We start from the raw sequence: 72,089 nt of genomic DNA on the forward strand, positions 1-72,089 counted from the left end.
CGGGCGAGGAGAGGCTGCCCCCAGGGTGGAGTCTTATCACCTCTGATGTGGCTACTGGTAGTCAATAGTCTTCTGAAAGAGCTAAATGACAAGGCTCTCATCCGGAAGAATTGAGGTCGAGGATGCAGCGCGCTCTCGATCACATCCAAGAATGGTGCATAGTCAGGTCATTAAAGGTGAATCCTGAGAAGACAGGATTAGTATTATACACAAAGAAAAGGAAATTCGTTGTTAAGGCACCATTCCTTTTTTAAGAACAGTTCAGATTCACTGAAGAGATACGCTACGTAGGCGTTACCTTAGATCAGAAACTAAGCTAGAGATTGCAACGGAGTATACGGGGCCTTCTTTATCCAGAGAAAGTCTCCGGCCCGAGTCAGTTAGTTATCGACCGATTCCCCAGAGCGCTGTGCTCCGATGTACTCGCGCCAATAGTTGTAAGTTAGTGCGTAAGTCCCCAAGGTGGTAGCGCCGGCGCTGAGAGAGAGAGAGAGAGAGTGGGGAAGACAGAAACGAGCCAACAAATTTTGATAAAATTTATTGTGATCGAACGATCGAACGAAACACATCGCAAAAAGTTCCAAGCAGGTAATTATTTTTTATTCGCTCGCTCTGGTGAAACGAGGCGATGAAACTTGATAAATTTGATGCCTGTTAGGCCTATAAGTCAGCTCGCTTAAGTTTGTTTAATTCGCAATATACTCAAGTGCCAATTTGCTGTTTTAGGAAAAATTATTATCTGAGGAGAACGTGACGCGACGGTGTGACCAAAAACCTTGCCGCCAAAGTAACACCTCATCGAGGAGGAATTTGATAAGAAGGGAATTCGATCAGAAATTTGAAGGAAATTCCAGGTACAATTAATACGTCTAAATAATTTCTCGGTGAAGCGGCATCTGCCAGACCTTATGTCGGCTGAAGGTCATCGCCATTTCGCGTTCGGTCACAATCATTAATTTTAACAAAATTTAAGAAAAGTTTCAACCAAAGTTTAACCAAAATTGAAGTAATTAATTTAACAAAGTTTACGAGTTAATTTAACTGAATATAACGAATTAATTAACAAAATGTTTAAAAACAAAATTTGGTAAAATAATTAGAAAGGTCCGAATAAAAGTCAAAATAAAATTTAGAGTGAATTTAAGAACAAGTCAGAAATAAAATACTAAATATTTAATTAATAATACCAGGAATTATTTCAGGATATTAATTAAACACGTAGGCAGAATCTCGATTAATCTTACAAGGAATTATTTCAGTTTGTTAGTTCATGATTTCGGTGTCACGTGAAAAATTTGATCTTTGGTAATTGAGTTTAAGTAAAATCAGTTAATTTCGTGTCAATTAGAATCATAAAATAATCGTTAAAATAATTGTTAAAAATCATTTCGATAAAAGTAGAAAATAAAGTAGGTTTCGATATAAAGTAGAAATCACTTGTAAATTTCATCCAAAGAAAATTCGACAAAAGTTTGGGAAAGGGTCAGCCATCTTGTCTCGAGCGAAAACGCTAAGTAAAGGACATACAAGGTCGAGACTAAAATCTCAAGGTGTTGTGAAATTAAATGTAATCCCCAAAATTAAAATAAAATAAATTTGAAATTTCGTACAACACAAAGAAAGTAAACAAAAATAATTTAGTCGAAATAAAATAAACTCAGTTATTCAAAGACAAATAAAATAATTTAGTCAAAATTAAATAAAATGAAATCAATTGACAAATTCTTAATTTGGAGATTAAAATTAAATAAATTAATTAGTAAACTCTGACAAACGAAATTGGACAAAATTTAAACAATTTAAGTAAAATAAATTTATAAATTTCGGTCAAATTCAATTCGGATGAAATAATTAACAAAATAAAAATAAATCGATTAGAATTAAAATAATTAAATAAAACCATCTTATAAAATTTGGCGAAAATAAAATCAACAAAGAAAAATAAATTTATGAAATACTAGAACGTGACGAATATTTTGTTGGCAGATTATTAAGACCTCTGTCGTCAAATTTTAATCTATTAATACAAGATACGAAGACCTCTTGGTATTAAATATTCATTGTTATATTATTAAGAACACGGCAGTAAATTAGTTAAGAATTTTAATGAGGAAATTAATCTCGTTAGGAATGGATGGAAAATTTATTCAAGAGAAAATTTGTTAATTGAAATTTAATTTGAATTTAGAAAATTTGTTAATCAGATTTTAATTTGAAAAATAAAATTTAATAATAATCTTAGAAAAATAATTAATCAAGTATGGAAATATTAATTAGTGTGTTTGAATGATAATAATTATATTGTGGGTGCGTGTGGAAAATTGTGGAAAATATGAAAAATAGAAAACTATGAAAAATGTGAAAAATTGGAAACTGGAGGAAAATAATTACAGTTAGAAACCGCGGTATGGTCGCTCCATATGAGGGTATCGTCGGGAATAAGAAACTATGATAGAAACCGCGGTATGGTCGCTGCATATGAGGGTACTGTCGGGAGTAGCAACTATGATAGGAAGCCATCTTATAAACGGGAATAGGTCCTAGGATTAAGTGTTAATTAATTATAAGGGGATTATTCTTGTAATTGGGGATGCTTAAATAAAATTTCTTGTAAAAATAAATTTCTTTGATAATCTTTGTTTCCTTTCCTAGCCATCTCTTACGACCCTGTAGAATGTGATCCATGTTCTGATCCAGTTTCTGGGTACCGTGTCTAAAAATCCAGTGGCGCCCTAAATAAATTAAGGGCTGACCAAAGAGAACGAGTTAACAACAGTTACCTTCCGTTTCAAGATCGCATAACTCCAGTCAAGCACAAAAGGCCACCGCCACTTTTGGGCTTGCAGGAGAATGTTCGGAAACACTTGGGGTCTGAAACCTAGAATGATGAAGTGGATATACGAAGCCATTCTAGTCCCACAGATCATATATGCCTCGGTGGTTTGGTGACCGGCACTAAAGCGGGCCACAAACACCAAAGCGCTGAATAAGGTCTATAGACTAGCGATGCTGGGCATAACGGGGTCGATGAAAACGACACCTACCCTAGCAATGGGAGCTTTACTAAATGTAAGGCCCCCGAATCTATACGCAGAATCAGCGACAATCAAAACAGCGCTCAGACTGCGATTTGGAGGACTATGGAGAAAGGCATTACACGGGCATGCAGGGATCTTGGAGGTGGAGGACTTTAAGGAGACTCTAACTCTTGGAGGAGACCGATGCCCGGTCAGATACCACTCCAGGAAACTCTATCAGGCAATATCGCCGACAAGGCAGGAATGGCTAGATAATACGGAAGAACTACTGGTACCTAATGGATTAGTCTGGTATACAGACGGATCCAGTTCAAAAGCAGGTACAGCAATAGGCGTATGGAGCAAAGGACCTAGAACAGAACTCTCAATGAGACTAGGGCCTACGGCATCCATACTACAAGCAGAGATATATGTTATGAAATCCTGTGTTGAACATATCATTCAACATAATTACAAGGATAGACACATATATATCTGCAGTGACAGCCGAGCTGCAATAAACTCGATGACATCCATCACAGTCAACTCTAAGCTGACTTATGAATGCATTGAGGCTCTAGAACAGATGGCGGCAACAAACCACGTCAAGCTCGTATGAATCCCAAGTCACTGTGGAATCTGTGGCCACGAGATGGCAGATCAACTGGCTAAGCAGGGTGTCTGATCAGACTACATAGATCACGACTGAAATTAGTCATAGGGCTTATCACAGGACACTGGACAACAGCAAATCATCTGGGCGAATTGGGACTGACACAAGATACCAAATGCCCCAGATGTGGCAAGCAGGATGAAACACCTCTTCATGTGATGACAGGCTGTGACACGCTGGAGAGACTTCGCAAAGAAGTCCTGAAGGTGGACACAGATAGCATCACTGAACTCCTGGAGACGAGGATTGCAAGACTGCTTCACTTTGCTAGAGAAGCGGGCTTAATCCAACTGTCTCCTTAAGAAAGAATGTAACAGCCCATCAAAGTGCCCGGGTACAATGGCTTCATTGCTAAGTGTCCGGACAAATCACAAATCAATCAATCAATCAATCAAAATCGGTAATTTTAATTCGTCTAAAAATCCACGAACTTAAGCCCAAATTAATTGATTAATACGTGATAAAATATTTCACAATATAAAATAGCTCAATTAATAAATTCTAAATTAAATGTTGACGAAAATTCTATAGAAAATTATAAATTGCCAAAACCGACAAAAGTCGACACACTCAATTTTTGGTTCTAGAATATTCGCTAGTTTGGTTTTTATTGACTTTGGGTATTTGGAATTACTGCGACGGAAAAATATATCGACGCTTGACCAAAATTCCACGAGAACACACTTACTGATTATTTTTCAAGCATCAAAATTAATTACTCGGTTTTTTAATTAATTGTTTGTAAAATTGTAACAGTTAATAAACGAATTTTCAGATGTTAATTAATTTTATGGATTAATTTTAGTTAGAAAAAAAATTAGAAAAACGGTAGACCCTGAAGGCCATCCGTGCAACTTCCCGCTAATTTTATATCAAGTACTTAAAACTGCACTAATGATGTTTTTGAGCTCAAAAATACAATTTATGTATTATTTTAAGCTCCCTGAGCTTAGAGGGACAATTTATCTATGCTCTTCGAGCTCAAAAGTCTGATAAAACTTTGATAAAACACAATTTTTAAAATTTCCAAACTGCAGTAACTTTTGAATAAATGTATTGATATTTACTCGGTTGGCAGCATTCGGCGCAATTTTTTGAGCTCTATAAAGAATCTGTAAGTTTAGTTTAATCGAACCAAGAATTTCGGAGTAATTCTGGAAAAACACTTTTTTCGGTTTTCTTTCGTCAACAACATCTCACGAATGAATGAACCGATTTCGACCGGACCGACGACGATTGACGTGATTTTTTAATGTTAAGAGTTGATTAGTTTTTGGAATCGATCGGTCAATTTGTTTGAAAGTTATTTCAAAAAATGTCGGAGTAATGTTGAAAAAATCCTTGTATCCAAATATTTCGTCGAGAATATCTCTTGAACAAATCAACTGATTTTCACGTTCTTGGCGGCAATCGACGCAGTTTTTTAAGCTCTAAAAATTATTCTATTTGAGCAAAAACGATCCGAGAAGAAATATCGGAGTTATGTGAAAAAAACACTTTTTTGGTTTTTTTTTCGTTCACGATATCTCTTGAACGAATTAATCGATTTTGACCGGATTGGCAGCAATCGTCGTAGTTTTTTAAGATTGAGAGCTGATTAGTTTTTGGAATCGATCGGTGAAGCCGTTTAAAAGTTATTCCAAGAAAATCACTTCTGAAAAAAATTTTTTTTTTGAGATTTCTCTAAATTTCTCAAAATCTATCGGTCCGAATCGGTTCAAATTTTCAGGCAATCTAAGTTCAGTGAAGCCCTTTTGAATGGCACCAACCGTGACAAAATCGGTTCAACTGTTCAAAAGTTATAAGAGATTTACATACTTACACACACACACACACACACACACACACACTTTATTTTTAATTTTTCTATTTTCTTAGCGGGTTAAAAATTCTTGCGAAAAATGATGAAAGAATTTGTTCCTCAAGGTAGATTGAGTGACTCTCGGGTATAAATCCACATGAAAATCATTCAATCCAAACTAACGAACGTCTTAAATTCTGATTAATGAAATAATCGTCGATTAATCGATCAAACTAATAAATAAAAAGAAGAAACAACCAAGTATTAGGCAAACCGCGGTCCACTTCTTTCCCGCGAAGTAATAATTGATACCTTGACGAATAAAACGATGATCTAACTCATTAATTGAGGATGAAGTCCTAGTTGTAGTTGGCTTCCTTCGTCTCGTCACTACTCCGGGGATCGGTCCTTCTTGATTTTCCGTGGCACTCTGTCTGGTGGTCACACTACTTCTCCCTTTTTCACTGCACAGCTCATCTATAATAACCTAAATCTACTCCCTCATATTCTCTTTTTAGGCCCGAAGATCGAGACGCGCCAGTGCTATGTCGAATAATTATCGATATACGGCCGCTTATCGATTTACGGTAATTTTACCCTGTTACACGCCATACAGGACACCGTAAACTTTACAAATAATTTTTTTTCTGATTTTATCTAAACAAATATTATTATTATTCTTTAGATACGATACGATATGATTATTATTCTTTAGATACACCTTGATACCAATTATAAAATAATCCGGAGTCCTTGGATCGCTCTTATTTTAATAATTGTTGATCAGTTTGTTACAAATCATGGGTCTTTTTTTTTTAACTTCCCGCTAAGAAAATCGAAGATTTTCAAAAATCGGGAAGTTATTGGTTTTATTCCGTTTTGCAAAAATCGAATTCTGCTCAGATCTCAACGTTCTGAGATCACAGGAAGCTTCTTTGACTACCCCCGCGGGGGTTTCACTATGTATGGATGTATGTATGTATGTATGTATGTATGTATGTATGTATGTATGCATGTATGTATGTATGTATGTATGTATGTATGTAAGTGTGTCAAAAAAACAGAGAAAAAATTTTTGTAATCGACGCTGTTGATATATATATATATATATATATATATATATATATATATATATATATATATATATATATATATATATATATATATATATATATATATATATATGATGATGATGATGATGATGATGATGATGATGATGATGATGATGATGAGACACTACAAATTGTCCAGTTCTTATCAGCCTTCAATTAGCCGCCCGAAAACCTTCGTTACCGATACTGGGTTAATTTTAATTGATTTTTCCTGACGGTAGGAGTCCCGGGAAATAGTGTAGATGAACGCCCACGACGCATCCAGTCCGAAAATTATAGATGAGACTTCGATCCAACCCCCAACTAGCTACACGCTACCAAATCATCTTATCAATCTATTACATTCACACATCCTATTTTATAATTCTATTGTATTAATACTAAGTTTATATTGTTTAATTATATCATTTATTCATTATTATTGATAAAATAGATGATAATAAAGTTATAATTTATCGTCACCGAATACACGTGTTTAATTGGTAAAATTAAGTTGTGTGTGATTAAGTTAATAAGTTGTTCATCGTACATCAATCATATTCACCTTGAGGCCTTTGAAGGACAGAAACCTTCAGAGATTTATTGTTCAAGGATTGCTGTGACCATCATCCCAAATATTCTAATCATCGCTGCGTATTGTAAGTAAAGAAAGAATTATTATTGGCAACACGTGAGACTTCGTATCTTCCTAATCAATTTCTACACTCTCTATTTACTAAAAACAAGATTTACGTTGTCTGTAAGGAAGCGGATTTCGGAGAGCTGGTGGTCCAAAATTAATATTTAGAGGTTCAACCGATTAAAATTATTATCCGCGAGGTTTTAGTGGGTTGATAAATAAATTTATCATTAGAAAGAAAAATTTATGTCTCAATGATTTTGAGTAAATTTTGAACAGTTACTATTGAGTAGCACTGATCATTTCTCTGCTGACAGTTTATTATGAAGCGGACTTAATGTTAATAAAATAACAACCACGGCATAAATAAACATTAGTAAAAAGATAATTAATATGAAATTGAGGGTTTTTTGCCCTTGTGAAACTCCACAAAATTCAATTATGTCATTGTTTGTCTTCCATTCCTCAAAAGTTGAAATCATAGAGCGATAATAACAAAAAATATTGTATGTCATTCGGCCGTTTGTAGTCCACTGATTTTACTCTTAACCGTGGTGGGAACTAATTTGCTAGTGGAATGTTAATGTTCCATTTTATGCAAAAAAATTCGTAGATTACCAAAATAATAATTAGAAAGCTGATCTCTCCCGGGCTTTTTAAATAAATAAAAAAATCACACGGGTCGCTGAGATACGGTATATTTTCTTCAAATATGTTATTCATATTCATGTAAAGCCCTATTATTATTATAACTGAATTGAAGGGCAAAAAATTCTGAATCTGAATAAATAAAAATGAACCTCCTGCAGTTCATTATATTTCCGTAAAAAATTATTTGTTTACGTTTTATTACACGGTCGGTAAAAAAAGAACTATGGAAACTGAGGTGGTGGCGCGCGCAAGCCCGGGCACAGTGATTTTCATCCACTGCAATTTAAAATGTTCTCAACGTTGAGTAACATTGAAATATAATTGATTATAAAATAATTTGTCGTAATAATAATCATGATAATATTCATAAAAATTATTATATGACAACGATAGAGTAGAACGCCAACTTAGTGAGCTTTCATTAGTCACCAAATAATAAATAACATAATAAATCTCGTCATGTTTTTATAAAAAGTTCACTACATTTTATAAATGTTACAGGTAACAATTTTTCCAGCACGTTCAAAATAATGATATTTTGAGTGAAATTGGAAGTAATAGTCAATCTGAAGTTGAGACTGAAAATGAGACTGAAAGAACAGACAATGAGACCGAGTTAGATCAAAACCAAAAAGAAATTCATGACAAAATAGAAAATTCAGCTCTTCTAAATCGAACTTTTTTCACAGTTGATGTGATTCAATCGACTGACAAAAATCTGATAGCTGAATGTAATTTTTGTCATCCAAAAAAGATAATTAGAGGCTCGATACGGAGAACTTCAAATTATACTTCTCACTTGAAGGTAAATATAAAGTAACTTTTATCTTACTATACTATTTTTAATTTTACATTTTATAATAATATCCAAATATTATTAAAAGCTTTTTTAAAGAAAATGTTTCTATAAATTAGGAGAAGGATATGAAGTGACTCCACTTAATAAAAGACGTCCGAAAATCAAGATTGTTGTTGTAGATAAAGAATTTATAGATATGAATAGTAGGGTGTTTCAAAAAAAGACGAATTTTTTTTTCTTTTGGTGTCTAAAAATTGATAGTATACCTAAAAACAAAAATTTTGGCGCCCATGTGAGCTCTTAATATCAATAGTAAGATTTGCCTGTATCCATTTCTTTATTTTCCATTTAAATAACAGGGGAAAAATTTTTTTTAATTTTTTAATTTTTATTACTTTGGAACGGTTCATCGTAACAACAATCTGAAAAATGATATTAGTAGGAAATTTTACGCTCTACAAAAAACGTTTGAAGACCAAAGTTCCTCAGATTAACGGCTTCAAAGATATCCGCGGTCAATGTTCGGTTATAATACCGGCACCTTCTCTCAAACTTGGGTAGGTTTCTTACAACTGCAATTATTTTGTGGTCTTGAAAAAGACCGATTGGTTTTGGACTACGTAGTAGTCCTGAGATCACTTGTTAGTCACACGCTCTTAAATAAGAGCCTTGAGTAGTCTTGAGAAGACTTAGTTGGTTAGTTCTGAAAAGAACTGTTTAAGTTTTAGTTCTAAAAAGAACTATTTAAGTTTTAGTTCTAAAAAGAACTAATTTAACGATGCCAGTCAGCGTTTGGTGTAGTTGAGATGATCCGAGTGGGTCCGATTATTGAGTAGTGGATATACAAGCTTTGCTCGCTTGATATCCAAAGATACTGCACTGTATTGTAAGCCTTGCTCGCTTACTGTAGACTCTTGATTGGCTTCTTCTTCTTCTTCTTCTTGTTCTTCTTCTTCGCTCAGTAGATGGAAGTGGACTGTGTTTGCAGCTCTCCTCGCTGCTTCTTTTAAACAGTCTGGTAATTTGAGGGGGGATTGGATTAGGTGAATACATTGGCTCGCTAGCTCCGATGGGCTGAGTGGGGGTTTCGAAGGTAGCGGCCCAATTAAAATTTAGAATAATTTCCCACTATTTTACTAGAATAATTTTCTACTAGCTCTCTCGTCATGGTTCATGCTTTTTTTAGTACCTGATAGTTTGAGGGTTTTTCAACATTCTCCCCCAAATTCTGCAGGAATGCAGAATTTTAATCGGATGATTCTTGATGAGGAGCTAGTGGGAGAAGAGCTAACTTGATAATTGGTCTAGTGAGCGTTGTTGTGGCTGTTTTGAGAGTGACTACTCGAGTAAGTCCGTCTTTCCCAGGGTGAAGTTGAATTACTCTCGCGAGAGGCCATTTTGAGGGAGGAAATCTTTCATCAGTTATGAGCACTAAAGACCCTATTTTGATATCGTCTTGTTGATTGCGCCACTTTGAGATGGACTGATGTGCAGATAAGCATTCTGCTGACCATCGGTTCCAGAATTGTTGAAATCGTTCTTGAATCCGTTGAAATTGAGATAGTCTTGACTCGTTTACGGAGGTTAGAGATGGTTCAGGTATAGAGTTGAGCGCAGCTCCTCGAATAAAATGGCCTGGAGTTAGAGCAGAGAGATCTTCTGGATCATCTGATAGAGCACTGAGAGGTCTTGAGTTGAGTACTGCCTCAACTTGTGCTAAGAGAGTAGAGAAATCTTCAAATGTGAAGCTGGTCTCTGATATTGACAATTGGAGATGACGTTTAACAGATTTCACTGCAGCTTCCCCTTTTCCTCCCATGTGCGGTGCTCCTGGGGGATTAAATTTCCAATTTGTACCATCATTAGTGAGAAGACGTTGAAGCTCTTTTGATTCTGATGTAGCCTGAGAGAAGAGACGTTTCAATTCGTTGTCAGCTCCTTTGAAATTGGTTCCACAGTCGCTGTGTAGTGTTTTGCAGATTCCTCGTCGACTAGTAAATCGTCGAAATGCCTTCAAGAAACCTTCGGTTGAGTAGTCTGAGACTGCTTCAAGATGAATTGCTGACGTTGAGAAACAGACGAAGACTGCTATCCACCCTTTGAATTTCTTTGCACCTCTTCCTTGAAATGTCTTTAATGTAATTGGTCCAGCGTAATGAACTCCAGTAGTTTCAAAAACTAATGATGGAGTCACTCGAGATGACGGTAGAGGTGCCATGAGTTGTTGTGTTCGGACTGCTCTGATTCGGGCGCAGACTAAACAGTGTTGGATAAAAGACTTGATTGGAGCTCTTCCTCCTAATATCCAACATTGACGTCGTAGGTACATTAGTGTGAGTTGAGTTCCACCGTGGAAGGTCCGGGCATGAGCATCAGCGATGAGAAGTTCAGAAAGTTTGCATTGTCGAGGTAATATGGGTGGGTGCTTGCTGTCATGATCAAGTTTAGAATTTAGAAGACGTCCTCCAACTCGAAGTATACCTTGATGATCTAATCTTGCAGTTAGTCTAGAGAGGGCATGAGATTTTGCTAGGGGTTTTCCTGATACTATGGTGCTGATTTCGGATGAGAAGTATGCTTGCTGAGTTGCTTTAATCCAAAATAGTTTTGCTTTCTCTAAGTCTGCTGGACCAATTGGAGATGTTGATACGTTCGAGTTGGGGATTCGTTTGAAACATGAGATGGCTCGTTGACATAGAGCTGTTATTCGTAGTAGCTTGTTAAGGCCTTTGTGAAATGTTTTTACACATGGAAGATCGATCAAGTCCCAGATTGATGGTTGTATTACTGCAGTTAAAGAGATGCCAGGTCGTTCTTCGAGATCTTCTGTTGGAGATGGAGCTACTGAAATTGGCCAATGTTCAGGAGATTGAGCTAACCAAGGTGGACCTGTCCACCAGAGATGATGACTAATTAGTTGAGATGCGTTTAGACCTCTTGAAGCACAATCTGCTGGATTAAGTTTACCTGACGTGTATCTCCAACATGCATTTGGAAGTGTTTGATGAATAGTTGAAACTCGGTTTCCAACGTATTCTTTCCATTTTATGGGGTTATTTTTGACCCATGCAAGTGTTATTGAAGAGTCGGTCCATAAAAATACTGGGACATCTTGGAGTTCTAATGTAGATTGTGTATGCCTTATGAGATGGGCGAGAAGCACTGCAGCTGAAAGCTCTAATCGTGGAATTGTTAGCCTCTTGATTGGAGCGACTCTAGTTTTTGAGCAGACTAGAGTGACTTTTGAGTTTCCTTTATGATCAGTGACTCTGAGGTAAACAACAGCAGCCATAGCTAGTTGAGATGCATCGGAGAATCCATGGAGTTGTACTGAGTATGAATTAGCTTGCAGATTAATCCATCTAGGTATTCGAAGTTCGGTTAACTTTGAGATGTCTTCTCGAAACTTGGTCCATTGATTTACTGTATCAGGGCAAAGTTGATCATCCCAATCAAGCTTCTTAAGCCAAAGTTGCTGGAGCAGAATTTTGGCTTTAATGACCACTGGAGAGATGAGGCCGAGAGGGTCGAACAGTTGAGCTACTTCTGAGAGAATTGATCTCTTGGTTAGTACTGCACTTTCTGAAATGGAACTTTGAAACGTAAACTGATCATGAGTTGATAACCATGAGAGACCTAACACTTTTGATAGTGATTCATCAAATGTGTGAAGCGATGACTTGTCTTTGGTTTGAGATGTCGATGGAATAACAAACTCTTGTGTGTTGCTTTTCCATTTATCTAGTGGAAGACATGCTGAGGCGCACATGCCATTGAGCTGTTGAGCTATTGTGTTGAGCTGGTCAATTGAGTCAGCTCCACCTGAGATGTCATCAACATAATTTCCTTTCAGGATTGCATCAACTGCAAGAGGATAATTCTCTCGTTCGTCTTCCACTAGCCTCTTGAGGGTTCTACCAGCAAGATACGGCGCTGATCGAGTCCCATACGTAACAGTTGTCAGTTGATATGCTTTTACGTTACGCTGCTCATTTATCCAAAGAATTCGTAGCAAATCCCAATCATTTTGATGGACTTGAATTTGCCTGAACATTTTTACAATGTCTGTCATGAAGATGTATTTATAGCGTCTGATCCACAACAATACATCAATGATGTCTCGTTGAGTTTTAGGACCTGTGTGTTGAATGTCATTGAGAGAGACTTGAGCAGTGGTCTTGCATGACCCGTTAAAAACGACTCTGAGCTTTGTTGAGGTACTCTGTTCTCTGAGAACTCCATGATGAGGTAAATAATAAGGATGTTGAGGTTCCGGGGCATCCGTTGGAACTGCTACCATGTGGCCTAATGTTTCATACTCTTGCATGAATTCTATGTATCGCTGTTTTAGAGTTTCGTCAGAATCTAGACGCTTGAGAAGTCGTTTTAAACATCGGTGAGCGATAGCTCTGGAATCTCCTAGTTGTGAGATTTCAGTTGAGAGTGGTATTCGTACCACGTAGCGCCCGTCTTGATTTCGTGAGAGTGTGCTAGTGTAATATTCTTCACATTGTGCTTCGGCTAAGCTGAGAGATGTCTTTGTTTGATGTGGTACTTCTTCCTGAACCCAGAATCTTGTGAGGAAGTCTTGAAGCTCATCGTTTGTCACAGTATGAAGAGACCTGAGAGGGAGATTTCGTGTTTGAAATGATGCTGGTCCAAGAAAGGCCCATTCAAAGATTGTGTGAATAGCTAATGGCTCATCTGATTGCCCTTTAATTATTGGAGATGGTTCTAGAATTTGATTGAGAGTGTCAGCCCCTATGAGGATTTCAACGTGTCCAGGCTTCAGGAATTCTGGATCTGCTCTTTCTAGGTTGCTCAGATGAGACCAATGCTGGTCTGTGATGGAGACTGATGGAATCTTAGTAGTGATTTGAGACAGGATATGTGCTCTGAGATGGACTTGTTTATGTGAGATGCAAGACTCAATGGTTAAGTTAGTTTGACCAAGAGTTTTGCTTGAAGACTGATTACCCACGCCTAGGATTGGTATCACAGTGGCTAGTTGGTCAAGTTTTGCTTCCTTAACTAGCTTGGCTGAGACTAGTGTCAATTCTGATCCTGGATCGATGAGAAGACGGGTTGTATGTTTTTTCATGTTGGGAGACACTACTAGTACTTTGCAAGTGGCCAGGATTACTGCAGTTCTTGTGTTAATTGCTGACAAGGCTATTGCATTTGCCTGAGCAGGCAATTGCTCTGGTTGAGATGACTTGAATATTTCAATTGTTTGAGATGACTTATTGATGGTAACCTTTTGAGATGACTTGTTATATTTGGTGATGTTTGTATCAGTTTGAGATGCTCTTGATCTGAGATGTCTTCCTGGCTTGAGATGACTGCGTGGGTTTCGAGATGACGGCTGCCACCGTCATTGTGGAGTTGGCTTGTCTTCTGTCTGAGAATGTTGAGACAACGATGTTAACTTTTCAGAGAAGGCTGTAAGAGATGTTGGCTTTTCCTTGGGTTTTGCAAACAAGCCGTGCAACAATGTATGATGGCGTTCTTTACAGAGTTTGCAAGTCAGGGTGTTGCTGCACTTATACAAGTTGTGTCTACCGAGGCAGTAGCACAACCGTTCGGTTTTCACAAATTGAAGCTTCTCAGCATCTGACTTTGTTGAGAAGTCTGGACAGAAGGCAAGATAATGATTCTTGCCACAGTACTTGCAGGTGTTATTTAAGTCCTTTACCCATGGCTTGGTTTCTGGTTGAGATGACGTTCCAGGTTGCTCAGAGATGACGTGATGAACCTTTGCTGGTTGAGATGCCCTCGTTTCTGATTTTGTCTTTCTTAAAGTGGTCTTGGACTGCTCCTCGATACTTTCTAGAGCTCTAGCAGCACCAGTTAGAAAACCAGTTAACTGTTCTAGAGATGGATACTCCGTTGATGACCCAATATGCATTTCCCAATCTTCGCGAGTTTTGGAGTCTAGATGATGTGTCATGAGATGAACGATGATTGAATCCCACTAGTCAACTGGAAGTCCGAGAGCTTTCAGAGAGTTGGTTGATTCAGAAACGACGTTGAGAAGATCATTGAGAGTTGCTGATGACCGAACTCCTGGCGTCTTTAAGCGTAGAAGCTTGTCCAGTTGAGCTGCTATGAGAAGCCTTTTATTCTCATACCTCCTGACTAGCATGTCCCAGGCTACTTGGAAAGAGTCAGCTGAGATTTTGATGTTTGAGATAAGACTAGCAGCATTTCTAGAGAGACTGTTTCTGAGATGGGCAAACTTTTCTGCATTGGAGATGGCTGTGTTTTCCCCTATCAGTGAGACGAACAAATCTGAGAAGGCTCTCCAATCTCCGAAGTTACCGGAAAATGGTGGAATCGGAATCTTAGGCAATGATGATGGTCTGACTGCTGTACCTCCGATTAGACTTACATTAGCTAGGCTGGTTCCACATGGTGGGTTAGCTGTTTCTAGCTCTGAGATTCTTTCTTCCAGGGCTGCTTGAATACTAACAACGCACTGCATAGCAGTTTCGTAGGCGTTGTTTTTCATGTAAGGATCGTCTGATGGGATCTCGACCTTAGACAGGATGATCTTTTCGTGCTCTGCCTCAAACTTTTCCCAGTTGGTCTTGAGCATCAACAGCTTTGCTTTGGCCACGTGAATGTTGAAGGATTGGTGAGTTTCGGCCTGAACTTCCTTCTGCAGAGACATGATGAACGCGTATTTTGACTGCTGCAGCGACAATCTAGCCTGAAGTGCTGACATCTTTGAGGATTTGAGTGACAAGACTTCCCGCAGCACTTAGTGCTCCGCAATGCGCAAAGTAGTGAAACTCAATCTCAAACAATGTTGTGCACTCTCAGAGATAAGTCTGGAGATGTCACTTAGTACTACCCAAGCCGAGAGAAGATCCGGCTCGAGGGACCATAAAAATGTTCGGTTATAATACCGGCACCTTCTCTCAAACTTGGGTAGGTTTCTTACAACTGCAATTATTTTGTGGTCTTGAAAAAGACCGATTGGTTTTGGACTACGTAGTAGTCCTGAGATGACTTGTTAGTCACACGCTCTTAAATAAGAGCCTTGGGTAGTCTTGAGAAGACTTAGTTGGTTAGTTCTGAAAAGAACTGTTTAAGTTTTAGTTCTAAAAAGAACTATTTAAGTTTTAGTTCTAAAAAGAACTAATTTAACGATGCCAGTCAGCGTTTGGTGTAGTTGAGATGATCCGAGTGGGTCCGATTATTGAGTAGTGGATATACAAGCTTTGCTCGCTTGATATCCAAAGATACTGCACTGTATTGTAAGCCTTGCTCGCTTACTGTAGACTCTTGATTAGCTTCTTCTTCTTCTTCTTCTTGTTCTTCTTCTTCGCTCAGTAGATGGAAGTGGACTGTGTTTGCAGCTCTCCTCGCTGCTTCTTTTAAACAGTCTGGTAATTTGAGGGGGGATTGGATTAGGTGAATACATTGGCTCGCTAGCTCCGATGGGCTGAGTGGGGGTTTCGAAGGTAGCGGCCCAATTAAAATTTAGAATAATTTCCCACTATTTTACTAGAATAATTTTCTACTAGCTCTCTCGTCATGGTTCGCGCTTTTTTTAGTACCTGATAGTTTGAGGGTTTTTCAACAGTCAAAGATAACACTAATAAAAAATTTATAATATTTTCCAATAAAACTACAAAAAAAATATCATATGCTATATTATTATTATTTTATATGTTAAATTACTTCAATTCCGTTAACCTGAGACTGTAAACTTTTTTTTTTTACTAATTAATTCAATACTTAAGGGGGATAGCCACTGTAAAATTTCGGAAAAAAAATTTTTTTTTTTTTTTTATTAAACTGAAGTTTATATATTCAAAATTATGTATTTCAAATTTTATAGAAAAATTCCGAATAGTTTTCGAGTTATAGTCATTTTTATAAGAGCGCGTCGATTGACCGTTTTACGCGCGGCGCTTCGACGAAAACGTCGCCTGCTCGCTCCGTCTTTGATTCGTACGGGTTGGCGATTGTTTTCCCTCACGATTGTCAACCGTTACAATTATTTGACTTTTAACGTATATTTTTTCTTATTGTTGAGATACTGTACCTCATAGTTTAGTTGTTTTGTATGAATACACACTCGTTCTTTAATTTATTGAGTTTCTTAGTGTACTCGTTATTGTTTACTTACTTATTTTTTTTAAATCTTCTGATCTTTTTTTTTGTTTATTTAACAAAAAAATTTGTTAAATAATGGATCGTAAACAAAGTAAAGTTATTAAAAACGAAAGAAAACTGCCAAACGACAGGAAAAAATTTAATCGACCGCTCAACAGATATGAAACTGAAAAAATACTGGCTCTCAACGACGTGATAGTGCTTCCAAGAGGAAATTATCACAAAAATCTGATTGTACAATTGATTCGAGTATTAGCTACAAAATTATAAATTTTTTTCGATATTTAATTTACTAAGTGGCTGTGTATCGTGTAAAAAGTGTGGTGGTGATGTAAACTTTACTGAGACAAGTATTCGAGGATTAGGTTTTAAACTAGTTGTGAATTGCAAAAATGTGATCCAGTTTTGATAAATTCATGTCCACTCATCAAGAATGCGTATGAAATTAATCGCCGTTTCATCTTTGCAATGCGGATAATTGGTATTGGGTTATCTGGACCTGAAAGATTTTGTGCTTTCATGGATTTACCACGACCAATGTTCCATAGCTTTTACGATCGTCTGGTCACACAAATCAGAAATGCAGCTAGAAACTGTTGTGATTTAGTGTTGAAAAAAGCTGCTAAAGAAGAAATCCAAGAAACCTGCAAGCATTTAAAATCCAATGACATTCCTGGAATTTCTGTCTCCGGTGACGGTAGTTGGAAGAAAAGAGGGTTTAAATCTTCATTTGGTATATCTTCTCTAATTGGTTACTTCACTGGCAAAATCGTAGATGTAAGTATGAAATCCAGTTATTGTAAGATGTGTGCGCTAATGAGCTCAAAAAAGGAACAGCTGAATACGATCAATTTATGCAAGACCATGCTCTAGACTGTCCAATAAACCATGAAAATTCTTCTGGACAAATGGAGGTAGATGGAATAAAAGAGATGTTTATGCGATCAGAGTTATTACATAACGTTAAGTATGTAAACTATATAGGTGATGGTGACACTAAAACGTATAAAAATATTTGTGATGCTAAACCGTATGGGGACATGGTGAAGATAAAAAAAAAAAAGGAATGTATTAATCACGTGCAAAAACGAATGGGCAGTCGACTAAGGGCTTTGAAGAAGCAACGAACTAACAAGAAGACAAAAACAGGAAAAGAAGAAAATACACAGAAAAGTTTAGGTGGGAAAGGTCGATTAACGGACAAAGCAATTAATGAATTTACAAAGTATTATGGTTTAGCAATCAGACGTCATTTTAATGATGTTGATGAGATGTATAATGCTATTTGGCAAACATTTTATCACAAGTTTTCATCACCCGAAGATCCGCAGCATTTTCTTGTCCTGAAGGTGCAAATTCGTGGTGTCAATTTCAAAAAGCTGTGGCAACAAATACTTTGGACTCATTAGTTGAAAAACCACCACTTCCTGCAGATATTGCGGAAGCTTTAATACCGATTTATGAAGATCTATCGAATCCAGAGTTATTGGAACGATGTGTCGGTGGGTTTACACAAAATAATAATGAAAGCTTCAATGCATTAGTGTGGCAGCTCGCCCCAAAAACAAATTCTTCTTGTTCCCTTATTGTTGAAATAGCTTTATATATTTCAACAATTACATTCAATGATGGGGCTCTAGCAACTCTGAAGATATTAGAGAATCTCGATGTTAAAGTAGGACCAACACTCTACTCATACTGCGCTGAGCGCGACGCTACTCGGGTTAAAGCTGCTGAAAGCCGCATGGAAACGGCCAGTAAAAAAATAAAAAAGTCAAGGTCAATACTAAAGATAAGGAGGAAGAACCCTCATATGGCCCAGGACTTGATAGTTTGATGTGAGTATGAATATTTTGTGAAAGACTAGATTTTAAAGTTGCGAGAATCTTCTTAAAACTTTACTCGCGTTTTTCTCAAAACGACTTTTTCAAACTTTCCGGTACTGTAACTTTCGTAAATATGAACCGATTCTCAATTTTTTTGTTTCCCCGTATTCGTCTACTTAGTGGCTATCGTCGCACGTAGGGGATTTTGAAAATTTTAATTTTTAAGATTTTTAAGGCTGTTTGAGTCCAAAAAATGAGGAAAAAGACGAAAAAATTTTCAATATGGCGCCATTTTTTCTCAAATCAAAATTTTCAAAATCCCCTACGTGCGACGATAGCGACATTCCTATAGATTAAAATGCCGTTTGGTTTTTTTGTTTCAGATAATCCGTTTTTGAGTTACAGTACCGGCAATGGAGGGGGAAATTTTTTTGGTGCTCTACAAAAATGTTTATAACTTTGTGATAACAAAATATTTTTGAATAAAAATTTAGGAGAATTATCCTCAACATATACTTTATAAAACAAAAAAAACCCGATCCCCAAATTCCTTTATTATCCTAGTAAAAAAAATTCCCGAAAATTGCCTATTTTTTCCAGCGTCACAGTGGCTATCCCCCTTAACTCACGAAATGCACTAATATATAAATATAAACGTTAAAAATATCTTATAAATGATTTTTTGGTCTCTTTTATAACAAATTTATTTTTTTTTTTTACTAAATATTAAGAAATTTAATTGAACAATTAATTCTTTATAACAAAAAACTATATTTACAACTTGTTACAACAATTTTTCAACTTGAAAATATTACAGTTTTATAAAATTACTTTTATTGCAATTAGGATATTGTTTTCTATGTTCTGTCACTACTTGCAACAAATATAGAAGCTGTTCTTCATCTTTCGTTAAGCATCGATTATACTGCTCTATCAATGCCACGCCGCGTTCTGCCTCATCATTCACAACTTGAAGTTTCTCGAAATACTCCAAGTTTTCTAAGAAATTCGGATTCCTGAGGCCACAAAGTAACATCCTCATCAATGAACTCATACGACAAATCAAACGATTCAAATATATTAATCGATCTCATAGACACAAATTGACTAAGATCTTTATTTAATAATGACTCTAAATTTTTCTTATCTATTAAAAAGCGATTTGTTGTAGTTTCATTGGCTTTACAGTTTTTAAGAGCATGAACTATTCTTTTTTTTGTTCCAACTGAAACATTTTTATCAAAGAGAGATAAAACAGACAGCTCGTTGTTTAAATACCACAAGTGATCGGCTAATTTTTGTCAGCATGTCTGTGAAAGACTATTATTAAATCTTTCAAATGAAATTAATTCTTTCAACAAAGTTAAATCATTATTAGGTGCTGTTATAGCACACAGCGCAGTGAACCAAGCTTTTAAATAGAATATTATGATAAATAAAAAAAGTTCTCGTAATCTATCTATTTCCGATTTAGTAAGATGAAATTCATTTCTGAATAAAAAAATTTTTAAACTATATATTGCTTTAGCCATCCACCTTGCATGATGGACCGGTCCAGGATGCTTAAATGTAATATTTGTGGTAGTAGTACCCAAAAATATTAATGATAATTTCAGAAGTTCACGGTAATCGTCTCGACAATGATCCATCTACAAAAAAAGTTATAAGTCAAAATGAAATTGATTATATCGCAATTTCAAAGTTGAGAAGACTAATTATTATTAACTGATGTGAGGTAAAAGTTGTAAAATATTTTACAAATGCAATTTTAATCGTTAAAGATGATTGAAAGTATAACAGTCATGTGAAACTGATTTTCAATATTTTTAATCACGACGGCAAGTTAATTAATCAGAGTAAAATTGATAATTGAGGAGCTTATTTTCAAAAGGGTATCTTTTGATTTTTGATTAATCGAGACAAAAAACTAGTTATCTTCAATTATAAATATTTGTATTGAACTTTTTTTAATTTAGCTATAAAGTGCAATCGGTTATGAAGCTGCAATTCGATTTTCATTTATAAATGTTCATAACTCTCAAAGTAATTAGTATTTAAAAGTTCAGAAAACTGGTATTTTAAAATATGAAAAGAAACCCTTTTGAAAATCAGCTCCTCAATTATACTGAACTTTATACATTTTTCTTTTCCACTTTAACGTCAGTTAATAATTCTTCAGCGCTGGATTAAAAAATTTTACTTCTATTTGATTATTAACGAATTTCAAAATCTCATCTTTGATTGGTGTTATTACTTCCAAAACTTTTTTGTCACAAATACCAGCCGTAAAGTTTGATTGGTCAATTTCATCCCACTTCTTTTTAAATCTCTGATAAATTGGAACGTTTGGGCCAGACGAAGCAGGCCAGTATACTTCAAATGCACTTCGAAGAACAATTTCAAAAATATGGTGTCGGCATGGCAAGTACAACAGTTTTCTACTAAGAGCCTTTTCTACTAATATACACGCACCATTTCTGATTCCTGAAAAATAAAATGAGAATTGCTAGTGAAGTATCGATTTTTTAGAGTAGTACGGAGAAATCTTTTCAATTTGAAAAAAAAAAAATAACTCATAACTTGGAAATTAATGGTTAATACTAAAAATCTGATTTGATTTAGCATTTAAACATTACGGTAATCAACCATGTTATATTTTTTTTATTAATAAATTATTTACCCGTATTTGACGCCGTAGTATCAGAACACAATGCTTTGATGTTGTCAGTATTAATATCCCATTGTTTTACTGTTTTAATAATAGCCGAAGCTTGGTTTTGTCCAGTCCCAGATTCTAGTTTAGGAACTAAAATAATCGGAAGCCGGTCAACTTGTTCTGTACCTGTAATATCTGATAACAGTTTTCCTTCAAAATGTAGTACATAATTGTCAGTTTCCAGATTAGTCTTCAGACTTAACGCCGCTTCTTTCCGGAATTTTTCCCTTGCTCGGTGAATAGTCACATGACTAAAGTTTACGCTTGCACAATCAATGTTCAAGCTAGATAATAAAGCAGCAATAATGTAAGTCGCCATCCTACTAGTCACGTTAGCTCTATCGAAAGCCGCAGCAAGTTCTGGTGTCATTATATCAATTTTTGGAACTTGTTGTTTTGGCATTTCATCTTCATAATCAGAGATTATACGAGAAGTATTACTTTCCAAAGATTTCTGGGATAATTGAGATGGATGACTTGATATTTTATGATTAGCAACATCATCAGTCTCAACTGCACAATAATAGTTGACATTGTCGTTATCAAACTCTCCGACATTATTATTACTATCATTACCATTATTATTTTAGTTTTTATCATTGCTATCAATGTTCTCTTCACTATTATAATCACTATTATTGTTATTATTATCATAATTACTGATATCAACATCCATGTCTTCGACATCTTCTAAAATTGGTTGAGAATTATATGAAATAAAACCACGTCGACTGGAAGATTTTTGTCCCAAATAAAATAATCTTTCTTCTTTGTCCAGTATATTTAAAACATTCGCATGAGCTACATCAAATAGTTTATTTAATTCATCCTGAAAAACGGATTCCTTTTTTTTTTGAGACTTTGACTTTTTCATTTTACGGTTTTTTTGTAAATTCTTCCATCGATTGTGATTTGAGATTAGTTTCAAAAAAGCAGATCTTTTCTCTCTTGCCGGGATTTGTGCCGCACACCAAATTTCCAAAACTTTATTGATAGTGATTGATATACTTTCTTTAACTGAAAAATTTTTCGTATCAAGATAATAAAATAAAAGCGACATAACCTCTTTCAGAGAGGGTAATTTTTTTCCAACTAATTCACTTAACACATCACCAATCAAGTACACTGTTTTCACCATTATGGTCACAAAATTTATAACTAATACATTTCAACTAATTAAATTAATAATATAACGGGTTGAAGCAACAGTCAGTATCAATGAACAAAGACAATGACGAGAAGATATAGTAAAGCGTTGAGAGCAAAGCAACTAAATGAAGTTAGTACCGAACAACCAGGCTTACCAACACAGAGCTTATTAGCTACAACACTCAAATTAAATGAGTATAATACTCTACCGACAGAGCTAAATAAAGCTCTGTTGATATTTTTCAAATAAAAATCATTTGATCAAGTTTTATAGTAGATTTAATTGATTTAACGTATTTACAGAATTTTCATATTATTTTGAATAATATGCAATGATGAGTGTTTGGTGAGTTTGTGTAATAAGGAACTTTACATTTTCCTCTTACAAAAATTTATAAATTTTATAAAATATAAAATAAATTTGTTATAAGAAAGACCAAAAAATCATTTATGTGACATTTTTAACTTTTATATTTATATATTAGTGCATTTCGTGAGTTAAGTATTGAATTAATTAGTCAAAAAAAAAAGTTTACAGTCTCAGGTTAACGGAATTAAAGTAATTTAACATAAAAAATAATAAAAATATAGCATGTCATATTTTTTTTGTAATTTTATTGGAAAATATTTGAAATTTTTTATTAGTGTTATCTTTGACCGCGGATATCTTTGAAGCCGTTAATCTGAGAAACTTTGGTCTTCAAACGTTTTTTGTAGAACGTAAAATTTCCTACTAATATCATTTTTCAGATTGTTATTACGATGAACCGTTCCAAAGTAATAAAAATTAAAAAATTAAGAAAAATTTTTCCCGTGTTATTTAAATGGAAAATAAAGAAATGGATACAGGCAAATCTTACTATTGATATTAAGAGCTCACATGGGCGCCAAAATTTTTGTTTTTAGGTATACTATCAATTTTTAGACACCAAAAGAAAAAAAAAAATTCGTCTTTTTTTGAAACACCCTAATGAATAGTAATACATTTATTGATAACTTATGTAAACAAAATAACTTATTCCACTCAGATAATAAGCCTGCAGACATTAAAATTATGAAAAGATACTTAACTAAGGAAGAATATGGCTCTATTATTCTGGAAGTGGATACTAGCATTCACCAGAAAATATTAGATAATTGCAAAATCAAATTAGGATAGAATAATTACAAAGTTTACAACCATATAAGTGTTATCAGATGTTATAAATGTTGGGGTTTTAACCACTTCCGAAATAATTGCACAAAGCATGAAGTATGTCGTATCCCAGTAAACACATTTACGTAAAATGTACGTCAGGATGACATCATGTTATGTCATGATTTACGTAAGATGTAAGTCACATATGAGTCATATATGACTCAGTATTTCATACCTCCTGACGTAAAACTGTTACGTAAAATATATGACGTAGTCATGACGTCAGTATTATGTCTCAATGACATTTATGATGTCAATATGACGTACTTGTGATGTCTACATTATGATAATGATGTCATAATGACGTAAAAGTGATGTAAAAATTTTACCTCAGAAAAAATATTTTAAAAAAAAATTTCTCAAAAATAAAAAAATTGGAATTTTGAAATCAGGTATAGTGTTGTGGACTTATTACAAGCTTTGAAACACTAATTGTGTGTAAATACTTGATGAAAAAATCTTGAGGTATGTTGAGCTCGAACTCGGGTCCTCACGTGTCGAAGTCTGGAACGCTGCTCACTTGTCCAAGTATCGGTTCATTTACCGTAGTAACTAACTGATCTGTTAACCCTTACATGACGAAAAATGTTTATTTCATAATTTATTCTACGATTAAATGGATTTTAAGAGCTGGAATTATATAAAATTCAAGTCTAGTGATTTATACAATTTCATAAAATTTTATTAAAAATCATGAAATTTTATAAAGTTCTAAAAAACTTTGTAAAAACTCTTATAATAGGCTCGCTAGTGAAACTTGCGGTAATAAATAGGCAATTTATAAATTTTCATAAAAATTGATTAAATCTTACACTTTCAAAAATTTTCGTGTAAGAGCGGACACAGAGAACTTTACATGGTTGAGTGAAATTTTTTCAGGGTAAACGATATATCCGTGTCATTTAAATATTTTTTAATACTTATTTAATTTCTCAAGAGAAATTTTTTTTTTTATTTTATTTTTTCTATAAATTTAGTATTTTTCTTTTGGATTTTTCTCCTTCAAAATTTCAGTTTACGAAATTTAGATTTTTTTTTAATTTCAACTCTTTTAAAAATAACAATATTTGAATCTATATTTCTTTTTAATCTCAATTTTTTTCGAAATTTGAATTTCTTTAGTTTAACATACTAACAACATTATGAAACTTGATGTAAAATACTATTAGTCTCGTCAATGACAATCACGGAACTGTTTGAATTATTTCTCATACAATGTTTCATTAGCAGTACTAATGTCAGAATAGTATGTTACACATCTAGGAAAGTAAAGTAAGAAATGTCTCAGATCACACGTAATCTCAGATCACATGTAGCCTTAGATCAAATGTAAAACAAATATGTAATTTGAGGCTTTCTTATTTACTCCACGTGGAGTGTATACTATTTTTCAAGTAAGAGTGCAATATTTAAATTACTGACATTTAATTTCTTGACGCAAAATCGTAAGAAATTATATATTTACTCGCTTGACGGTTTAAAAATTTAGAGTTCATGCCAGATAAATTGAATTCGGTATTTTGTTATCATTTTCACACCAAGTCATTTCTACTGAATGAAATCGAAAATATTTTTACAATGGATAAAAGTACCTAAATTCATGAAAAAAATATAAGTGAGAAACATATGCACCGAAAAAAAAAAGAATTTCTTGCACCAAGAAAATTTTGACGGAGGCCGAAGTTATATTGGAGCAAGGAGAAGTGTTTTAGTCTCAAAAAATTTTGACTTCATACATGAAATTTTCAGTCATCTTTATTACATTCTTGGTCCAAAGAAATTTACCTTTGAGTCAAGATTTTTTTTCTGCAGTGTATGGAAACATACAAGCATAGATATAAAAAATTTATATCTCCCATGTATTTAATTTGTATGTATTTTTTTTAAAAACGTAAATGAAAAATGTTTTGTATGTTATTTGCTAATACTCTAGTAGAAATGAAATCGAATTTTTGGCTAGTAACTGACCAGTTCGACTAGACTTGCCAGTTACTGGTTAAAACAGAGTGAAAACTTTATTATTTCTACTAGTGTATGTTAGATATATACATTAATATTAAGAAATTATAAATTTTTGTTATTAAGAACAGACTTGCATTTGCAAGGTACCGGCTTAAATCAGCTGTTTACCTCTTCCTGATTCTTACAAAATTTTAAACCAATTTTCACTAATATTTAGCGAGTAATTGTAAACTAGACATCTTGTTAAAGAAGTTTTGTGCTTGATAAATTTTGATAAATCGATAATATTAAGAAAATACATCCCCCAAATTTGATCAATATTATAGAAAATAATCGTTTGTCACTGATTTAGAAAATGACTTTTAAATTACGTCAATATTATGTGCAATTACGACAAATTATTGATGTTAAATAATGACTCAGAAATGGTATCGATATTACGTACGACCGTGACTTGTCACTGATGTAAACAAATGATATTAATCTTACATCAAGATTGCGTACAATCGTGACTTGTCGCTGATGTAAACACTTGATGTTAAACTTACGTCAAGATTACGTACAACCGAGACTTGTCACTGATGTAAATGCATGATGTTAAACTTACGTCGTTATGACATACAATGATAGCATTAATGTTACGTAATATTGTAGTCTATACATTATGTCAGTTGTACGTAATATCTAAGTCATTTCCATGATATCATATAGAAGTAATAAACTTACATCAGTATGATGTCAAAATTATATCATATATTTTTACATCATAATTGGATCACAAGATAGGTCAATTTTACGTCAAATTTACGTAAAATAATGTGACATTCCTATGACTTATAAATGACGTCATATTAAAGTCATGTGTTCACTGGGATATGCTCTCTACAACACAATGAACAAAATTGCAATAGAAATATCAAGAAATCTATAAATTGTATTGACATGGCAAAAAAATTAAATTTGACTGATATAAATACAAATCACGAAGCTACGGACAGAAAATGCAGTAGTTATTTAAAGATAAGAGAAAAAATGGGAGCTGATATTAACAAGACTAGAAACAACACCAATTTTTTAGGATTGGCACAGTAAATGCTGAAAATTTACGTATAGTTGCTTTGAATGTGTGTGGTTTATTGTATCATAAAGATGAACTAGATTTATGGATATGTCAAGAAAAACCTGAAATTATTTGTTTGTCTGAAACCCACGTTTCTATTGATGTTTCTGATCGGGAAATTAAATTAGTTAATTATGATTCTATAAGAACAAATACATTGAACCGTAGAACAGGTGGAGCAATCATTTACATTAAAAAAGGTATTCAATACAAAAATATAACAACTTCAAAAAATCAGATAGATGGTTGTTGGTTTATCATTGTACAAATTAATAATTTAACTATTTGTAATTTGTATCGTTCGAGTAATAGCAATATAAGTAAATTTTGTGAAAAATTGGTAGATTTAGCTGAAAACCTCTTTGAAAATAGATAATTAATTATAGTTGGAGATTTCAATATAGACATTAGTAAAAATAGTTTCTATGCAAGAAAATTGTTAAATGAATTAACTTTTATCGGTTGTAACGGGTAATTTTTCGGTTTTTATTCTAATAGGCTGAACTTTAATAAATTTAAAACTTTATTACTGTTGTGTCACAGTCAGAGCGTACCTACATGTCTATATCCCCTAGCTCGAATGAAATCTCGCCGGAGTCCAGGGTCTTTTTTTTGTAACGGGATAAACTTATTTTACTTATAAATAAATTTTGAGCCTAATTATGATTGGTACTCTATTTATTTAAGACAACAAACAACAAAAATTGAAACTCAAGTTTATAAAATTTACAAGCGTTATGTCAAACTTTACAATATCGCACATAACCCACACACAACATTTATTTTCCCGTTTTTTTATGATTGCCATCTGGTGGCCAAACTCTGTCTACTACCTTTACACAGTAATATTCTTCTTTACCGACGGTCGCGTTTTTAAATCACGGCCCTACCTGCCCCTAATCCCATCCGGATGCTTGGAAAGCAACCCTTCCCGGCCCTACTTACCCCTAGTCCAGTCTGGGTGCTTGGAAAGCAACCCCTCCCGGCCCTACTTACCCCTAGTCCAGTCTGGGTGCTTGGAAAGCAACCCCTCCCGGCCCTACTTACCCCTAGTCCAGTCTGGGTGCTTGGAAAACAACACTTCCCGGTGGCCAAATTTCCCCCAATGGATAAGTCAGCACTTACCTGGTTCCTGGTCGGAGACAAGGTAAGAGTTCCTTGGTTTCTTCCTAGTGAATGGTCTTCTACTGGGAAGGTTACAACCACTGGGAAACTTGGTTGGTTCTTCCCGTCACTTAAAATCGCTTTTGGCATTTCCCAGACCTTTCTTCAAGAGTGAAAGATCTGGGAAAATTATCGCCATCTATCGCTCTTCGCCAAACTTCAGATTTTTAATTATTAAAATCTGATCAGATATTAAATTCACTCATTAATTTCGTTCGATTACCAAAAATTTCATACAAAAATCATTCCCATACAAAAAGTCATTCGGGACTTAGAAAAAATAACATTTGTCAAATAATAAATTTCTACCAAAACAATTTCCCATACTAATTCTATCTCTGGGACTTAGTAAAAAAACTTAATTTCGCACTGAAATTAATTAATTAAATAATTATTCAGATAATTAAAATCTGTTTGAAGATTTTAATTAAATCTTTCTTTCAGGTAAAATTGATTTTTGTTCTTTAAAAGAACAAAAATTATCGCCACGCAGTCTCGCTTATATTAGCTTGCCGGTTTTTACTGCAAGCGAACGAGCGGCGGAATTCTTCGCCACCTCTCGCCGCGGTGGCGTACTCAACCATTCGCGCGCATTTTCAAATAAATCTCAGTCAAGTATTTAAAATTAACTAAACTTTTTCATTAAACAAAGAAATGTAAATGAACCATTATATAAAAAAAAAAACATCTTTAGTATATTAAATATACTCCGGTATTAATAATGACAAGAACGATAATAATAATAGTAATAATAATAATAGTAATAATAACGATAATAACAATAGTAATAATAACGATAATAACAATAGTAATAATAACGATAATAACAATAATAAATTCCATTGCTCTGCCGTCTCGCTCGCACTCACTTTTTACCATCACACGGTTTGAAACAAAAAATTAAAGAACCCACAAGAATTACATTAAATTCGAATACAATTATCGATTTAGTATTTGTAAATTTCAGTTTTAAAGTTGACGTACTTAACACACCGAAAATTTCCAATCACAACATAATTAAATTGAATATTAATAATTTAGAAAATAAAAATTCAACGATAGAACTAATAAAAAAAAGAGATTTCCGCAATTTTGACCCTTTGTTATTTTGTGAAAAGTTAAATAGTAAATTCACTGAAGACTCATTCTTATATAATAATATAGAAATTATAGATAATAAAATCTTAAACTTTTGTATTGATGATATTATTAACAAAATAAATTTGACGATAGATGAAATAGCTCCGTTAAATGATATCAAGAAGCGGTATTCTCGGGAAATTAAACCGTGGATAAATAGAACTATTATTGAAAAAATAAAAATCCGTGACTCGTTCTTTTTTAAAGCTAAAAAATCTGGCTTAATATCAGATCTCATTGAATATAAACGCATAAGGAATGAAATAGTTAATTTAATTAGAATTAATAAAAGAAATTACTATGAAAATACTATTGATAAAAAGAAAAGAAATGGAAAAAAATTATGGAAATCTCTTAAAGAAGTATTAGGTGATAAAAAGAATGCTGTAGAATCAAATATGGTTATCTTTCATAGAGTTTTAATTAACGAGGCAAATATAATTGCTAATAATTTAAATAAATATTTTATCGATAGCATAGAGAAAATTGTAAACGACATTGGCTGTGATAATAATAATAGTCATATATTATTAGAGGACGATACTATAAATCAATGGTCTGAATTTCAAGAAACTTCTTATATAAAACTTAACTCGATTATTAATAAATTAGATGCGAATAAAGGTACAAGAAATGAAATAAACTCTGAAATTATAAAATAAGTTTGGAAAGCAAATAAAAATTTGATTTTATACATGATAAATAACTCTCTAAAACTTGGTACTGTACCCAATGCATGGAAAACTTCTATCATAACACCAATCCAAAAAGTAAAAGACACTTGTAAAGCCGAGGAACTGAGGCCGATAAATATGTTACCGATATATGAACAATTGTTAGAACATGTAGTAAAAGAACAATTAGAAAAATTTATTGAAGACAACCATATTTTGAATCAAGAACAATCGGGTTTTCGAAAGAAATACTCTTGTGAAACGGCTCTATAACACCCTTTCATAGAGTGGCGTGTGGATTTAGATAAAGGTTTATATATTGGTGTATTCTTTATCGACTTCGCTCGCGCTTTTGAAACAATTGATCGATTCAAGCTACTGCAAAAATTACAATCTTTGGGAATACAGGGCACTGTTTTAGAATGGTTTAAATCATATCCACAGATTCGGTAGAATCTGGCGCCAAGGTCCGTTCAAAAATCCCGTTGTAAACGGAGCGCCAGACTACCGACTGTGTTTACTGTAAGCAGAACGGTTTTTTGAGGTTGCGAAATTTTATTTAATTCTACGGTACTTTTTTTCCAATAATTTTTTATTATAACAGTTGTTCATTATTTATTTTACCGTATTAATTTATTTATTTCACTTATCACAATTTATTTACTTGAAATTATTAAATTTTATCAGCACATACTATAGCGCGCTCACGAATTTCGATCCTGACTTTTTTTTTATGTAAAATGTGACATGCCACAAACTAGATAAAATAAAAATGTGTAGTAATCCTCCTATAGATACGAAACTACAGTTAAAAAAAGTAATTCACAGCTTACATTTACGGCCGCCAGAATGCACTGGAATTATATCTACATAAACTGTAGCTTCAAGGGGATAGTTTGCGGTAAAAAATGCAGCCAACGCGAGATTTGTTAGTACCGTAGAAAAATAAATCCAATCTTAAAGGTGCTCACACACATGTTAATAAACTAAGGTAAATTGCTTGCAGTTATCCTTTTATTTATTTACTTTGAGATCTCTGCGAGAAAGTATTGCAAATAATTCTATATAATAAACTAACGATGTGGCTAAGGTACAGCAAGGGTGCATTCGCGTTGGACGCTTACGCGCTGTGAGTACTCACGCTTATAAGCACAAATTTTTAGTGTTCGAGTTGGCCTATAAGCGCTTAGAATCAATAACTAAATTTCGTTCGTTTTGGATATTGTGAGCGTGAATGAACATCAACATGGCGAATGTGGTAACTGTTTATCAAATAATAAATAATTTATTAGAAATTATCGATGATGAGTCTGATGATAGTGATGAGTTTGATATGATTGAAGATAGTGATAATGATATAGAATGGGAGTATTGCAATACTCATTTGAATTTATCTTTCAAAAAAGAACCTATACCAAGAATTAAAAATTTTGTTGAAGAGGTTATACCAGCATTTTCTGATAAAGAATTCAAATCTCATTTTAGGTAAATATTTATTACAATTTGAGGATTTAGTTAACAACAAATTATCTTAACCCTTCAGTTTAATTTTGAATTGTATTAATTACACGTAAATAAATTTTTTAATAACTTTAGGGTGTCTCGATCAACATTTGATTTTATTCGTGAAAAAATTGAACCATCGTTAATGAGAAAAATCCCAGGATCTAAAATGATATCACTAGACAAACAATTATTCATCTCTTTATGGAAAATGGCAACTCCAGATTCGTATCGGTATAATAGAAAAATATTACTCATATTTTGAATAACTTCAATTATTATAAATTAAATATTAGCTTAATATATTGTTTTTAAAGCTCGGTTTGCCAAATGTTTGGCGTTAGTTTTGCAGCAGCGTGGTGGAGTGTACGAAGGGTCACATCAGTTCTAGTCGAAATAGCTTCGAATTTTATTAACTGGCCTGAAAATGAAAAGTTTGCTGAAATTTCTAATGAGTTTGAAGGTACGAGCGGCTTTCCCAATGTTATCGGTGCAATTGATGGAACACATATAAATATACCCGCACCTGGGGAATATCCGGAATGTTATGTCAACAGAAAAGGACATCATTCAATTCAATTACAATTAAGTAAGCTGTCGCGTGAATTAACAATGTTTGAATATATTCATTTTGACTGTTTGTTAAAAAATAGGCTATTTGTGATGCTCAATATAAATTTATCCATTGTTATGCCGGGAATGTTGGTTCTGTACATGACACACGAGTATTACGTCCGTTAGAAGTGAATGATTACCTCAACGATGAACAGAAATTTCCGAACGATTGTCATTTAGTCGGAGATGCAGCTTATTCTCTTCACAAACATTTACTCACTCTATATCGAGATAATGGGTACTTATCAGCGAGACAAAAAAATTATAATTTTTGTCATTCATCAGCACGCATAGCAATTGAACGTGCATTTGGATTACTAAAAAAAAGATTTCGCAGTTTACTGACAGTTCTCGACATGAATCGAACTGATTTAATTCCTGAGTTCATAATCCGAACAAAAACAGTTTCACTGTAAAAAAATTGCGCCAAGTCCACGTTCATAAAACTCATCTCAATAACGTTTGCACTTTACAAAAAAAATAAGACTCAATATAATAATTGTCATTCTCTACAAAAAAAAGTGAAATACAAAAAAATACCAAGAAACTGTCATAATGTTAAAAAAATTGAAAGAAAATTTGTTGAAAATTTAAAAATTAAAAACAAATTTTTTCGGAAGAATTTCAACCCGAGAAAGAACGATTTTGCTCGAATTTATGTAATTATGTATAGTTATACATATTCGGGCTGATCAGCTCTAATTACATAATATATGATTTCATACATTCTTATACTTATAAATTTACATTAGTCAAGCATACTCAACTCATTAAAAACACTGCTTACTCGATTAATTATCAGTTTCAGTGAAAAAATCCGTTTTTAAATTTTATTTTTAATTTTTAGTGTACATAACTATCAATATGGTGGTGTGGTGAAATCATCTGAAATTATATAAAATTTTTGGATTCAATTTTTTTCAGCTCTGTCATTAAGCTTCAATGAAGAAACTTGATATTGCTTAGTTTAATTGTAATTAACACATTTTGATTGGCAATCACACCCCATTATCTCAATTTAGTCGGCCATATGTATTCTTTTCTAGAGCACTCAATTGTATCTACTTTGAAGTAGTTTTCATAACCAAACACGAGAGGGCGTTTTAGTAAAATCATAAATGATGTCTGGAAGATTAAAAAATTTCAAATAACATATGTATGACATGTCGATTTTACCTAAATTTTGTAAAACTTATTATTAAATAATAATATTTGATTAATTAAATTCATGCATTTTATAGGTTGACTTAATTATAAATTTTTAATCATTCAAAGGATGTTTATTTATCCTGAAAAAATTTGGGGTACTCAATGACGCGCGCCAAGTACGATAAAAAAATTTTTTTTTAATTTTTAAATTTTCAACAAATTTTCTTTCAATTTTTTTAACATTATGACAGTTTCTTGGTATTTTTTTGTATTTCACTTTTTTTTGTAGAGAATGACAATTATTATATTGAGTCTTATTTTTTTTTGTAAAGTGCAAACGTTATTGAGATGAGTTTTATGAACGTGAACTTGGCGCAATTTTTTTACAGTGAAACTGTTTTTGTTCGGATTTCACATCTTTTTGTAAAGAATGAACATTTTTGAAACGAGTCTTATTTTTTTTTGTAAAGTACTAATGTTATTGAGATGAGTTTTATGAACGTGGACTTGGCGCAATTTTTTACAGTGAAACTGTTTTTATTCGGATTTATTAATAACAACAATCATTTTAGTAATAATAATGATAATGATAAACATTATTATTGCTTTCATTTTTAACATCAATTTATTATTACCGATATTAATACTTTCAGTATTATAATTACTATTATTGTTATTTTTATTATGGTTACCAATATTATTTATTGTTATTATGATATTGTTGTTAGTAAATGACGCAATATATCAAACGCATAGTCATCTTTCGTATTATCAAGAGATTAAGATTATTTGAAACCCGCTCAATTGGATGACAGTGCCACCTACAGGCAATAACCATAAGATCACAGAATGTTCACACTTTTTAATGAGAATTCCCCAGACACTGAACATCTGGTTTATCCGAAGAAAGTATAACTCATACAATGTTTGTGTGTTTAAACTGGTTAACAAATAAAATTTAATTAAAAAAATATGTTTCAAACATAATCATGGAAGGTTGTATGATAATTTGTTCTATAAAATTTTTTGTTTCATAAGATACTTTTACATTTTTAATTTCAAACGTAAACTTTTCCCGCGCAATATTAAAAATTCATAAATAAATGAATTTTTTCAGGCAAAGCTATAATCATATGAAAAGTCGTTCGTTCTTTGATTTTACAGCTCAAATTATGATAAAAAAAATTAAAGTTTTCTTTTCTCATATTAGCTAGTAGTATTAAAAATTTAAACTGACTAATCCGCGAAAACGCCTCCGGTTTAAATCGATAACTTAAATTATCGATGAAAATTATACATTTCTTATATATACAAAGAGAATTTTGACATTTTCTTAATAAGAAAAAAATTTTAATTTAGATTTAATACTGCAATACACATTAATTCAATGAAAATAACAAACAATTATTTTAGTAATAATAATGATAATGATAAATATTATTATTGCTGTCATTTTTAACATCAATTTATTATTACCGATATTATTACTTTTAGTATTATAATTAGTATTATTGTTAAAAAGTGTTCCTATGTAGAGATATCTGAATAAAAAATTATAATAGGGACAAAATTTAAGCAGTTATATTCAACGCTGTCTGAACCGAAATAATTCTGATTCATAGAACTAAACAATTTTTTCATATTTTTTCAATTAATTAATATTAGGAAAAAAAGGTATGAACTACTGTTATAATAGAAATTTAAGCAAAAGAAAGAACGTAGAATTTAAAATAAAATTTGCAACCTCAGAAAAACGTCATGCTTACAGTAAACACAGTCGGTAGTCTGACGCTCCGTTTACAACGAAATTTTTGAACGGAACTTGGTGCCAGATTCTACCGAATCTGTGGATTATTTTTTTTTTATTTAGTATTATAATTTTAAAAATTTTTGTTTTGTTGTTTGTGCTCATTTACTTAAGTATGTTTTTTAACTTTAAAAGAAGTTAGTAGTAGTTATTTTATTTAATTTCTTGTTAAGTTTAAGATAAGTTAATATATTTTAAGTATTAAGATGTCATATATACATAGAAAAAGAAAATTTCTTGAACTAAGAAAATTGTAAGGAAGACCGAAGTTATTTTGGAGTAAGAAGGAATTTTCTTGGCTTAAAAAAAATTAACTTCATTCAAGAAATTTTCAATCTTCCTTAAGATTTTTTTGATTTAAGAAAATTTACGCTTGACTTAAGACTTTCTTTCTTTCGGTGTACCTCAAGTTTTCAATTTACTTCTTTTGTAAGAAAAATACGTAAGCACTTTTAGAATTCGCAGGCCATCTTACTGATTGTACAGTCTCATCATCTATTTGGATCCATGATAAATTATGTTTAATCATCGCAACATGATGATTTTCAGAATTATCATCTTTTGAAGAGTTAAATATAGCACTTACAATAGCATAGTTTGTATTACATATTGATATTTTTGCTTTGGGTACCGATTTTATAAACCCTTTTTCCTATTTATTAATTTATTTTTTCCTTTGATGGACACATGTAACTTCACAACTAATATCTGTTGCAAGGAATTTAATGAAATTTTTGTTAGCGTTTCTTTGACTTCTATACAATTTTCACAAAATTTGAAATTAGTAAACCAATATCCAAATGATGAATCAATTAATTCTTGTAGTTCAAATGTTTTTTTCTCATCATATATTGAAACATGTAATACATTTTCTAGTATACTGTAAGAATTAGAATAATTGCATGTTTTGCATCGATCATTAATTTCTAATTTAAATTGTACTAAATTTCTAATATCACAATTATCATTACAAATTTTAAGAAATACTGATACAGGATCGTTATTTGTCATAGAATAAGGCTGCTCTATTAATGACTCTTTAATGTCATTGGACTTTAGAAGTAATTCGTGATTATTATATTTGCTAAATAAATTACTAAGTTTATTGTTGACAGATTGATACTTTAGGCCATGATTGATTAATAATGTCCTAATTATTGTATTATTAAACATACATTGAATAATTGAATTAAGACCATCGGAAACGTTATCACAGTTTTCGATACCTCGACAATCTAATAAACTAAGAGAAGCTTTTTTCGCATTTTTGAGTTCAATTTGAATAGAATGTTCTTCAACTGCCCAAATCATGTCCCATACTTTTTACCAACGTGTATCAGGAATTGGTATGGTAGGTAAATCAGACCTATAAATTTTTCTTAAACGATTATATTCTTTAATTGCTGAAAAGCTTGCTTTAACGGAATGAGGATCAAAATTGATTAAATGTAGTCCACGTAACTCTGTTACACGAGATAGGGCTACATAAATTTGACCAACATTAAAAATGGTGTTCCCTGCTTCAATGATGGCATTTTTTAAACTTAAACCTTGACTCTTATCAATAGTTACTGCATAACTCAAGCATAATGGAAATTGTTCTCTTACAACGAAAGCTCTTTCAAATAATTGAAATTTTACTTTAATACCATTTTAAAAATCAGCTCCTAAATTATCATTTATTATTATTATGATGTTGTTGCTAGTAAATAAGACAATGCATCAAACGCATAATTACAATACAAATTATCTAATAATTATGATTATTTGAAACCCGCTCAATCGAATAACAATGCCACCTATAGGAAATGACCAAAAGATCATAGAATGTACACTGCTTAATGAGAATTCTCGAGATCCTGAACAGCTGGTATATCCGAAGAAAGTAAAACTCAAACAATGTTTAGCGTATTATCTATTTGGTCTGGTTAATAAATTAAATTAAATTAGAACAATATGTTTAACAACATACACATAGAAGGTTGTTGGATAGTTTAGTTAGTAGTTTACTCTGTAAATTTTTTTGTATTCATAAGAAATTTTTTTATATTCTTAATTTAAAGTTTGTACTTTTCCCACGGATATGAAATGTTCATAAAATTATTATAAAAATAAATTAAACTTTTATTTTCCGTAAAGAAACTAGTAGCATCGATAAAATTTCATGAAAATTAGTCGCGTATATCTTTTGAATGAGATTGATAGACTTGAATTATCAATCATAATATTTATATTTTATAAAATCGTAGGAAAAATTTTTTATATTTTTTGTAATTTAGGAAATTGTGAATTTGGATTTAATACCACAATCCTTAATAATTTAATAAAATAATCGTATTGTTCAATATTATGAATGCAATTATTTTTAACATCAATCTATTGTTATCATTATAATAACTATCAGTATTATCTTCATTTTTATTGTTATTATTAGCATGATTATTTTTATTACATATTATTATTATCATAATTATGTTGTTAGTAAATAATACGATTCATCAAACTCAGTTGAATGTAAGCATTATGTACAGAATATTGTCGTTTTGAATGTCCGCGCAGTTCGGTCGCAGTATAGCAGTGCCACCTATATCTGTAGAACACTCGACCAGAATTACTTAGGCAATGATCAGCTGACTATTACATAGAAACTAAACCCAAACAATGTGAGCTCTTGTAGATATTGACTCTAGTTAATAAATAATACTTAATTTAAAAAAAAGTTAATTTAAAAAAATTCATATGTAAAGTTGATAGATAGTAAATTCTAGAGATTTTATTTAAAAAAAAAAATTTTAACATTTTATGTGATTGAAAAAATTTTCAATTCAAATTATGTACTTTTACCGCGGAAAATTAGTGCACAAACAATTGTAACAATAAAATCACGTTAAACTTTTATTTCTCGTAGATTAACTAATAAGCATTAATAAAATTCCATCAAGTATATCCTTTGGTTTAGATTGATAGACAAATTATCAATCATAATATTTATATTTTATAAAATCGTAAAATAAATTTCCATGGTTTTTATAATATTGGTGATGATTGTTACTATTTCTTTTATTTTCGATTTCGAACTTTCTAACTACAGTTTGTGTTAGAGTAACATTGACGAGCCCTAGTGAGCATCGTCGCAAGCTCATAACTTTTTTTTTAACTGTAGTCTCCCATCTAGTGGAGAGTTACCATACATTCTCGAATTATTTAGTCTGTGGCATGTCACTTTCTCCATAAGAAAAAAGTCAAAATCTAAAAATCTGGGTCGCTATAGTTTGTGCTAGAGAATTTAATTAATTTTAAATAGAATTTATTATTTTCAATGACCATTATCAATTAATATTGATAATATAACATATAATGTATAATTATAGAGTAATATTGGAGAAAAAAAAGTTCTGTAGAATTAATAAAATTTTACAACCTAAAAATATCGTTCTGCTTACGGTAAACACATTCGGTAGTCTGACAACGGAATTTTTGAACGGAACTTGGCGCCAGATTCTACCGAATCTGTAGATCGCTTGTTGTGTCATGCATAATATATGCTTGTTAAAAAACGATGAATTTCCCGTGCAGGAAGTAATAGAAGAAAATGGAAACATAAATGAAATGAATAATAATAGAATTTTACCTGCTGATGGTGTTGATAAACGGAATCGCATATGTCAGCAATTAATTATAAGAAATGTGTAATGAAAGCAACTATAATAGTCATTTCAATAGCTAAAAATTACAAGTAATTATGAGAAATGAGTATGAACAAACTATATATTTTCAGATTTACATCACTATATACACAAGAAAATTGTAAATTTTTTTATAGGTTACGATCCATTTTTTAAATCAAATAATATTGTATATTTAATTAACAATTGTCCATAAGTGTTCAAGTGAATTTATTATTGGATGAGATGAAATGAAATAAAACAAATTTTTCTTAGTTTATAATGTTTAATAGCATAAAATTTATTTTAACTTATTTTAATTTTATTCAGAACAATAAAAATATATGTCATTTAGAGTATTGTAAGTCCTTATATTATTAAAATTTGAATAATACGTTTGTAATACTTAAAAATTACATTCTTAAAGTAGTCACTGAGTTCTGTAGAAAAAAAAGATATTTCTAATTTTCTAGAATTTAAATATAAAAATAGTCATATAAATATAATATTAAGTAATGAAACTAGTCAGTCTGACTTAATCAAGTATAGTCTTTAGCATAATTACGTTAAAACGAATTGTTAGATTTGACAAGCTTTTCTAATAAATCTAAAGCCCGTTTTTTGTACTGATTAGCCTCTTCGGCTTTTTTGGCTTTAAAAACCATGAATTCTTTGAACCGACGTTCCTTATTTTCTTCGCTTTTCATCGATCTTTCTTCAAACGCAGCAATTAAATGACTCGCAGGGGTACTTTTTGCTTTTTTTTCTGCCAACGAAAATATTATATTGTCATTAGTATACATAAATTCTTAAAACAAATGAATTATCCTTACGGTTTGCTTCATTATCCAAATCATTACTGCTGCTACTTCCACAACTACTTTCGGATAAAGTCCTTTTTTTCCCGGTAGAAGAGCAAGTTGCGACAGGTGTAATGAAAGGCTTATCACCCATTAGATCATCCATTAACTGAAAAAATTAAAAATTTGAAAATTTATTTTCTTCTGGAAATGTAATCAGTTACACTTACAGTCAAATACGGCCAATATTTTGCAGAGTTTCCAGACTTGTTGTTATGGTCTTTTGTTTTTTTATAAGTTTTTTTCATTCTTGAAAATTTAGATAAGCATTGAGGTCCTGTAATGTTATTGCCGTGAGATTTCAGTTTAGTACTAATGTCCAGCCACAATTTTTTTTGAGAAATTTTTCCACTACTGAAATCAGTTTGTCGCTTTTGTTATTCGTCAAGAAGCAAAAGAATAGCTTCACGAGGCCATTTAAATGCTGTTATAAACAATTGGTTGTTAAATTACATGCATATTAATCGATTTTGAATTATCTTGTTTAATATTACCTGAATCTTCACTTGGACTTCTCACGGGTAAATCAATGCTTCCATCGCCATTTAAATTAGATTCCGAACCTTCAAAGTAGGTAAACAGGGGGGTATTCAGTTGGTAAAACAGATTTGCGGGTTCGCGCATATACTAAGCGCAGATCTACCTTACCAGTAGCGGGTTCGTGTCCGGGGTAATTATCGTCGGTATATATGGGTGACCTGTTTTTACCGACAGTAGGTGTTGCCGGTTGTAGATATGTATGACATTTTGTGGTTATGGATGAGGTTTTTATCGGTTGTTTTCATAGGTGGTGCTGGTGCTGAATTCTGTAATTTAAATCTATCCGCCATTTTTAAAATTTATCCGCTAATTTCCTACCATTTTGAATCTGCCATCTGGTGGCTGCTATCCGCCATTTTGGTGGCTGCTATCTGAAATCTGCCATTTTGAATCTGACTTCAGCCATTTTATGTTATGAATCCGCCATTTTGAATCTGATTTCCACCATTTTTATTTCGAGCCGTCATTTTATGTATAACATCCGCCATTTTGAGTCTGATTTCCGCAATTTCAAATTTTGATTCTGATTTCCTGCATTTTTGTTAAAAAATGCACCTGTGATCTCAGCATCAATAATAGTTGCTTAGATCACAGGTGCATTACATTGTTTATATTCTGAAAAGATTAATATATTCAAACTGTAAGTATGAGGAGTACATGCGAGAAGATACGCCATCTATCGAGGTTTCTGTCTACTTCTAAACAGGTCTGAACCTGTTCAAGGTCACGGTAACTGCGTAGTTCTCTTTGCTTTATTCCTAACTGCGTAGTAGATGACTCATTCTGTTCTAGAATTTTCTAACTGCGTAGTAGATGACGTCATCATACAGGTCTGAGCCTGTTCAAGGTTGCGTAACTGCGCAATTTTCTTTGTTCTATTTCTAACTGCGTAGCAGATGACGTCATCAAACCGTTTTTGACGTAAAGGAGTGGGGGGTAACTGCGTAGTACCCTCTGGCTATAAAAGCAGCGCACTCAAGCCGTAATTCACAAAAACGAAGTACATCTCTCGTGATTAAACAGTATTCAGTGTTATAAAATATAGTGAAGTTCAGTGTTGTGAAGTACGCGAGTATAGTCCAGTGTACAAAAACTATTGTGTAGTGTACATCATCTATAAACAGTGACATAACCTTTAAAAGTGTACATAACCTATAAACAGTGTACATAACCTATCATATTGTGTAAGACAGTAGTGATTCTCGTTCCAAAATGGCACAACATAACCTCATCGAGGCTCTCAAGAACTTGGTGGACACTATTGCAGTCTCATATGCTGATCTGTTGGGAGAGCAGCTCACTGATAAACATCGTCAAAGGTGTTTACGAGTGTGTGAGGAGACCATTGAATACTTCAACACAATATTACTGGATCCTGGAACAACAATTCAAGTGAGACGAAGTATTCAAGCGCACATCAACCAACTCAACTGGTTTACCGATCAGTTCTCCAGACTCGGTAACCAAGTTGTTGGTGGAGATCTTAACCAAGGAGTCAAATGGAAGGACTTGGCGAATGCTTTTGCTGGTAAAATCCAGACTGGATGTGTTGTCAACCAACATCACAAAGATCCAGCATCATTTCTCCAGGCCTCACGGGACATCATCATCAACAAGGTACAGAGTGTCTTGAGAGATCTGGCAGGGCTGAAAGTGAATGTTGAACTCTTTTGTACATTCCGGAAACAAGAAGATGTAGAAGAGCGAAAGTCTTTCATCACTAAAGGTCGTGAGATTCTCCCTGCTACATCTCTCCAGGATTGGTACAGTGAACATGTATACGACAAATTACTTCAAAGAATTGAAGAATTTGAACATGAGGGTTCCGGATGGAGTCTGCATGGACCGAACAGCTTGATGGTGACCATGTCAAGATTCACACCAACCCAAGTTGGAAACTCCACCTTCGTCAGATTGCCAAAGGATATTGTCAAGAAGAAGAATGCGGTTACGAGCATCCAGAACAATGATGAGTTCTGCTTCCTGTGGTGTGTCAACGCTGCCTTGCATCCACTAGTATTGGTTCCGGGTGATCCTACAAGTTATCGACACTTCAGCGTCAGATTAAATTATGAAGGTATTCAATTTCCAATCAAACTTAATGATATACCAAAATTTGAAAAAATGAATGACCTTAGCATTAATGTATATGGTATAGAGTCAGAATTCACGGGTAAAAAGTTTGAAAAAAGTACTATTATCCCATTATATTTAAGTAACTTCGAGTCAGAAATACCAACAATACATTTATTAATGATTAAAAAAAGTGTAAATTATACTGATAATTTAGATAATATTGAGTCTGTCTATCACTTTGCATGGATACATAATCTTTTTGGATTAATTACAAGTCAAATATCTCTAGGTAGACATAGATTATACTTTTGTGATCGTTGTTTGAATCATTTCAAATTAGAAAAATGTGATATAGAACACCGAGCAGATTGTTTCAAATCTAATAAAGTTCGTATGGAGTTTCCTAGTGAAAAAAATAAAATTTTAAAATTTAAAGATTTCAAATCTAAAGATACTGTACCGTTTGTAGTTTACGCGGATCTAGAATGCACACTCGAACCCCCAGGAGATGATGAAAATACAATTAATAAACATGTTCCACACAGTATTGCTTACTATGTACATTGCAATTATGATAACACCCTCTCCAAATTTGAATTAAACCGTTCTCCTGATTGCATAAACTGGTTTGTTAAACAATTAGAGTCATTAGCTGTAGACTTTGAAAAAATTCTAAAGAATCCTATTAAAATGAAACCCTTAACCAAAGAGCAACAAGATAGACACAACCAGGCAACTGTGTGTCACATCTGTGAAAAGCCTATAACATCTCCTAAAGATAAAGTTTATGATCATTGTCACTTCACGGGTAACTATAGAAACGCAGCTCATAAATCATGTAACGTTAATTATCAAAAATCCACTATTATTCCAGTTGTCTTTCATAATTTATCTGGCTATGACTCGCACTTTATAATTAAATCCTTAGCTACAGTATTTGAGGGTGAAATAATATTATTACCAATCAATAAAGAGCGTTACATTTCTTTCACAAAATCAGTTAAAAATACTTCAGTCTTTCTAAGATTTATTGATTCTTTTAGATTTATGGCCTCCAGTTTAGATGAATTAGCTTCATACCTTGATGACAAAGACAAACAGATTACGCGACTGCACTACACTGACCCCGACAAATTTAAATTAGCAATACGTAAGGGTGTATTCCCGTATGAGTACATTGACAGTATTGACAGACTAGACGAGACACAGTTACTTAACCAGGATTCATTTTATTCAAAATTAACAAACTCAACTATTTCTGATGATGATTATTTTTTTGCTCAAGTAGTTTGGAATGAATTCGGTATCAATACGTTAGGTGAGTACTCAGACTTGTACTTGAAGACTGATGTACTTCTCCTGGCTGATGTTTTTGAGAATTTTAGACGCAGTTGCTTTAAGACATACAATTTAGATGCCCTATATTTTTATACAGCACCAGGTCTTTCAAACTCTGCAATGTTAAAGCATACTGAAGTAGAACTTGAACTGTTAACTGATCCTGAGATGCTTCTTTTCATTGAAAAGGGTGTTCGTGGTGGGGTATCGATGTGTGCTAATAGACATGCTGAAGCTAACAACCGGTATATGGGCAAAGATTTTGATTCAAACAACCCCGAAACATACTTGATGTACTACGATGTAAATAATTTGTATGGAGCAGCAATGAGTATGTCTTTACCCAAGGGTAAATTTGAAAGGGTTGAAAATGTAGACAATGTAGATCAGTTTTTCAATGATGATGAGAGTGTAGGCTACATCCTTGAAGTGGACCTACACTATCCTGAGAAATTACATGATCTACACAAAGATCTATCTTTATGCCCAGAACATTTTGTACCACCTGGCAGCAAACAACAAAAATTAACAACAACTCTGTATGATAAGTCTAATTATGTAATACATTATAAGAATTTAAAACAATGTTTAGATTTAGGCTTAGAACTTAAGAAAATACATCGAGTCTTGAAATTTGAGCAGTCAGACTGGCTCAAGTCATACATTGATAAAAATACTGATTGCCGAAAATTAGCGAAAAGTGAGTTTGAAAAAAATTTTTATAAATTAATGAATAACGCAGTTTTCGGAAAGACGATGGAAAATGGAAGAAAATATAAAGATGTATATTTGAGAACGAAGTGGCAAGGTCGATATAATGTATCCGATTTAGTATGTAGACCTAACTTCCACAGCCTTACAATTTTCGATGAAGACATGGTTATAGTAGAACTTAAAAAAGCTAGAGTCTGCTTCAACAAACCAATATATGTAGGCTTTAGTATATTAGATTTATCGAAGACTTTTATTTATGACTTCCACTATAATTATATGCTTGAAAATTATGCAAAAACATCTAAATTATTGTACACTGACACAGACAGTCTAATTTACCAATTCAATGTACCCAACATCTATGAAGACATCAAACGTGATATCTCAAGGTTTGATACTTCCGGATACCCACCTAACAACGTCTTCAACATGCCCCTTGTTAACAAAAAGGTTCTGGGACTCATGAAGGATGAGAACAATGGAAAAATCATGTCCGAGTTCGTGGGTCTCAGAGCCAAATTGTATGCCTTTGAAATCCATGATCCTAAGAAGGAAAAGGATAGAATCAAGAAAAGGGAAAAGGGTATCGGAGGATCAGCCTTGAAAACCATCATGTTTGATGACTTCAAAAGATGTCTTTTTGAAAATGTGCTGTTGAAGAAAGAGCAGTATATGATAAAAAGCAAAAAACATCAAGTGCACACAGTAAAACAGGAGAAACTTGCTCTCAGTTGGGCTGATGACAAACGTCAACTCATTGAGGCAAGCACTGATACTATGCCTTGGGGTTATAAAGGCTCCTTAGATTTGAAGAAAAGAAAACTTGTAGATGATGAAAATAATAATAAGAGACATAACGTTTTGTAATAGTAAAAATAATGTAAATATATTTTTAAGGATTTATGTATTAAGGTTTTGTAAATAAAAACAATGTAAATATAATTGGTGTTTTATATATCTGATTTATTGATCCAACTATTGTGTTTAGTATCAAAGCCTAACCATTTAACATAGTATTTATTTCCACGTTTTCTAATTACTTTTTCAACAAGATATACATCTGGATATTTGACTTTGCTGAGTTCTTCGTTGTAAAATCCGCCTTCAATTGGTTGATCCTGATAGTCCACGAGCTTATACGTCGTTGGATTCGTATTCTGCACCGATTTGATTGTGAAGATTTCTGTTGTCCAGTTTGACGTGTATCCTTTGTCAAAAACATGCTTGTACTTGCTGATTCGGACTTTGTCTCCAACTTTGAACTTCTGCTTCTGCTTCGATTTGGTTTTCAGTGGTTGATATATACATTGTATTTTCCAATAGTTGTTTCTCCTGAGCAGCGGTAACATCAACAGGTTTCATTGTGATGGTACTATGTTTGGTGTTGTTGTATGTATTCACCAAGTCATCAAGTACATCAGTCCACTTGTAGCTGCTGCGAGCTGTAAACTCTCGCCACATTTTAGTCTTGAGTGTTCTATTGAAACGTTCACATATGGATGCTTTGAGATTGCTGAATGTTGAATACAGATTTATCTTGTGCTGCTTCATCAGATCTTTGAATTCTTTGTTGTAAAACTCTTTACCCTGATCAACATGGAGATTCTTAGGAACACGACCTTGCTGGAGTACAGACTTCATAGCACTAGTGACATCTCCACCACTTTTTGATTTAATTGGAACTGCCCAGGCATATTTAGAAAATATGTCTATGATTGTAAGCAGATACTTGTATCCTTTATTGACTGTTGCATATGGAATCATCTCAACCAAGTCGGCTTGCCAAGTCTCATCGAGACCTCGGATATCAACATGACGACGTTTATAGTTCCTGCGAGCTGGTTTGTGAAGCTCTTCAGCTATCACCACCTTTTTCTCTTCCATTGAAATTATTAACGAGATATTTGATATTATTTTGATGAGAGGAAAGTACTGCTTTAACTTCCTCAATAGCTGTCTGCAAATTTCTCACAGCAGCTTTCAGTATTACTATATCAGAGTGTAAATGTGAAATAATCTCTTTCTGTTCACTGTCTATACTTTTATTCAGTTCAGACATCTGTCTCAGTACAAACTGCACTGTCGCCGCATCATGTTCATTTGAAGGATTACCGAGATTGCACAGCCTTTTATTCTCAATGTTATAGTTTTCATCAGAAGTTACATTGAAACCTCTACCAGCAGGGCCTCGTTGACCTGACTTATCATTGTCCAGTGGACGTCCAAATATATCGATGCTCATGGTTATGAACACTTTGACTGTCAGCGTGCAAATGATTTAATTTTTCAGAAGCTTTTAATATATAACTCCAGCCTCCCTAAGCTCTTCAATAATTGATATGATTTCATTCGTGTGACTTGGATTTCCAGCAGCTTGAGATGCCATAAGTAGTCGCAAACGATCAACTAGTTCATTTGGATCATCCCAGTAAACATAGTCCATTGGTAATCTCTGTTTTCTTGCAATCATATATTTTGGTAACCCTTTACCGAACATGGTGATAAAATCAGCAATGTATTTATTGAACTTGATTGTTGTATCTTCATAAATGGTACGATTTGGATCATAATTTTTCCTATGAGCGTTGGTATGTTGAATTATGTCCAAGTACTTTTTCTTATCATCTGGGGTGATGAGTGCATCCTCTGGTGATTTTCTAAATAATAATTCCAACAACCCAGGAGTTATTGGATAATTTTTTTCTTTGACAGTTATTGTATCATTTGCAAATGAAATAGGTGAATCACCCATATGCATTTCACCACGTTTTCTGCGTACACCATATCTCATATCATTATCTTTATGTTTTTTGCTTAAACGTTGTAGATAATTAGTGAGAAGAGGATTTCTACGAGCTGGAGTACTTGTTGATGGTGGTGGCTGAGTAATAGCAAGTGCTGTATTATCAAATGAACTTTCATCATCTGTTATTAAACTGTTGTATACTTCTGGATCATCTTACAAAGATTTTTCAACATCTTGTTTTTGAACCTGTGGTTTTTCTTCTTTTTTAATATTTTCCCCTTTCAACTTTGAAGATTCAACTATACTCTAGAGTGGTGTCACAATAGGCTTGAATATTTCCTCCATAGCTTTCTCAGCTGTATCTTTACCCAACTTCAACATCTTGTGCTTCCGTCGGATGGCATCACTGGCTTGAGATATCTGATGCAGAATATCTTTCTGCTTTGATATTTCTTCAGGCTTCATGTTGACAGGTTAACGTCTACAGCATGTATGACTAACACTCTAAAGTACCTCAATTTATATTAATGAAGCAGTCGAATCCTTTGCGATACCTACCACTGTTCAATTCACTGTCTTTATCTATTACCACAAACCCTTATTTATTCCAACATGCCGAGCATAAATCTCTGAATGAGTTGTACGACATGTCTGTATTGACATGATCATTATAAATATGCTTCAGATTCATTTCATCTTGACGGAATAGCACGAGAAAGTTTGCGTTATCTCTAATCAGATGCTTAGGTATTCGTGTATAAGTTTGACAGAGATAAAAGCTATCAATATCTTTGTGTCGACCCATGCAGAAAAAAGCCTTGATATGATCCTGTTTTTCACAAGCAACATCATCAAATATCATCAGGGAGTTAGGTTTTGCATCTTCAGGCTTGATTACAGCCTCATGATCGCTGAATGTGAAGAATCCAATACCATCAATCTGTTTATGCATTGTTTCGAGAAACTGATACTTTGGTTGGTTAAGAGACTTTGAGTAAAGATATATATTCTCAAACCTCAAGCCGTTTGGATGTACAATAAGAGACAGTAGAGCGTTGGTCTTTCCACAGTTTGATGGTCCGCAAAACACTGCACGGATACTGTCGGGAAGTAATGCACCGTGTCGTTTGAGTTTCACACCGGTCCCTTGAACAATTTGATCAAAATTCATAACAGGCAACTGAGCTCTTGATTTGCTGCCCATGACTGCTGATTAGATTCTGAGCTCAAGGGGTATATATACAAGCTTATATAGATTAGCATGTCAGTCTTTAATGTGACATGTCTGAGAGCAGACGTGGTGAAGGTTTATTCAACAACATAATCAATAAGCTTCCACTTGAACTTCACATACCAGGATATCAGTATTGTGGTCCGGGAACAAAGTTAGCCAAAAGGTTAGCTCGAGGTGATCCAGGCATAAATCCTTTGGACTCTGCGTGTAAGGAACACGATATAGCTTACTCTAAAAATCGTGAAAATATGGAAGCCCGTCACGAGGCTGATAAAATTCTTACTGAGAAAGCGTGGCAACGATTTCAAGCGAGGGACGCTGCTATTGGTGAAAAAGCTGCTGCTTGGAGTGTAAATAAAATCATGAAGTTAAAAAGACGTTTCGGTATGGGTCTTAAAAAAGAAAAATCTATTCCTAAGCGTAAGACAATTAAAAGAAAAACAATGAAGCGTAAGATAAATAAACGCAAAGTAGTCAAAAGAAAGACTTCCATGAAAAAGGATGTTGCTCTAAGACAGATTGTAGATGGAGCTAAAAAGTCTATGCAACCTGGTGGAGATCCGGTTAAAACAGCCCTTGAAGGTGCCCGCAAGGCTGTCAAGAAAGCTGGTGGAAAGAAAAACATTCGATTGCCTCGTATTCTACCAGTTCCATCAAAGATTGGTGGAGTACTTCCATTCTTGATTCCCCTGTTTGCAGGGTTATCAGCGGTTGGTGCTCTAACAGGTGGAGCTGCAGGTGTTGCAAAAGCTGTGAACGATGCCAGCGTAGCCAAAAATCAATTAGCTGAAAAGAAACGTCACAACTTGAAGATGGAGGAAAAGCTGTAGGTAGAGGATTATACCTCAAACCTTACCGCAGTGGTATGGGACTATATCTGAAACCATACCCAGAAGGACCTGGCTGCAAGTAGTTAAAAAACCAGTAGAGCTATCACATCGAGCACTGACTAACATCGACTTATTAAAATATATCAACCTGCTTAAAATTCTTAATTTTCGTGGAGTTTTCATGAGAAATGATTTACCAAAATCTGGACCAAAGACAAACGAATCAGCAATAATAAATTTAGATGATAAACTTGGGCCTGGAACTCACTGGGTTGCATACAAGAAGAATCATGATCAAGTAATTTATTTTGACAGTTTTGGTAATCTACAACCCCCACAAGACTTGATGAAATAACTCGATGTAGGTAGCGTAAAGTACAATCATAAAAGATATCAAGACTTTGATACAATCATATGTGGACATTTGTGCTTAAAATTCCTGGCTGGACAACTATAAATTGAAGTGACTCGGGAATACAAGCATCAGTCATGGCAGAGTCATTCACCTTGACACTATCTGGAAACTCCTCCATACTGGAGGCAAATTATTTTCCACCGATTGAGTTATCATCAACAAAAAATTATGTACTTGGACTCGTTAAGCTCCTAACATTTAATTCAATACTAAATATTGATGTTGGTGCTAATAAATTTTATGTGTCATCAAAAAGATCCAAAAGAAGTATAATCAAGAGATTTCAAGAAATAACTATACCAACAGGGAGTTATGAAATTAAAGATATTGAAACTTATATAAACAAGACATTACCTGAACTGAGTTTCACTTTAAAAGCAAACAACAATGAGTTGAGAAGTGAAATAAAATGTGATCAATATATAAATTTTGAACCTGAAGATTCCATTGGATCATTACTTGGATTTACCAACCGCGTGCTTGAACCTAACACAGCACATAAATCTGATTTACCCGTGAAAATATTAAAAATCAATGCTCTGAGAATCGAGTGCAATATAACTACTGGATCGTACATCAATGGTGAGAAGAATCATACAATCCATGAATTTTTCCAAGGGTTCCCGCAGGATATAAGATAGTGGAAGTGCCAACAAACATCATTTACCTGCCAGTCGCCGTACGAGCAATACACAACTTGAGGCTCCGCATTGTTGATCAGGACGGGGGAATAGCAAATTTCCGTGGCGAGACTATCATGATAAGACTGTATATAAAAAGCCTGTAATGGGTATCGTATACGAGACAAAGACTGGTAACGGGTATAAAAGGATTGTAGGATGCCCAAAGATCATCAGTCATCATCGAGCTCTGAAAGAGTTGACACGTCAAAACGCAGAGTTCCTAAAAAGTCTAGGACTAAAATTACGTGGAAAATTCACAAGATAAAAATAAATTTTTGTTGTCTAGCTTGTGTGATACCATGGCGGAAATCTTAGATATAAAAAAATCAATTATTTTCGATGAGTTTATTGCACACTGTGAAGCTCATTCACACTTGCCATATGCATCATCAACATTCAACAACAGTGATGAAATCAGGATTGCTGTTCAACATCAAGATCTGTGCTTGCTCCCAAGCAAGAGCACATTACATTTTTATGGAAGAATGAGGAAAGCTGATGGTACTGCTGTAAGTGCTACTACGAAGATGGTCAACATGGCTGTTTGTCATATGTTTGAAGAGATACGTTATGAGCTCAATGGCGTAGAAATCGATAGATGTAAGAATGTTGGTATCACCAGTGTTATGAAAGGATACGCTTCTCTGAGCCCGGGACAACAAAATATTCTGGAAAATGCTGGTTGGATTGTTAATAAAGATGACAACAAGCTGACTGATAATAGCGGTTACTTTGATGTCTCAGTACCGCTGAGTTTCATTCTTGGATTTGCTGAAGATTATCAACGAATTATCGTGAATGCCAAGCATGAATTGATACTGATCAGATCAAATACTGATCAAAATGCTTATGTTGTTACCGTTGAGAATGAAAATGTTTCAATTACGATTCAAAAAATTGAGTGGATTGTACCGTATATAACAATGTCTGACAAGCAAAAAATCGAGGTGTTGAATTACATAACCTCCGATCCAGCTATCCCAATCAGTTTCTGGCCTTGGGAATTGTATGAGTATCCACTGCTACCAGCTACCAACAAGCATATTTGGATAATCAAAACAACAAATCAGCTTGAGAAACCTCGTTTTGTTATCCTTGGATTCCAAACAGCAAGAAAGAATCAACTGGATCAAAATGCAAGCGAGTTTGACCACTGCAACATTAGAGACATTAAGCTGTTCTTGAACTCTCAGAGTTATCCATATGGAAATTTGAACCTCAACATTGTGCATAATCAGTATGCCTTGATGTATGATATGTACACAAATTTTCAAAGTGCTTACTATGGAAAAGAAGCTGAACGGCTATTGGCTAAAAAAAATTTTCTGAATAAAGCACCTCTGTATATAATTGACTGTTCCAAGCAGAACGAGTCAATCAAGTCTGGACCTGTGGATATACGCCTGGAATTTGAATCATCAGTACAGTTTCCAAATCAAACTGCTGTTTACTGCTTGATAATTCACGATCGAATAATCCCATCGAGTACAATCCCATCAGCAGCACTGTGAGAAAACTTACTTAATGGTGCAGTTTGATCCCAAACCCACCATACATTACATGAATGTATGGGACTTTGCATCCAGACAAGCGAGGAAAGGATCATGGGAACAAGCAGCAAGAGACGGAGAACGATTTCACCGACGAATACAACAAATAAATAAAATTATTGATCCTGTACTAATCAATAAACTTAATGTAATTAAAAATAGTAAATAAACATGATATAATTAAAAATAGTAAATAAATAAAAACTTTTTTATAATTTTGGGTTTTTAATTATAAACCTTACTATAATAAATACGAAATATATTAGTAACATTACATAGATTTAAACTTTTTCATTAATTGCACAGTTGGTATACACTACTGGAAAAAATTAAGGGATCAAAAAAAAATTCCAAATTTTTCGGTAGTTTTCAACAGGCCGTAACTTTGAGAGAAATGGTCGTACAGGAAATAAAAAAAAAGGAAGGTGTAGCTCCAAGTGTCTAGTTTTTGGATTAGAACTTCAAAATTTTGTAGCCTCCGCGGTTTCTGAGTAATCGTAGAAAAACCAGCAACAAAAAAATTCTCAAAATTTTTTTAGTTTTTTTTTTTGGTCTACGGGCGTGGAACAAATATTTTTAGCTTAACCACTATACGGATCGGATACTTTGTTCATTTAGCTTTAATTTCTTTTTTTAAACACCCTGATACGTCCACTCCTCGCTGAGATATCGGTCTTCAAATGGAAAAGGATCTTTTTGTCTTTGATTATCGATATCTCAGCAACCAATGATCGCACAGAAAGTTAAAGGTGCGTTTCAAGAACTTGAATGAATTCCTCTTAACGACTGTCCATTGTTTTTTCGAAAAAAACTTTTTTCTTTCCGTCACATGAATTTGAAAATGCAACAAAAAAAGGGCTTTTAGTGGTTTTTTGGAAAATCAAGCGCTGGATCGAAAATATTGAGGAAACCACTAATGTTAAGTGTGCCTTTTACAGTTCAATATGTCCACAAAAACCTTACAAAGAATCAAATTAATCGAGCCAGCCGTTTTTTTGTTTCACTTAATCGAATTTTTGAAAAAATTAAAGGATCACGTTTTTTGCTCTGAAAAGCTCATAATTTTTAAAAATTTTTAAAAATGAGAAAAAAAATGGTTTTTTCGAGCTTTTTCCACATTTTTGTTCCAAAAAGTGCTTAAATTTTCAAAAAAAAAAAAATTAAAAAAAAAATTTTTTTTGAAATTTTTTCTCTTGAAAAGTTTAAGAAAACAATTACCGCCGGCATTAGCGTTATCCAAAGCGTACCACGTGGAGGTCGCGCGGTCGGATTTACGCTTCTGTGTGTGTGTGTGTGTGTGTGTGTGTGTGTGTGTGTGTGTGTGTGTGTGTGTGTGTTTGTGTTTGTGTGTGTGTAAGGTATTTCAGGAGAATGGAGACCCGGTGGCTCGTCAGTTCCACCGTATTTAATGACTCCAAACTCATTCTCTGAAGGTTTTTGTTGGTTCAATACCGGGTATTACCACCCCTGTTTTCAATAACGGCTCTCAAACGTTCAGCCATGTTAATGCAGACAGTAATTTGAGGCTGCCGAATGGTATTCCAAATGTGCTGAAGCGTGCGCTCCAAAGCAGCTAAGTTCTGCAAATTTGGATACTCTCTGCGCAACCGACGGCCCATTATGTCCCAAACGTGCTCTATGGGGTTGAGATCTGGACTCATTGCTGGGTGTCGCAACAATGTGATGTCATGCCGCTCAAAGAAGCGCCGGGTAATGTTGGCTGTGTGTGGACGTGCATTATCTTGCATCAATATGAACGACCTCAGATGTTGTCGTCTGCGCAGAACAATGGGCCTTAAAATTTGGTCGATGTAACGTCTAGCTGTCAAATTTTCGCGTACAATTACCAAAGGTGTTCTCCAATTTCGTGAAACGCCGCCCCACACCATAACTGATCCACCGCCGTAGGCAACGACTGGACGGACAAAGTTCTGGCGAAAACGTTCTCCACGACGGCGCCAAACGAGAGGACGTCGATCGTTGCCATACAGATTAAAACGAGACTCATCAGTGAATAAAACATTTGTCCATTCCCTCAAGTTCCAATTTCGATGTTCGTAAGCATACGCTAAACGAGCTCGACGATGTCTTGCTGTCAACAGGGGTACACGATTAGGATGTCGTGCGTGTAACCCAGTTTCACGAAGACGGTTGATGATTGTTCGAGAGCAAATGTTTCGCACTTGATGCCGTCGTCGCTGTTGCTGTTGCTGTTGCTGTTGTCTGCGATTGGGGAAGTTTCGAGCGACAATATTCGCATTGACGAAAGGTTGTCGTCGAACTTCTCTAACAATTGTTCGATCATCGCGGGCAGTAGTGACTCGATGGCGACCTTGTCCGGGGCGACGATGATATTGATTCGTCTCTTGGTATCTGGTATAAGCTCGAGATACGACAGATTGACTTACACCCATCCGGATAGCAACTGCATGTTGAGTGTAACCTTCGTCGATAAGAGTCACTAACCGAGCGACTTCCACCTCCGATAAATGTCGTCTAACCATGATTAAGAATCAAAAGTCAGAAATTTTCAATTTTGACCAAAAAATTAAAAAAAATTTTTTTTAGCGCAGAGGGATTCGTTTTGAAAAAAACTGTTGAATGAAGCAATTTGCTAAGGATTCACAAAAAGAAAAGAAAAAAAAACTCCGAAAAGCGTATGAAAAAAATCGAAATTCGATTGGGGGTATTTACTTTTTTTATTAATTTAATTAAAAGGAGATCAGTAGAATCAAGGAATGCAGCGGTGGAAAGGTGATAAAAATCATTGGGCGATGGTTTTTTGAGTTTCCTTAACTTGTTAAAAAAAAAATTTTTCCAAAAAAAATTTTTTTTTTTTAATTTTTTTTTCGAAAAAAATTTTTTTGAAAATTTTTTTTTGAACTTTTTTTTTTGAAAATTTAAGCACTTTTGGAACGAAAATGTGGAAAAAGCTCGAAAAAACCATTTTTTTCTCATTTTTTAAAAATTATGAGCTTTTCAGAGCAAAAAACGTGATCCTTTAATTTTTCAAAAATTCGATCAAGTGAAACAAAAAAACGGCTGGCTGGATTAATTTGATTCTTTGTAGGTTTTTTGTGGACATATTGAACTGTAAAAGGCACACTTAACATTAGTGGTTTCCTCAATATTTTCGATCCAGCGCTTGATTTTCCAAAAACCACTAAAAGCCCTTTTTTGTTGCATTTTCAAATTCATGTGACGGAAAGAAAAAATTTTTTTCGAAAAAACAGTGGACAGTCGTTAAGGGAATTCATTCAGGTTCTTGAAACCCACCTTTAACTTTCTGTGCGATCATTGGTTGCTGAGATATCGATAATCAAAGACAAAAAGATCCTTTTCCATTTGAAGACCGATATCTCAGCGAGGAGTGGACGTATCAGGGTGTTTAAAAAAGAAATTAAAGCTAAATGAACAAAGTATCCGATTCTTATGGTGGTTAAGCTAAAAAAATTTTTTCCACCCCCGTAGACCAAAAAAAAAACTAAAAAAATTTTGTGAATTTTTTTGTTGCTGGTTTTTCTACGATTACTCAGAAACCGCGGAGGCTACAAAATTTTGAAGTTCTAATCCAAAAACTAGACACTTGGAGCTACACCTTCCTTTTTTTTTATTTCCTGTACGACCATTTCTCTCAAAGTTACGGCCTGTTGAAAACTACCGAAAAATTTGGTATTTTTTTTTGATCCCTTAATTTTTTCCAGTAGTGTAGATGGTGTGTAAATGAATTTAAATTTATTGTATGATGTACCGATGTCATACATATAAATCTTTTCACCATTATTGATAATATTCTTCATCTTTGCAAGTTGATGCGGCTTATTCAAAAATTTCTGGTTGCATGCAGCAGGGAGAAACGTTGAATAAGTGTTGTCCAAGCATATTTCAACGTTGAATCCAAATTGTGTTCTAACTATTCTGATGTTTGTGATCTCATAATTATGCCCAGTTTCCAATTCATGCATTCGCCTGAATGGTAGACGGCACCCGTACATCCTGGTGATGATAGCAGATTCCAGCAGCGGGTAGCAGATTCCAGGACCAGATAGCAGATTCCAACAGCAGATTTCGGCAGCAGGTAGCAGCTTCCAGGGTAGCAGAGTCACTATAGTATTTTACTATGGTACTTCACAATATTTCACTGTAAACTCGTACTTCACACTGTAAACTTGTACTTCACTGTTGTGAAGTACACTCTCAGCGAGCTGCTTTTATAGCCAGAGGATACTACGCAGTTACCCCTCACTCTTCTACCTCAAAAACGGTTTGATGACATCATCTACTGCGCAGTTAGAAGTAAAACAAAGAAAACTGCGCAGTTACGCGACCTTGAACAGGTTCAAACCTGTCCGATGACGTCATCTTCTACGCAGCAGAAATAGAACAAAGAGAACTACATAACCTTGAACAGACTCAAACCTGTCTGATGATGTCATCTACTACGCAGTTCAAAACTCTACCGTATAGTTTGAATAACCAATCAAATTATTATTAATTAATGAAGAAAAATAATTAACCAATAAGATTATCGAGTGGTGGGGGTAAAATCCAGAGATCGGGTTATAAAAAGGTTGAATTGATTGTAAGAGTCATCATTCAGTCACTCTTCGTTGTCAAGAGCAGTAAAAATGGAGATCATTCTAGACATTCAAGGATTCAGAGGAGCTGATAATAGCTTTATTGTTAAGGAGTTGGCCTCAATAACAATTCAACATGATATTGATAATATTGAAGAGTTATCATGCACACTATTTCAACCGCCATATCACTGGAAGGTGTTACCAGTCAACTATCAACGTCTGAATACCTGGCTGATCCGAAATTATCATGGAATTGCTTGGAATGCTGGAACAACTTCATATTACAAGCTCAAAGAAGTTCTCAATTATTTAACTTGTAATAAAAAAATTATTTACGTCAAAGGTATCGAGAAAAAGTTATGGGTTCAAAATTTAATTGATTGTAATAATAAAATTGTAATCGATCTCGATAATTTCAAATGTCCCTCTCTAAAAAGTATGAAAATTTGTAACAATCATTTTTGTAATTATCATGATCGTTTTTCTCTGATTTATGTGCCTTGGAAAATGTAAAAAATTTAAAAGATTGGTTTATAAGCACTCAATGAATCTAAAATAAAGGAATTATAATTGTTATTATTATTTCATCCTAACACATTTAATTAAGAATAGAAATAATTATTGTTAGTTATTAAATTCAAATAATTTTCTAACACTACTACTGATATTAATACTTATCAACAGATGGCGTAATGGTTTTTGATTTTTTATTTATGATAATCAATAATCAGTTTTTGTTTTTCTAAAATTTTATAATTAATATTTGTTTAAATTAAAAGTCATGCATTATTTTATATAACCATTTAAAAATAAAAACTGCGTATTGATTTTCAAAATATATCGCTAGATTTTTGGATTTGACGATAGAGAGCACATCAACCCCATATTAGTTTATCAAATAATAATAATAATAATTTTTGAAATAAAGATAAATAATTATTATTTTCTAATATTTTGTTATTAATATTATTAACTTTGTTTAAATTAAAAGTTGTATGCTATTTTATAAAGTAATTGAAAATAAAAAGTGAGTATTGATTTTCAAAATATATCGCTAGAAGATTTTTGGATTTGACGATAGAGAGCACATCAACCCCATATTAGTTTATCAAATAATACATAACTTTTAATTTAAATAAATATTAATAATATTAATAACAAAATATTATAAACTAATAATAATTATTTATCTTTTATTTAAATTAAAAGTCATGTATTATTCTATATATGTATATATAACTAGAAAATTTTTTTTATATTTTTGAATTGACAGTTTTCACGCTCTAAGAATAAACTGATAGTAGATGGCTCTAGTACAAGAAGCGCGAAATTCAAACTATCATTTTGATAAGTAACTTAAAAAATTATGATTAAGTATAACTTATTGAATTTGAATTATAAATATTAATTTTAAATTAAAAATGTGAGGAATTATAAATAAAATCAATGAATTACTTATATTGAAATCCAATATTTTATTGATTAAATAATTCCACTGGTCATTTTTACATCAAGACTAGAATTAATAAATTCAAATTTATTATATTTTCCACCATGATAACGCAGAAACAGATAGTTTGAATCTATTAATTCATTCAAACTCTTCATGAAGTTATCATCTTTTAGATGTTGAATAGTTCTTGATGGTAGATAAATGTTAAATTCATCGTTTATATTAGCAACAATCCTAGTTCCATACTGAGTTGTAATAGCTCTGATACCGTTAATCTTATATTCTCGATTAAACTCCAACTCATTCATTTTCTTAACAAGAAGAATCCCAGTAAGACAATTAACCTCATTTATCTTGGTAAGATCCATGATTGATTGCTGTAAAAATTTTTTAATTAATTGTAATGGTTGATTAAATGATTCTTCATTTAATTCATATTTTGATTAGACAGTAAATGAATACTTACAATTAGTAATACTGATAGGTAGAAGATGTATATCACCAAGAACTTGTACTTCAACTTGTAGTCACCACCAGCTCGTACTTTACTGGAGACGTGTACTTCGTTGTTGTGAAGTACGGCTTGAGCGCGCTGCTTTTATAGCCAGAGGATACTACGCAGTTACCCCCCACTCCTTTACCTCAAAAACGGTTTGATGACGTCATCTACTACGCAGTTAGAAATAGAACAAAGAAAACTGCGCAGTTACGCAACCTTGAACAGGCTCAGACCTGTATGATGACGTCATCTACTACGCAGTTAGAAAATTCTAGACCAGAATGAGTCATCTACTACGCAGTTAGGAATAAAGCAATGAGAACTACGCAGTTACCGTGACCTTGAACAGGTTCAGACCTGTTGAGAAGTAGACAGAAACCTCGATAGATGGCGTATCTTCTCGCATGTACTCCTCATACGTACAGTTTGAATATATTAATCTTTTCAGAATATAAACAATGAAATGCACCTGTGATCTAAGCAACTATTATTGATGCTGAGATCACAGGTGCATTTTTTAACAAAAATGCAGGAAATCAGAATCAAAATTTGAAATGGCGGAAATCAGACTCAAAATGGCGGATATTATACTTAAAATGACGGCTCGATATAAAAATGGTGGACATCAGATTCAAAATGGCGGATTCATAACATAAAATGGCTGAAGTCAGATTCAAAATGGCAGATTTCAGATAGCAGCCACCAGATGGCAGATTCAAAATGGTAGGAAAATAGCGGATAAATTTTAAAAATGGCGGGAAAATGGCGGATAGATTTAAATTACAGAATTCAGCACCAGCACCACCTATGAAAGCAACCGATAAAAACCTCATCCATAACCTCAAAATGCCATACATATCTACAACCGGCAACACCTACTGTCGGTAAAAACAGGTCGCCCATATCTACCGTCGATAATTGTCCCGGACACTAACCCACAACTGGTAAGGTAGATCCGCTTAGCACAGACGCGAACCCGCAAATCTGTTTTACCGATTGAGTGTCACCCCCTGTTTACCTACTCTTCAACTTCTTCTCCGTCAGTTTTTAATAATATACAATTATGTAGGTAAAAATTGAATTAATAATACAAATTTAAACTTATCATGCCAATAAAATTCTTCTCAGAGTATATAAAGTTTCATGTACATTAAAACCCAAAATATTTATGAAACCTACCGCTAATAAATTGAGCAAATTCTAAATCTTTAGCCTCTTGTAATTTGAAGCTTGCAAAAGTTGCATCTGAAATAAATACAAGACATTTCACCCAAAAAAAAATAAGATTTTTAAATAGTATAACAATTGACGGAATCCATTCAGTCCCTCAGTACTTCAAGAATCAAAACGAAATAGACTTAGTAATAGATGATAAACTATCTTTCTAGCCTTTTAAGGGTCTAGAAAAGCAAACTAGAAACAAAACTTCATCCTCAACCAAACGTAATGAAAATCTTGAATATTTCTTTTTAATTAATAATTTGATATATATACCTGTTTATAGTCGCTCTAATTCATCGTCCGTAACAGTAATTGTGTATGTTTTATGACTTTCTGGATCAGTTAGCTCAACAGAAAATAATTGTGTTCTAGAGCTTGTCATTTTTACGGGATTGTAAAGAATTTAACAATTAATATTTAGAAATAAATAGAATTTGGTTAGCTTATGCTTAAGTTGCATTCGTTTTGACAGATAGTAAAGACTGGCGTTTACGCTTTTGCTGCCCTACCTCTGTGGCGTGAGCATCTATGAGCGCGAAGTCTGTGCTACGAACTCAGCCATGAGCGTACTTATTTGACGCTCACAGCACCAAGTCGAACGATGAAAACGACATGTAAGCGCGCTCACAGCGCGTAAGCGTCCAACACGAATGCACCCCAAGCAAACGATACGACTCGGCTCACAAACACCACCGTATATATACGGAGTGTTACAAATCCCGGGAAATTCAAATTTCATACGTAATACACGCTTGTAGAATGGCACATGTACAAATAAGTCGTACACATACTACAGAATAAATTAAGTAATAATAAAAATAATAATAATAATAATAATAATAGCGGTGCTTGCTACGTGGCCTCCAAGCGGCGCATCGCGGGAAACGCAGACCATAACATCAGGTCTGTAGGCGAACGATGTAGCCCGTGCAGTGGGCCAACTACCCACTGCATGGAAATAACTGAGTTACCATAAGATACCAACTCAGAAGTGCTCCCCACAACCGGTCCTTTTCGGATGAGGACCATTCATCAGGTGGGAGGAGCACGCCGGACCCGATGAAAGATGACGACCCTGGCAACTTAAGGACTTACTTTAAGTGGACGGAGGAACTGAGAGTCGATCTCTTGGTGTGCTACCAACGTAGCGAGCCGGGGGTGAGCGGCTATATGGCCCGGATGCACACTGTTTGGAGTGATATGCATCCGGAGCTAGCGCATTTTACGCCCAAACACCTGCGGAATTATGCCGCTCATCTTCGGCGAAATAGAAGATCGCTTGTGCCGGACAGAAGGCAGTCTAATAGACTTTCCTTTCCGGCGCAACTACACCAAGAGCGACGCCGTTCCTCCTTGGACAACAACAATCCCTTTGTAGGACGGCAAGTAAGTATATCTAAAAAGATAACTTACTCCCAACAACAGCTTGACGCGGTAAACGAAGATCTCCGTGCAGCCATCCTGGAGGACTCCACCCTGCTCACCGTGAGCCAGGTTGTGTATGGTGCAGCAGTTTCGGCTTTTCCGAGAGAAAGACATTGTCTCTCGATCGAGGCAAGGTTGAGACAGCGCATCTTACAACTTGGCTCCAAAATTGACAGATCCCGGAAACATGTCTCCCGCATTCAGTGTGTGATTGAGTTCGAAACAACTCAAAAAGCATACACGCCCCGAATTCGACGCATTGTTGCTGAACTTCGGTGGCGTCATCACACACTGAACAAGAGTACTCTTCTTGTCATCAAAGAAGAGTCTCTTAATAAATTGCGGGCTCTAGTGACTGCCAAAAAGTCACTAGAGAAAAGGCTGAAGCGGTTGGTCGACAACTCGTTGTTTCGATCCAGCCCTTCACGGTTTCTGACACCAAAGACCGATGTTACCGGGAATTATCCAACACCTGAGCGGGTGGAAGCTTTTTGGACTGAGTTGTATGGAGATCAACCAAACGTGAACGCCAACACTCCAGCTCTGCAAGACTTCAAAGCATTCTGTCGGGAACACCGTCGGCAGAATGCTGATGAAGAGAGCCCTGCAGTCAGTGTGGATGAAGGTCGTTCAGCTCTAAATGGCAGCAAAAATTGGGCTGCCCCGGGACCAGATGGCATTAATGTCTTCTGGTGGAAGAAGTTTACTTCTACCCACCTCCATCTGGCCTGCATATTTACATCGTACATTAGAGCTGACGATCCGATTCCGAACTGGCTTGTAGAAGGGCGAACCGTACTGATACCTAAAAAAGGTGACTTGTCTGACCCTAAGAATTTCAGGCCTATCACCTGCTTGAATGCGGTTTATAAAATTTTTACAAAAATTTTAAATAACCGTATCTTGCAGCAGATAGAGCCTGTATGGCAACAGATATATGAACAACGTGGCAGTAAAAGAGGCCTGTCAGGTTGCAAGGGGAACCTGATAGTGGATCGATGCGTCTTACAAGATGCGATCTACTATCAACGCAACCTGTCAATGGCTTGGATTGACTATCGCAAGACATTTGACTCAACTCCACATGAGTCGATTTTATATCTACTCAAATGCCTGGGAGTCAATCCCGAAATAGTGGAATGCATTCGACGTACAATGCAGCTCTGGCGAACGCGTTTTCACATTGGAAGTGGAAACGCATTGCACGTAACCGGAGTTGTATAGTACAAACGAGGGGTCTTCCAAGGCGATTCCTTGAGCCCTCTGCTGTTTTGCATTTCATTGCTGCCTATATCTGTTGCTCTCCGTAAAACTCGCGGGTACTCTGTGGGGCCTCCGGGTGATCGAAAATATTCGATCACCCATCTGCTTTACATGGATGATCTGAAGCTATATAGTGCTGATGAAGATCATCTACAAGCAGCCCTCAACATCGTAGCAGAGTACACATGAGATGTCGGAATGTCTTTTGGGTTGGACAAGTGTGCGGTCGTACATCTGGCGAGGGGTAAGTGCTCTGATACTGGTGATGATGTCGAGTTAGTAGATGGGAGTGTCTTGAGACAATTAGACGCCGGGGAGTTGTATAGATATCTAGGAATGGAAGAGCACCGCATGCATGCGGTCTCTGAAGTCCGAACAACTCTCCAGAGCGAGTATGTTAGGAGACTCCGGAAAATTTGGTCCTCCGAACTTTCCGGCAAAAACAAAGTCTCAGCAACTAACATGCTCGCTGTCCCAGTCTTACTATACTCTTTCGGTGTCCTGAAATGGACCTGAAAGGATTTACGAGATCTCGACATCAAAACCCGTAAGATCATTAATATGAATCGGAGCATGCACCCCAATTCATCAGTCGCCAGATTATACCTCTCCCGGTCCATCGGTGGGAGAGGTTTGCAGAGTTTGGAGCGGCTTCACGACCGTTTGGTCCTGGGTTTAACACACGAAGTTGTCAATTTCACTGCAGACAAGGATGACTTTCTTATGCAAATTGTACATAAACATGAAAATGCACATAAGGGGTCATTCTTCTATAAGGCAGCAATATATGCGGCAAGAACCCTTGGTCTTGGAGAAATAAACGCTCTTATGGAACTCCGAAAGGAGGAATTTAAGAGCGTCATCAGGAACGCCGAGGAAAAACTACTCCTTGGCAAACTGATGGACAAGTCCATGCACAGCGTGTTCTTTAAACACGTGCGTGATCATGGCTTGTCCATCCAGCTGACGTTTTCCTTCTTAAAGTCAGCGGGCCTGATGTCCGAGACTGAAGGGTTCATATTTGCCTGCCAAGATGGTGTCATTAACACTCTTGAGTACCGTAGCAAGGTGCTCCAGGTGCAGCTTCCGGACACGTCCTGTAGGAGGTGTAGACAACATCTGGAGACGCTTATGCACCTTTTGACGGCATGTCCAGTGCTGGCGAGAGGTGCATATATCCAGCGTCACAATGCTGCCCTGAGAGTACTGTACTACTATCTTCGTCATTGCTACGGAATTGACGTGACACCAGTGCTGCCTTATTTGCCAGGAGATATTGCGCAGGTTGTTGAGAATGACAGTTGCAATATATATTGGAACATGCCATTTGCAACAACCCGGCGGATAGATCACAACAAACCTGATATTGTGCTCTTCGACAAGGCCACTCGTGACATTTATGTCATTGAGTTCTCGGCCCCGGCTGAATACAACATCTCAGCCAAAGAAGAGCACAAAAGACAAATATATCAGGATCTCCTGTTTGAAATTGGCAAACATTACCCAGGTTACCGTGTCAAGCTTGTCGTCCTGATTGTTGGCGTCCTAGGAGGGATGAAACAGTCTTTTGTATCCTCACTTGCCAAAGTTCCAGCTTGCTCATCAAAAGCTGAGTTCTTGGTAGTTAGGATGCAGAAGGCTGTTTTACTTGGTTCTCTCCGTCTCTTAAGGGAAATGACTTTGGCCTGCTGTGATCACTAACCGCCTTGTTGTGCAGAGTGGTCCAGCAGTAACGGATGGAGCTCAGGCTGGGCCCTCGGAGAATCGGACTCCGGCGATAACCCCCCCCATGAGCATTTAATAGCAAAATAATAATAATAATAATAATAATAATAATTATTATTATTATTATTATTATTAAGCTGAGACTTTGTTTTTGCCGGAAAGTTCAGAGGACCAAATTTTCCGGAGTCTCCTGACATACTCGCTCTGGAGAGTTGTTCGGACTTCAGAGACCGCATGCATGCGGTGCTCTTCCATTCCTAGATATCTATACAACTCCCCGGCGTCTAATTGTCTTAAGACGCTCCCATCCACTAACTCGACATCATCACCAGTATCAGAGCACTTACCCCTCGCCAGATGTACGACCGCACACTTGTCCAACCCAAAAGACGTTCCGACATCTCGTGTGTACTCTGCTACGATGTTGTGGGCCGCTTGTAGATGATCTTCATCAGCATCATATAGCTTCAGATCATCCATGTAACGCAGATGGGTGATCGAATATTTTCGATCACCCGGAGGCCCCACAGAGTACCCACGAGTTTTACGGAGAGCAACAGATATAGGCAGCAGTGAAATGCAAAACAGCAGAGGGCTCAAGGAATCGCCTTGGAAGACCCCTCGTTTGTACTCTACAACTCCGGTTACGTGCAATGCGTTTCCACTTCCAATGTGAAAACGCGTTCGCCAGAGCTGCATTGTACGCCGAATGCATTCCACTATTTCGGGATTGACTCCCAGGCATTTGAGTGGATATAAAATCAACTCATGTGGAGTTGAGTCAAATGCCTTGCGATAGTCAATCCAAGCCATTGACAGGTTGCGTTGATAGTAGATCGCATCTTGTAAGACGCATCGATCCACTATCAGGTTCTCCTTGCAACCTGACAGGCCTCTGTTACTGCCACGTTGTTCATATATCTGTTGCCATACAGGCTCTATCTGCTGCAAGATACGGTTATTTAAAATTTTTGTAAAAATTTCCTAAACCGCATTCAAGCAGGTGATAGGCCTGAAATTCTTAGGGTCAGACAAGTCACCTTTTTTAGGTATCAGTACGGTTGGCCCTTCTACAAGCCAGTCCGGAATCGGATCGTCAGCTCGAATGTATGATGTAAATATGCGGGCCAGATGGAGGTGGGTAGAAGTAAACTTCTTCCACCAGAAGACATTAATGCCATCGGGTCCCGGGGCAGCCCAATTTTTGCTGCCATTTAGAGCTGAACGAACTTCATCCACACTGACTGCAGGGCTCTCTTCATCAGCATTCTGTCGACGGTGTTCCCGACAGAATACTTTGAAGTCGTGCAGAGCTGGAGTGTTGGCGTTCACGTTTGGTTGATCTCCATACAACTCAGTCCAAAAAGCTTCCACCCGCTCAGGTGTTGGATAATTCCCGGTAATATCGGTCTTTGGTGTCAGAAACCGTGAAGGGCTGGATCGAAACAACGAGTTGTCGACCAACCGCTTCAGCCTTTTCTCTAGTGACTTTTTAGCAGCCACTAGAGACCGCAATTTATTAAGAGACTCTTCCTTGATGACAAGAAGAGTACTCTTGTTCAGTCTGTGATGACGCCACCGAAGTTCAGCAGCAATGCGCCGAATTCGGGGCGTGTATGTTCTTTGAGTTGTGTCGAACTCAATCACACACTGAATGCGGGAGACATGTTTCCGGAATCTGTCAATTTTCAAGCCAAGTTGTGAGATGCACTGTTTCAACCTTGCCTCGATCGAGAGACAATGTCTCTCTCTCAGAAAAGCTGAGACCGCTGCACCATACACAACCTGACTCACAGTGAGCAGGGTGGAATCCTCTAGAATGTTTGCACGGAGATCTTCATTTACCGCGTCAAGCTGTTGTTGAGAGTAAGTTATCTTTTTAGATATACTTACTCGCCGTCCAGCAAAGGGATTGTTGTTGTCCAAGGAAGAACGGCGTCGTTCTTGGTGTAATTGCGCCGGAAAAGAAAGTCTATTAGACTGCCTTCTATCCGGCACAAGCGATCTTCTGTTACGCCGAAGATGAGCGGCATAGTTACGGAGGTGTTTGTGCGTAAAATGCGCTAGCTCCGGATGCATATCACTCCAAAGAGTGTGCATCCGGGCCATATAACCGCTCACCCCCGGTTCGCTACGTTGGTAGCACACCAAGAGATCGACTCTGAGATCGACCTCCGTCCACTTAAAGTTGGTCCTTATAGTGCCAGGGTCGTCATAATTCATCGGGTCCGGCGTGCTCCTCCCACCTGATGAATGGTCCTCATCCGAAAAGGACCGGTTGTGGGGAGCACTTCTGAGTTGATGTGTTGTAACTAAGTTATTTCCATGCAGTGGGTAGTTGGCCCACTGCACTGGCTACGTCGTTCGCCTACAGACCTGATGTTATGGTCTGCGTTTCCCGCGATGCGCCGCTTGGAGGCCCCGTAGCAAGCACCGCTATTATTATTATTATTATTTGTTATTAATTGCTCAGGGGGGTTTTCCCCGGAGTCCGACTCTCCGAGGGCCCAGCCTGAGCGCCATCCATTACTGCTGCACCACTCCACACAACAAGGCGGTTAGTGAGTGCAGCAGGCCAAATTCATTTGCCTAAGTAGACGCAGGGATCCCAAAATGACAGCCTTTTGCATCCGCACTGCTAGAGACACGGCTGCTGAACTGCAAGCCGGTATCTTCGCAAGTGAAGACACAAAAGACTGTTTCATCCCTCCAAGGACGCCGACAACCAAAACGACGAGCTTGACACGGTAACCTGGGTACAGTTTGCCAATTTCAAACAGGAGATCCTGATATATCTGGTGTTTGTGCTCTTCTTTGGCCGAGATATTGTATTCGGCTGGGGCCGAAAACTCAATGACATAAATGTCACGAGTAGCCTTGTCAAAGAGCACAATATCAGGTTTGTTGTGGTCAATCCGCCGGGTTGTTGCGAATGGTATGTTCCAATAAATTTTGGAACTGTCATTCTCAACAACCTGCGGAATATCTCCTGGCAGATAAGGCAGCACTGGTGTCTCATCGATACCGCAGCTATATCTGAGATGATAATAGAGTACTCGCAGGGCAGCATTGTGACGCTGTATGTAGGCACCTCTTGCCAGCACAGGACATGCCGACAAAAGGTGCATCAGCGTCTCCGGATGTTGTTTACACGTCCGACGGGACGTGTCCGGAAGCTGCGCCTGGAGCACCTTGCTACGGTATTCGAGAGTGTTGATAACACCATCTTGGCAGGCAAATATAAATCCTTCGGTCTCGGACATCAGGCCAGCTGACTTCAAGAAGGAGAATGTCAGCTGGGTGGACAAGCCATGGTCACGGACGTGTTTGAAATACACGCTGTGCATGGACTTGTCCATGTGTTCACCGAGGAGTTTTTTTCCTCGGCTATCCTGACGACGCTCTTGAACTCCTTTTTCGGGAGTTCAATGAGAGCGTTTATTTCTCCGAGACCTAAGGTATTTGCCGCGTAGATTGCTGCCTTATACAAGAACGACCCCTTCCGCGCATTTTCATGACTATGAACAAATTGCATCAGGAAGTCGTCCTCGTCTGCTGTGAAATTGGCAACCTCGTATGTTAAACCCAGAACCAAACGATCGTGAAGCCGCTCCAAGCTCTGCAATCCTCTCCCTCCGATGTTCCGGGAGAGGTACATCCTGGCGACTGATGAGTTAGGGTGCATGCTCTGATTCATATTGATGACTTTACGGGTTTTGATGTCGAGATCTTTCAACTCATTTCGAGGCCATTTCAGGATCCCAAAAGAGTAAAGTAGGACCGGGACAGCGAGCATGTTAGTAGCTGAGACTTTGTTCTTGCCGGAAAGTTCTGATGACCAGATCTTCCGGAGTCTCCTAACATACTCACTGCGAAGAGTTGTTCGGACTTCAGAGACGGCATGCATTTGCCGCTATTCAATCCCTAGATATCTGTACAACTCTCCGGCGTCTAATTCTCTTAAGACGCTCCCATCCACTAATTCGACATCTCCACCCGTATCAGAGCACTTACCCTTCGCCAGGTGTACGACCGCACACTTGTCCAACCCAAAAGACATTCCGACATCTCGTGTGTACTCTGCTACGATGTTGATGGCCGTTTGTAGATGATCTTTGTTGGCACTGTATATCTTTAGATCATCCATAAACAGTTGGTGAGTGATCGAGTATACTCGATCACTCGGTAGCCCCGCAGAGTACCCACGAGTTTGTCGGAGGGCAACAGATATTGGCAGATATTATTATTATTATTATTATTATTATTATTATTATTATTATTATTATTAAACCCCAAATTTTTATCTTTTAATTTTTGATTTTTTTTTTCTATCACGTTTTTAGCTTTTCGTTTGTTCTTTATTATTCACTCTCAACATTTGATCGTTCTCCATTTATTTATTTTAAAAAGAATTTATTAATAATGTACCTTTAAGTTCGCCCCCCTGTCGCATTTTTTAATATTTTGGTAGCAATTTGGGTCATCAAGCCTCTACTTTTGATTGTTCATGTATATTTAACATTTGTACTTCACATTTTTTATTTGTTGTTTAATTAACATTTTTAATTAGCTGTATGTATGCATTCTAAATATTTGCACTGCGCATGCGTCAACTTTACGTATATAGACTTTTAGCGCGGTCTTTTGAAAATTATAGTGACAAGCACATCTCATATGTAAAAAATTAAAGAATTTACGGGTGTAATCTTTTAGGAATTACTATTTAATTAATTCAAATATTAAAAAAAAATTGTTAGACGTCAGCCAATATCAATGTCATTAAGTAAATAAATAAGTGACTAATAAATATTCATTTCATTCTAAATTTTTTAAAAATATCGAGAGAATTGTTAATCAATGCATGTACATTTTTTTTTTTATTTTCATCAATTTTATTTTCATGAATACTACGAACTATTAAAAAAAAAAAAAAAAAAAAAAATCCATAACAATTAACAAAAAATTTCAATACTTTATTAAAATAAAACTTATTATGAAATTATTAAAAACTACACGTTGCTCTTTTGTCCTGTGACCTCTATAATTGAAATTACAAGAAAAATACACTTACTCTAATCACTGTGCTGGTCAATATAATTTTCAAAAGTCCGCGCTGAAAGTCTAAACGTAAAGTTGACGCATGCGCAGTGCAAATATTTAGAATACTAATATTCAGCTTATTAAAAATGTTAATTAAACAAGAAATAAACAATTTGAAGTTGGAACAAAGGTTTTTTGTACATGAACAATCATAATCAAAGGTTATTCCCATTAGATAGTGTACCATTCTATGATTTTGTGGTCATTGCCGATAGGTTGCATTGTTATCCAATCAAGTGGATTTCAAATAATTGTAATCTTTAAGTGAAAAGTCTTACAATCATGGGCATGGTGTATTGTGTCATTTACTTACAACAATGTCATAAAAACAATAACACTAATAATAAAAATTATGAGACTGAATTTAATTATATCGGTAATACCAAATTGAGGTTAAAAATATCATTATCATTATTATTACTGGATGAATTATTGTTATTATTAAATTAATGTGTATTAGAGTATTAAATCCAAATCAACAAATTTTTTAATTCACAAAAATGTTAAAATTTTTACTGTATATAAATAAAAATGTAAAATCCCTATTAATAAGATAGTTAATCGCTTTTAACCGCGGAGTTTACGCGGATTAGTAACGTTAAGTTTTTTAATGCTACTAGCTACTATGAGAGAAACAGATTTTCAATTTTTTTATTAGGATTTGATTATCAAAATTAACGAATAAACAACCTATCATATTAGAATAGCTTTGCCGGCATTAATTTATTCATTTATGAATTTTCAATTTTGCGCGGGAAAAATTTAATTTTGAAATTAAGAATGTTAAAATACTTTATAAATACAAAATTTCCAGAACAAACTATCAAACAACTTCATATGTGGATGGTTTTCAAACCTATTCTTTCTATTGAATTTCATTTATTAACTAGACTAAATACACAACAGGCTAAAGATTGTTTGAGTTTTACTTTCTTCCTTCAGGCCAGCAGTTCAAGATTTAGGCAATTCTCATTGGATAGTGTACACATTCTACGACTTTGTAGTCGTTGCCTGTAGGTGGCATTATTATTCAATCGAGCGGATTTCAAATAATTGTAATTTTTAGGCCATAGGTATTACAATTATGCGTATGATGCATTGTCCCCTTTATTAACAATAATGTCATTGCAACAATAACAATGATAATCATTATAAAAATGAAATTTATTATATCGGTAATGATAAATTGATGTTAAAAGTATCATTATCATTGTTTATCATTACCAAAATAATTATTGTTATTCTAAATTAATGTGTAGTAGAGCATTAAATCTAGATTAACAACTTTTTAATTCAAAAAAATGTTAAACTTTAACTATATATACATAAAAAATTTAAAATTCCCATTGATAAGCTAGTTAATTGATTGAAACCGAAATGTTTACACGGGTCATTCACGTTAAGTTTTTTAATGCTACTAGCTACTATGAGAGAAACAGAATTTTAATTTTTTTGTTAGGATTTGATTTTCAAAATTAACGAACAAATAACCTTTTATATGACAATAGCTTTACCTGCATTAATTAATTTATTTACATATTTCTAATTTTGCGCGGGAAAAGTTCAATTTTAACATTAAGAATGTATTAAGAGACGAGCAAAAAATTACACTTAACAAAAAGATATGAAATCCGAACAAAAACAGTTTCACTGTTAAAAATTGCGCCGAGTCCACGTTCATAAAACTCATCTTAATAACATCTGCACTTTGCAAAAAAAATAAGACGCGTTACAATAATTTTCATTCTATACAAAAAAATACCAAGAAACCGTCATAATGTTGAAAAAATTGAAAAAAATTTGTTGAAAATTTAAAAATTAAGAAAAAATTTTTTTATCGTACTTGGCGCGCGTCATTGAGTACCCCAAATTTTTTCGAACGAATTTCAACCCGAGAAAAAACGATTTCGTTTAAGTTTATGTAATGTAAATATGTATAATTATATATATATATATATATATATATATATATATATATATATATATATATATATATATATATATATATACACTACTGGAAAAAATTAAGGGATCAAAAAAAAATTCCAAATTTTTCGGTAGTTTTCAACAGGCCGTAACTTTGAGAGAAATGGTCGTACAGGAAATAAAAAAAGGAAATTGTAGCTCCAATTGTCTAGTTTTTGGATTAGAACTTCAAAATTTTGTAGCCTCCGCGGTTTCTGAGTAATCGTAGAAAAACCAGCAACAAAAAAATTCACAAAATTTTTTTAGTTTTTTTTTTTGGTCTACGGGGGTGGAAAAAATTTTTTTAGCTTAACCACCATAAGAATCGGATACTTTGTTCATTTAGCTTTAATTTCTTTTTTTAAACACCCTGATACGTCCACTCCTCGCTGAGATATCGGTCTTCAAATGGAAAAGGATCTTTTTGTCTTTGATTATCGATGTCTCAGCAACCAATGATCGCACAGAAAGTTAAAGGTGAGTTTCAAGAACTTGAATGAATTCCCCTTAACGACTGTCCATTGTTTTTTCGAAAAAAAATTTTTTCTTTCCGTCACATGAATTTGAAAATGCAACAAAAAACGGGCTTTTAGTGGTTTTTTGGAAAATCAAGCGCTGGATCGAAAATATTGAGGAAACCGCTAATGTTAAGTGTGCCTTTCACAGTTCAATATGTCCACAAAAACCTTACAAAGAATCAAATTAATCCAGCCAGCCGTTTTTTTGTTTGACTTGATCGAATTTTTGAAAAAATTAAAGGATCACGTTTTTTGTTCTGAAAAGCTCATAATTTTTAAAAATGAGAAAACAAACTGGTTTTTTCGAGCTTTTTCCACATTTTCGTTCCAAAAAGTGCTTAAATTTTCAAAAAAAAAAAAATTCAAAAAAAAAAAATTTTCAAAAAAAAAAAATTTTTTTTGGAAAAATTTTTTTTTTAACAAGTTAAGGATACTCAAAAAACCATCGCCCAATGATTTTTATCACCTTTCCACCGCTGCATTCCTTGATTCTACTGATCTCCTTTTAATTAAATTAATAAAAAAAGTAAATACCCCCAATCGAATTTCGATTTTTTTCATACGCTTTTCGGAGTTTTTTTTTTCTTTTCTTTTTGTGAATCCTTAGCAAATCGCTTCATTCAACAGTTTTTTTCAAAACGAATCCCTCTGCGCTAAAAAAAATTTTTTTTAATTTTTTGGTCAAAATTGAAAATTTCTGACTTTTGATTCTTAATCATGGTTAGACGACATTTATCGGAGGTGGAAGTCGCTCGGTTAGTGACTCTTATCGACGAAGGTTACACTCAACATGCAGTTGCTATCCGGATGGGTGTTTTCGGATGGATTCGTTTTCGCCAGAACTTTGTCCGTCCAGTCGTTGCCTAC

At 34.8% G+C, this 72,089-nt stretch overlaps 4 protein-coding genes across 4 annotated transcripts; 2 read left to right on the forward strand and 2 right to left on the reverse strand.

Annotated features, from left to right (window-relative positions):
• Window positions 1-9,918: 9,918 nt before the first annotated feature.
• On the reverse strand, window positions 9,919-13,773 carry LOC141537911 (uncharacterized). Its single transcript, XM_074259116.1, has one exon. It carries the CDS (start codon window positions 13,771-13,773, stop codon window positions 9,919-9,921), a length of 3,855 nt encoding a protein of 1,284 aa, XP_074115217.1.
• An 873-nt stretch (window positions 13,774-14,646) lies between these two features.
• LOC141537912 (uncharacterized) lies at window positions 14,647-15,399 on the reverse strand. The gene has a single exon (XM_074259118.1). It carries the CDS (start codon window positions 15,397-15,399, stop codon window positions 14,647-14,649), a length of 753 nt encoding a protein of 250 aa, XP_074115219.1.
• A 283-nt stretch (window positions 15,400-15,682) lies between these two features.
• On the forward strand, window positions 15,683-19,175 carry LOC141537913 (uncharacterized). Its single transcript, XM_074259119.1, has 3 exons — window positions 15,683-15,689; window positions 18,107-18,637; window positions 19,009-19,175. Exons 1-2 carry the CDS (start codon window positions 15,683-15,685, stop codon window positions 18,634-18,636), a joined length of 537 nt encoding a protein of 178 aa, XP_074115220.1. The 3' UTR covers window position 18,637; window positions 19,009-19,175.
• An 11,819-nt stretch (window positions 19,176-30,994) lies between these two features.
• On the forward strand, window positions 30,995-31,992 carry LOC141537914 (uncharacterized). Its single transcript, XM_074259120.1, has 3 exons — window positions 30,995-31,233; window positions 31,345-31,485; window positions 31,569-31,992. The coding sequence occupies exons 1-3, from the start codon at window positions 30,995-30,997 to the stop codon at window positions 31,990-31,992; spliced, it is 804 nt and encodes a 267-aa protein (XP_074115221.1).
• Window positions 31,993-72,089: the final 40,097 nt, after the last annotated feature.

This window comes from Cotesia typhae, unplaced genomic scaffold (assembly GCF_013202065.1).
Source record: "Cotesia typhae breed Kobodo isofemale line unplaced genomic scaffold, CoteBio_Ctyphae contig_20, whole genome shotgun sequence".
Lineage (NCBI taxonomy): Eukaryota > Metazoa > Arthropoda > Insecta > Hymenoptera > Braconidae > Cotesia > Cotesia typhae.

Excerpts from the sequence above, each read along its gene's own strand:
- LOC141537912 (XM_074259118.1), bottom strand. The coding sequence starts at position 15,399 with ATGTCAGCACTTCAGGCTAGATTGTCGCTGCAGCAGTCAAAATACGCG.
- LOC141537911 (XM_074259116.1), bottom strand. The coding sequence starts at position 13,773 with ATGAAAAAACATACAACCCGTCTTCTCATCGATCCAGGATCAGAATTG.
- LOC141537914 (XM_074259120.1), top strand. The coding sequence starts at position 30,995 with ATGGCGAATGTGGTAACTGTTTATCAAATAATAAATAATTTATTAGAA. Across the intron at positions 31,234-31,344 it reads GAATTCAAATCTCATTTTAG|GGTGTCTCGATCAACATTTG; the intron begins GTAAATATTTAT and ends TAATAACTTTAG. Across the intron at positions 31,486-31,568 it reads GCAACTCCAGATTCGTATCG|CTCGGTTTGCCAAATGTTTG; the intron begins GTATAATAGAAA and ends TTGTTTTTAAAG.